Source organism: Gorilla gorilla, chromosome 9 (assembly GCF_029281585.2).
Source record: "Gorilla gorilla gorilla isolate KB3781 chromosome 9, NHGRI_mGorGor1-v2.1_pri, whole genome shotgun sequence".
NCBI classification, from domain to species: domain Eukaryota; kingdom Metazoa; phylum Chordata; class Mammalia; order Primates; family Hominidae; genus Gorilla; species Gorilla gorilla.
The window spans coordinates 64,957,902-65,009,035 of record NC_073233.2 but is presented as its reverse complement, the minus strand read 5'-3'; the positions used below and the strand labels follow the sequence as shown (position 1 = coordinate 65,009,035).

General features: G+C 52.0%; 2 protein-coding genes and 1 non-coding gene across 4 annotated transcripts; all 3 read left to right on the top strand.

Moving 5' to 3' along the window:
- Positions 1-1,331: 1,331 nt before the first annotated feature.
- SSRP1 (structure specific recognition protein 1) lies at positions 1,332-11,356 on the top strand. The gene is made up of 17 exons (XM_004051150.4): positions 1,332-1,623; positions 2,113-2,285; positions 2,706-2,891; positions 3,805-3,910; positions 4,196-4,386; positions 4,490-4,720; positions 4,859-4,962; positions 5,065-5,193; positions 5,456-5,677; positions 6,417-6,489; positions 6,915-7,053; positions 7,206-7,251; positions 8,919-9,048; positions 9,459-9,629; positions 9,827-9,915; positions 10,455-10,641; positions 10,866-11,356. Exons 2-17 carry the CDS (start codon positions 2,232-2,234, stop codon positions 10,935-10,937), a joined length of 2,130 nt encoding a protein of 709 aa, XP_004051198.1. The 5' UTR covers positions 1,332-1,623; positions 2,113-2,231; the 3' UTR covers positions 10,938-11,356.
- On the top strand, positions 8,384-8,486 carry LOC115936398 (small nucleolar RNA U13). The gene has a single exon (XR_004071888.1). It is a non-coding gene; the product is annotated as a small nucleolar RNA U13 (small nucleolar RNA).
- Positions 11,357-12,361: 1,005 nt separating the features above from the next.
- TNKS1BP1 (tankyrase 1 binding protein 1) lies at positions 12,362-37,767 on the top strand. Of its 2 annotated transcripts, none has more exons than XM_004051151.5 (12): positions 12,362-12,506; positions 15,414-15,572; positions 16,656-17,289; positions 19,493-19,562; positions 23,483-24,838; positions 26,815-28,976; positions 34,586-34,952; positions 35,187-35,337; positions 35,468-35,604; positions 36,370-36,527; positions 36,811-36,883; positions 37,330-37,767. In XM_004051151.5, exons 2-11 carry the CDS (start codon positions 15,479-15,481, stop codon positions 36,869-36,871), a joined length of 5,190 nt encoding a protein of 1,729 aa, XP_004051199.5. In that variant the 5' UTR covers positions 12,362-12,506; positions 15,414-15,478; the 3' UTR covers positions 36,872-36,883; positions 37,330-37,767. The 2 variants fall into 2 exon arrangements, with proteins under 2 accessions (XP_004051199.5, XP_018892386.4); XM_019036841.4 differs by lacking the exon at positions 12,362-12,506 and adding an exon at positions 14,949-15,121.
- Positions 37,768-51,134: the final 13,367 nt, after the last annotated feature.

Sequence of the window (51,134 nt, the reverse complement as noted above, 5' to 3'; positions counted from 1 at the left end):
TTTCTTTCTTTCCTTCCCTTCCTTCCTTTTTTTTTCCTTTTTCTTTCTTTCTTTTTTTTTTTTTGACAGAGTCTCGCTCTGTCACCCGGGCTGGAGTGCAGTGGCACAATCTCAGCTCACTGCAACCTCTGCCTCCTGGGTTCAAGCAATTCTCGTGCCTCAGCCTCCCGAGTAGCTGGGATTATAGGCACCCGCCACAATGCCTGGCTAATTTTTGTATTTTTAATAGAGACGGGGCTTCACCACGTTGGCCAGTCTGGTCTCAAACTCCTGACCTCAAGTGATCTCCCTGCCTCGGCCTCCCCAAGTGCTAGGATTACAGGTGTGAGCCACCGCGCCTGGCCGGGGATGTTTTCACCTTGTTCAAGTTTCCTCAAATCTGAGAAGTGTGCTAAAGTAGTAATAGGCCCTCAATATCTATTTATTAAACCCAGTTGAATTTATTTTGCTAGATAATGCTGGAATAGCCACTACTCAGAGGTTAAAGCTATGAGTTCAGGGGAGAAGGGTGCATTCCTGTTGTCTCTTACCCCAGGATTGATTTAGCAAGCTGGTGTATTGATTGTCAGGGAAATCTTGAGCTTACATATTCTGTACTAATGTCTTCATGTAGGACACATATCAATAGTCATTCTGAACATACAGTCACTGTGATTATGACAGAAGATAACTGGACTGGTGGTGTTAAGGAGGTCTGGGTCCTACCTAGCCTTGTTGCCAACGCACTGAGACCCTGGGCAACTCACTCCCCTTTGGGTCTCAGTTTTCCCATCAGTAAAAGGAGGTTGGGGTAGAAAAACTAAAACATCTTTTCCAGGTCTGGTCTCTGATGTTGCAAAATGCACTCCGGGATTATACGGGGGAGACCTGGCTTCCGCAACCCCAGGATGATGTGGTTTCAAATCAGTTCTGGCTCCAAGGTGAATCTGACACCAGGACTTGAACTGGATAAGGCCGTTTGCCAGCCTCTTGGAGGTACCTATAATTTTCGGTTAAGGATGTGAAAATTTTGGGTGTAGACAGTGAACTTGACAGTTCAGCCAGAAAGCAGTGCACCCACGATGACACCAACACCCGCATACTCTCCGCAGCCAGTGGGAGAGGTCGTTTCCTCCCACAACTGTTCAAATACTTCTCTTCTTGTCCCATAGACTCCTTTTCATGACACAGAAACTATTTTGCAGAGAAACGGGCACGCATCATTCCAATACACACCCCCACCCCACCCCTGTACTAAGTCTGATACAATAAAACTACACAATTTCTCCTTAGTATCTAGTCTCGATTGAAGAAGTGTCTGTAGTTTCTAAAGAGCCCTACACACATTTTCTAGGCCGATTCCCCCTGGGTGAGAGAGGCTTCATGGCAACCACCCTTCCCTCAGGTCCTCCAGAGTCGCTGACGCTCTATGCGACTGTCTCGCAGGCGGGCCCGACTCGCGTCTCTCTAGCCAGCTCGTTCTCTCTGTGGCCTGTGCACGGCTTCCGGTGGCGGGACGCGGGGCCGCGCACGCGGGAAAAGCTTCCCCGGTGTCCCCCCCATCCCCCGCCCCGCGCCCCCCCGTGTCCCCCCAGCGCGCCCACCTCTCGCGCCGGGGCCCTCGCGAGGCTGCAGCCTGAGAAGGTAGGTGGTGGTCGTCCCTGGTCCCAGGAAGGCAGGGGCCTCGCTCCCCCACGGGACCCTCGACATGGACCATTCCGCGTTCGAAACCGCGGGGAGCGGGCGAATCCATTCTGTGGGGCGGGGGTGAACCGTGGGTCTGGGGCCGCGGGGTGGTGGGAGCGGTGCGAGGGAAACCCTGCACTCTGAGCTGGATTGGGTCGCGTGCGAGGTGCGGGCTCCGGGCAGACCCTGGGGTTCCGCTGCTCGTTGCCATGGCTCCCGCCGGAGTGGCCAGAGCGGGCGTCGGGTTGGGTGTCAGCGGTATTCCAGGCCCGGTTCTCCACCCAGGCCTGGACCTGGACCCTTGGGCACTGCAGCGTCCGTCTGTAGGTTTCTAGGCAGAGGAAATCCTGAGACATCCAGGCGCAGCTGGGAGTTGCTACCTGGCTCCATCCGTGAGCACAGCGAGGTGGTGTCTTTCATGCTTATCTGTCTTCCTCTTGAATTCAGATTCCCAACCTGCTGAGCATCCGCACACCCACTCAGGAGTTGGGGCCCAGCTCCCAGTTTACTTGGTTTCCCTTGTGCAGCCTGGGGCTCTGCCCAGGCCACCACAGGCAGGGGTCGACATGGCAGAGACACTGGAGTTCAACGACGTCTATCAGGAGGTGAAAGGTTCCATGGTGAGAATGGCTTGGACAGGTGATACAAGTAGAGAGAAGGAAGGAGGGTAGAGTTTTTGTCCGTTAATGAGAGCTTGCTTTGGTAACGTTATTTTGGAAAAAGAAGACTCAGTATAATGTGTACCTAGTGTCTCCACCAACTCAGGGCAATACTGAGAGATAGTCTCAGAGTTATAGGGACCGTATATGCTGTTCAGTTCCCAATTCCTGTCTTACAAATGAGGAAACTGAGAATCTGTTAAAGGGTTCTAGATACCAGAGTCTGGTTTAGAATCTAGACTCCTTGGCATCCTCAGCTGTTGCTCCTGCATTGATAATCTGGCCAGTCCACTTGCAGCAGGAATGTGTGTTAGGTAGAGCTGTAGAACCCAGGACATGCTGTGTACTGTCTCCATGCATCTGGGCCTGCTTTTCTTACAGAATGATGGTCGACTGAGGTTGAGCCGCCAGGGCATCATCTTCAAGAATAGTAAGACAGGCAAAGTGGACAACATCCAGGCTGGGGAGTTAACAGAAGGCATCTGGCGCCGTGTTGCTCTGGGCCATGGACTTAAACTGCTTACAAAGAATGGCCATGTCTACAAGTATGATGGCTTCCGAGAATCGGTGAGATGTCCCATGGCTATAAACCTCCTTTTTACTGCATCATCTTATTTTAATCTTCTAGAGACTCGAGGTTCCTTCCTCATGTAACCCTGTGATTGCTAGTTTGGGCTCCTTAGAGCAGGGCTGTGAGGCCATCAGGCAATCAGTGGTTGGCTTTGAGCGTTGAAGTCTTGTGAATTTCTGTGTGCCTTGACTCCAGAAGATTTTCTTCTGTCTTGATTTAGATAGTAGTTTCTGCCTGTGGCTTTTATCAAGGTTCAGAATCTTAGCTTGATTTCTTTGTGTGTGTGTGTTTTTGTTTTTTTTTGGGACAGGGCCTTGCTCTGTCACCCAGGCTGGAGTGCAGTGGCACAATCTCGGCTCACTGCAGCCTCCGCCTCCTGGGCTCAAGTAATCCTTCCATCAGCCTCCTGAGTATCTGGTACCACAGGCACATGCCACCATGCCGAGCTGATTTTTCATAATTTTTGGTAGAAACGGCGTTTTGCCACGTTACCCAGTCTGGTCTTGAGCTCTCAGACTCAAGGGATCGCCCACCTTGGCCTCCCAAAGGGTTGAGATTACAGGCATGAGCCATTGCGCCTGGCTAGCTTGATGTCTTAAAGTGTGGGTTTTGTTTTCCATTTTGAACTGCTTGAGTTAAAGGCTTTATTTGATTTTAATTTCCACTTTCATTAAAGTAATACCTATACAAAGTTTATAAAGTCAGATGGTCCATAACCAGGAATGTCAGATCCAGTGGCTAGAAGCAATCTCTTTCAACAATCTTACCATGAGCTGGGTTGCTAAGTCAGCATGGATTTCTTAAAAAGCCTATTTGGGGCAGTTTCTCAGAAATAATCCCAGGACATTCAAGTCGGTGTTAAGGCTACCAAGGTTTACTGGGATTGTGCTTTCTTCCCTCCACCCACAGGAGTTTGAGAAACTCTCTGATTTCTTCAAAACTCACTATCGCCTTGAGCTAATGGAGAAGGACCTTTGTGTGAAGGGCTGGAACTGGGGGACAGTGAAATTTGGTGGTGAGTCCTGGGGAAGACTGAGGTTTGGGGAGGAAGATAGGGTGAAGGGTTTCAGCCTTTTACTTGTTTTGCTCTTTTCCCTCTGCCACTGTCTCTGGTTTCCTCTCTATTTGCATGTTCATCATGTGTTTATTGAGTACCTACAGTATACTGCCTGGGGTTGGGGTTACAGTCTAAACAGACTAACCGCAGTATCCTGTCTCTGTGGAACTCAGTTTGGTGGGAATATTGCTTATGCAGACTTAAGGGGAGGAGCTTGTGGCTGGATAAGCCCTTTCCTCACAGGGCAGCTGCTTTCCTTTGACATTGGTGACCAGCCAGTCTTTGAGATACCCCTCAGCAATGTGTCCCAGTGCACCACAGGCAAGAATGAGGTGACACTGGAATTCCACCAAAACGATGACGCAGAGGTGTCTCTCATGGAGGTGCGCTTCTACGTCCCACCCACCCAGGAGGATGGTGTGGACCCTGTTGAGGTGAGGCTTCCCCTGGTTGCCTTGGCAGCAGATGGTGCTGAGCAGGCGTTGGCTGGCCTGGGAGCAGGGCCTCCTGCTTGGTTACCAATATGTGCTTTTGCAGGCCTTTGCCCAGAATGTGTTGTCAAAGGCGGATGTAATCCAGGCCACGGGAGATGCCATCTGCATCTTCCGGGAGCTGCAGTGTCTGACTCCTCGTGGTCGTTATGACATTCGGATCTACCCCACCTTTCTGCACCTGCATGGCAAGACCTTTGACTACAAGATCCCCTACACCACAGTACTGCGTCTGTTTTTGTTACCCCACAAGGACCAGCGCCAGATGTTCTTTGTGGTAAGCAGAAACCCCTATGGCCGGATAATCCTGGTTTTTGCCTAAGTGTTAAGTAGACGGATCTCACTGGTGTGCAGAATTCTATGTCGGTTAATTGCAAGTTGTTGTAGAGTGTCAATTAGTACTCTTCCTTACTAGATCAGCCTGGATCCCCCAATCAAGCAAGGCCAAACTCGCTACCACTTCCTGATCCTCCTCTTCTCCAAGGACGAGGACATTTCGTTGACTCTGAACATGAACGAGTGAGTGTCTCCCTGGACTCGTTTCCTGCCACTGTCCAGGCAGGAGACAGGTGTGCCATTAGAAGGCAGTAGTGTTGTGACCTCACCTTGCTTTCTTTGTAGGGAAGAAGTGGAGAAGCGCTTTGAGGGTCGGCTCACCAAGAACATGTCAGGATCCCTCTATGAGATGGTCAGCCGGGTCATGAAAGCACTGGTAAACCGCAAGATCACAGTGCCAGGCAACTTCCAAGGGTGAGAGTGTGGGCCTGGGATCCTGCCCTGCCTGGGTATGGGAAATGCCGTGTCTCCTTGGTAAACCTTCCTGAGATGGGAATGCGGCCTGTTAGAGGCCTGGATGGGACCTTGTGTCACAACAGGTGCCAGCGCCTCTGTCAGAACAGCTCAGTGAGGTTTACTTAGTCTAGGACATGAGCACTCGTGTCGCTGCTGCTCGATATGCCCTTTGCCTCTGCTGAGGTTGGCACTAACCAGGCTCCCTGCACCCTCTTGTCAGGCACTCGGGGGCCCAGTGCATTACCTGTTCCTACAAGGCAAGCTCAGGACTGCTCTACCCGCTGGAGCGGGGCTTCATCTACGTCCACAAGCCACCTGTGCACATCCGCTTCGATGAGATCTCCTTTGTCAACTTTGCTCGTGGTACCACTACTACTCGTTCCTTTGACTTTGAAATTGAGACCAAGCAGGGCACTCAGTATACCTTCAGCAGCATTGAGAGGTGAGAACCTCCACCTGTCACTTCCTGGGCATCCTGGTCCCGAGCCAGCTTTGTCTAGGAAGGCTGGCATGGCCTGGGGCACTCTCCAACCCTAGAGCAGAATTTTTCTTTTGCTACATCAGGATTTGGTCCTTTTCCCTGGAGTGCTCAGACTTTAGAAACCTCTCCATTGCTTTCTTTCTGGTCATTAAAAAACAAAACAAAACAAAACAAAAAAAACTTTTTCCGTATTCTGAAAGCTATATGTCTTCGCTACTGGTCTTTTTTCTCCTCCACTCCCCACCATGATGGAAATGCTATCTCTTTCTTTCCTGGAATGAGCTTTGTGCCTGAGAACATAGCGGCTAATGCTTATTGAGTGCTCACTGTGGACTAAACGTTTTATAAGCATCTTCACGTGTAATCCTCATATCAACCTTGTGAAGTATGAAAAAAGATGACCACATCCCCTGCCCCACACTTACTCCCCTCTGAGCTTATTTGGTAAACAGATGCGCACCCCTCCCTGCCTTTTCTTTCCCAGAGCTCTTCAAAGCCATGCAGTTCTTTCAGGACTAATGTCTGGCTCTGGCTCTGCCTTACTGCTGTCCTCTGGGGGTTTCTAAGCTGTTGGGTTGGGTAGCATAGTCAAGAGCTCCAGGCTCCACAGTCTACCCCAGCTCATGGAATCAGAACATTGTTTAGTCTGCCCCTGTGTTGGCACTACCTCTCTGGTAACATGATGCATGTCCCCTCACAGGGAGGAGTACGGGAAACTGTTTGATTTTGTCAACGCGAAAAAGCTCAACATCAAAAACCGAGGATTGAAAGAGGTACTTCTGTGTGGGGAGGATGAGACCCTCTCCTGGTCTTTCTATAGGGGAGAAAGGGGTGGAGATTTTTTCCGGCTTCTTTTTCACTCTTTCTTCTCTTCTTACCCTTATAGAAAAAAGAGGTGCGTGTGACCCTTTCCCCCTCCTGGTGCAGGTTTCCTCTGCATGACCTTAGACCAGTCTATGCAGCCCCTCAGGAGCCCCCAGTGGGGCTGGGAGAGGGAGGGGCTTGGGGCTTGGACTAACCCAGTTGGCAGGAAGTACTTGGGCATAGGCCCTGCACGTTGGCTGTGTGTGGACAATCCAGCCCCAGGTCTTCTGGGAGCTGCTGCTCTGACTTGACAGGCATGGGGGTGTGCTTTTGAGTGTGCAGGGATTCTGGCTCGAGGGTGAGTTGGCCCCACTGTGAACTCTTCCCTGGCTAGGGCATGAACCCAAGCTACGATGAATACGCTGACTCTGATGAGGACCAGCATGATGCCTACTTGGAGAGGATGAAGGAGGAAGGCAAGATCAGGGAGGAGAATGCCAATGACAGCAGCGATGACTCAGGAGAAGAAACCGGTGGGTTAGCCTCCGTGCTGAGCACGAGGATGGTCAGATGCTCCTCGCTGTGGCCCGGGCTGGACTCACCCTTGGGCCAGAGCTGGGTGCCTGGGTGAGGTGGGGGGATTTCCATTGGGGCAGAAGCTGATGCATCCTGTGCCCTTTTTCAGATGAGTCATTCAACCCAGGTGAAGAGGAGGAAGATGTGGCAGAGGAGTGAGTTTTGGTGGTACCTTGTGGGGATAAGATGGTGACCCATAAGCTTAAGGGACCAGAAGATTTCTGGACATTTCTCAGGTCCCAGCATTAGCTACTGACCCAGAATGGGAGAGTGACCTCCAATGAGGTGATATACGAAAATGTTTTGGAAATTGTCAAGGGCTTTGTAAATGCAAGACATATTTTGAAGTCAGAAAAGTATAGTGGGATCTATGGCCATACCGCCCTGAATGTGCCAGTCGGGGCTGGTTCGTAGTTGGATGAGGAGAGAATGGGAATGAGCTAGTGCTTGCCACTTACTTGCTGGGGGTTGTCGAGTAAGTCATTGAATCTCAATTTCCTCATCGGTAGAAATGCAGTAGTACCCCTGCTAAATTGGTTAAGACTTTTTGTTAGCAGTGTCAGAAATGTGATTCGCTCTCACTTTAAAAGGGAACATATAAAAGGGAATTTCATAAGTTCATATTACTGCGGAGTCTGGGGATTTAATTGGCTTCAGACACTACTGGATTCAGGCGCTCAAATCTATTTCTTCCGATTTCCTTAATTAAAAATAGGTTTACCCCATGGGGTGCCCAGTGACTCTCAGAAGCTCAGGGCAGGCTTAATCCTACTGGTTTAAAACAACACCAGAAGTGCCTCTTTTGGTGAACAGCATAGTAAACACAGTGGTTACCTGCCCCTTTCTAGCCTGAGTTATTAGAATGGGCCGGAGTCTGATGGGCCAGAAATAGGCCAAGTGCCCACCCTTAGAGCCTGTGGTTGGGGTAAGCCCTTCCTGAGTGGGGGCAAGGTGGTTCCCAACAGAAAATTGGGACTCTGCTCTTTTAATCCAGAAGGATTGTAAAAGAATGTCGGGCAGCAAAAAAAACACCCAACGGGAGTCCTCTAGTTCAGCCTGCCACATGTTTATGAAGGTTTATGAAGGTTTAATGAGCAAATACTTGTGTAAGTGCCTTGAAAACTGTCCAGCAGCATACAGGTGTAAGGTAGTTGCATTGTTTGAGGAGTTTCACATATATCAGACAAGACTGTCAATTACAGGGGTAGGCACTGGGTTGGACTGAAGTTGGTTTTCCTCTTTTTTGTAGTAACTGATTATCTTTTCATCAGAAGACTGTAGGGGCCAATCCTTTTGTAGTTCGTAAACATAATGGTTGGGTGTTACGTGCGTGTGTGACATGTGCCACCCTCCAGCCTTGTTACGATGTCTACACATTACCCATCTGACATGGAAAAAAAAAGAAGACAAAAAAGACTATAGGGTAGATTAAGGTGATTACTCCGAAGGAAGTGGTGAAGTGGATTTGGGCCATGTTCCAGGCATGAATGAGGCAGTGTTTCTGCTAGTGGTGTCCTGGGGATGGACTAGGACCTGGTTTGGCCATGCCCAGGGAGATCCACTGAAGCTCATTGATTTGTTTTTCATTCATTAATTCCGATCAAGTAACCAATTGCTGTGGCTGGGTCTGGAGAGGGCATGGCTGAAGCCACCGCAGTGAATGGGAGGAAGCAGTGTTGGGGATTGGTGGTGGATACTGTCCTCTGGTCTTCCTCCCTTGCCCCTTTTGGGTGGGTATCTTTGGATTTGTCTTCCTCCTGTCCTGAGGCCGTGGGGTCCTGTCTTCCCTCCTCAAGTCTAAGCCTGGCTTGTTCTCTGGCAGGTTTGACAGCAACGCCTCTGCCAGCTCCTCCAGTAATGAGGGTGACAGTGACCGGGATGAGAAGAAGAGGAAACAGCTCAAAAAGGCCAAGATGGCCAAGGACCGCAAGAGCCGCAAGAAGCCTGTGGAGGTGCAGACTGTAGATGGGAGGGGCTGTGTGTGGTGCAGTGGGTGGGGGCGTGGGAGGCATTCTCTTTACCTTCTCCTGTCCACCACCAGTAGGACCTGTTCTTCCTTGGGGCTGTTTTTTATAGCCAGTGATTATAGCCTTGAGGGGTATCTTCTTGGAAATTTTTCTCACTAGCCCTGAGATTAATAAGCTTCTGGAAGGTCTGAATTAGGAGATGGGCTTCTGTCCTGGTAAGCTAGGCACTGAATTGCAGAGGGGAAGGAGATACTATCCTTGCCCTTAGGGAGCTCTCTCGCCTGATGCTATTTAGTCCTCCACTTTTTCTCCAAGTTAAGTGATCTAAATAATTTATTTGGGAAAATGTATGGGTTCTGTGGGAAATAGCTGAAGGCATTTGGGTTCTTATGTAGGTGAAGAAGGGCAAAGACCCCAATGCCCCCAAGAGGCCCATGTCTGCCTACATGCTGTGGCTCAATGCCAGCCGAGAGAAGATCAAGTCAGACCATCCTGGCATCAGCATCACGGATCTTTCCAAGAAGGCAGGCGAGATCTGGAAGGGAATGTCCAAAGAGAAGAAAGAGGTGAGTAGCAGCAGAGGAGGGGTGATGCCTCTCATGGGCTGGGGAGAGGTGCTGTCTTGGGGTGGCGAGTCTCATGACTGATAGGGGAGCAGTATGAGCCATTGGTGGGACTTTCTGTATCGATTTTGCCTGCATCAGGGGAGAGGGGAGATGGGAGAGGTCTTATTCTTAACTGTTTTTTTCTGTGTGAGAGACAGGAGTGGGATCGCAAGGCTGAGGATGCCAGGAGGGACTATGAAAAAGCCATGAAAGAATATGAAGGGGGCCGAGGCGAGTCTTCTAAGAGGTGAGTGTCGAGAACATGGCCCAGTCACTGATTTTTGTGGCAGACTTCTTTTTTTTTTTTAACAGGCCGAAGTTGAGCATTGGAAAGTTAAAGACAGCAGAGATGCTTCTGACTGCAGTAGGGTAGTGCTTCTCAAACCTGGGTAGGCCATTGCCCAAGTATGGGTGACACAATAGGGCATTCATGTCACTGGGGAAATATGGCCTCTTTTCCTGGACCATTTTATTTGAAGGTATGGGGGAATGAAAAAAATACTATTATGGAGTGCAGTGCACAGTTTGCATGAACTCTAAAAGATAAAGCAAGAAATGTCAAGTAGGTTTTGCACATTGGGCTGCTTTAGGCTGTGCCCTCTGATTCTTCTGTTGTACTCATGATACTCTCCCTTGGTGCCCTTCAGGCTGACGCAGCTATTTACGTTCAGAGTGAAATGGGCTGTGTGGCTGGGATTGGGAAAGGCCTTGTTAAAGCTGGGGGAGGTTTGGTCATGGTGGTAGGGGACCTGAAGGCCCAGCTCCTCTTCCCTCTTGCCAATACAGGGACAAGTCAAAGAAGAAGAAGAAAGTAAAGGTAAAGATGGAAAAGAAATCCACGCCCTCTAGGGGCTCATCATCCAAGTCATCCTCAAGGCAGCTAAGCGAGAGCTTCAAGAGCAAAGAGTTTGTGTCTAGTGATGAGAGCTCTTCAGGAGAGAACAAAAGCAAAAAGAAGAGGAGGAGGAGCGAGGTGCGGCAGGAATGTGGGGCCTGTGGGCTGGGCAGGGTGAGGGGCATGTGTGTCTGTGTGGGGTTGGTCTGTAAGAGTAATGAGTTGGAGTGGATGGTGGAATTCTGAGGTTCTGAAGGTGGGTGCTGTAGTTGGGGGCGGTAGGGAATTGCGGGCCCTTCACTGAAGAGTGGGTGGGGCACCCAGGACTCCAGCTTTTCCCTTAAGACACCTTTGGTTTTCAGGACTCTGAAGAAGAAGAACTAGCCAGTACTCCCCCCAGCTCAGAGGACTCAGCGTCAGGATCCGATGAGTAGAAACAGAGGAAGGTTCTCTTTGCGCTTGCCTTCTCACACCCCCAGACTCCCCACCCATATTTTGGTACCAGATTCTCCTTATGAAATGCAGTCCCTGGATTCTGTGCCATCTGAACATGCTCTCCTGTTGGTGTGTATGTCACTAGGGCAGTGGGGAGACGTCTTAACTCTGCTGCTTCCCAAGGATGGCTGTTTATAATTTGGGGAGAGATAGGGTGGGAGGCAGGGCAATGCAGGATCCAAATCCTCATCTTACTTTCCCGACCTTAAGGATGTAGCTGCTGCTTGTCCTGTTCAAGTTGCTGGAGCAGGGGTCATGTGAGGCCAGGCCTGTAGCTCCTACCTGGGGCCTATTTCTACTTTTATTTTGTATTTCTGGTCTGTGAAAATGATTTAATAAAGGGAACTGACTTTGGAAACCATGTCCTCATGCTTTCTTTGTAGCCCTGGTGTGTTGCTCCCACTTTTATTGGTGGTGTTTACTGCTCTGGTCAGACTGGGCAGGGCCTTCCTGGCCAGCCGGGAAGCAAGTCTCGAGGTACATCCTGTTCTGTTCCCGGCTGGACGAGCATTGGTTTTCACCCGCCTCTGCCCGGATGGGCCACCTGAGAGTCTAGAAATGAGAGCTGATCTGATTAGGAAGTCTCTCCCAGTTACACTCCATTAGCCAACCAAGCTAGGGGGAGGCAGCTCTTGGCTGCATCCTTACCTATGAGTCAAGGGTCTTCCAAGGCTTTCGATAATGAAATCAGGATTGACTGTCCTTCCAGCAGCCGGGGGAGTGGAAACCTGAGCCTGGAGAGTCGGGGAGGATGAGCGTGTGCGTAGAGTGGTGGTGGTTGCAGCCTGGTGGTGGTGCAAGAAAGTACGGAGTATATGTGAAGCTTTTGTTCTTACGGGAAGAAGGGGGAATACAAACTTCAGTGTAGGGAGGAACCCATGTCTGAGAAGGGGCCTAAAAGGAGATAAAGGTCACTAATGAGGAATGCAGAGCTGCCAGACTTCTTCACGGTGGCTCTAAGTCTGAATTGACACAGGAGGGTGGCCACGTTGCGCGCGTTCTCAGCACTCAGGTGGTTGTATCAGGAAGCCGCTCCAGTCCGCCGGCGGCTACCTTCTTGCCGGTGTAGCTCGATGATACTGTGCTCTGTGCAGGCGGCGGAGCCCGGGAGGGGCCGCCAAGGCAGTTTCTCTAGGCAGTCGTCTCGGTGGCCATTTTACCCGAGCGCTCCCGGCTGAATTGCGTCAGTTTCGCCCCGGTCTGAGATTGGGGCGGGCCCCTCATCTGCAAGCCTCATGAATAATTGAGTACTGGGCCGCGCCTGTTTGCCGACGGTGGGACGAATTCTGCACGGGCTTCCCACTCCTGGGTTCCACCGGCTCATGCATATTAATGAAGCGCCCTGGGGGCGTGGACCTGGGCGGAGCTAGGGGCGGGGCCCCGCCGGGGCTCGCAGTGGCTTCGTCCCGCGGTGACGGCGGCGGCGGCGGCGGTAGCAGCGGCGGCGGCGGCGGCGGGGACTGGCATCGGCGCCCCGAGCCGAGCGGAGCCGGACCCCGGGCGAGCGCGTGAGTGCGCGGGGGCGGGCGGGCGAAGGAGGGGGCGGGGTCCGGGATGGGGCGGGGGAGGGGCATGGAAGGAGTGGGTGCTTTCCAGCCGACACCTCGGGTTGAGGTGGTGGTGGTCGGGGGGTCACCAGGAAAGTTTGCAGGGGCCGAGGGCGCTGGGGACGCTGGAGGCTCGGGGGAAGGTGGCGCGTGTGCGCGGGGGCGGAGGGCGCATGGCTTGGAGCTCGTGCTGGCAGAGCCAGAAGAAAGGGGGGAGGGGGCGAGGGCTTGGGGCGGGGCCGGGGGCGGGCAGAGCCGCTGGAGGGACCCCTGCCTCCCCTTCCCCCGGGCCGCGCTAGCCCCCTCCCCCGGCTCCTTCGGCACGCCCCCAGCCACCCCAGTCCGCCCCCACCTGATCGACGTCTGCAGCCCACCGTCTGTTCGTCGGCTGCTTCACAGCCTGCTCACAGGTCCTCCGCTTCTGCCGCCACCGCAGCCCCCTCCTCCTCCTCCATCCTCTTCTCCTCCTCCTCTTCGGCTGCCGCCGTCCCTTCTGTGTCCAGAGCTCCCCACTGGGCCCCTCCAGACAGCCCATTGCCCGGGGCTGTTCCATCTTCCCGTTGGCCCTCCCTCTTTCCAGCAGTTTACGTGCTGTCCCTGCCGACCTCTCTAGCCTTGGATCCGGCTGGAGATCCTGGGGTCCATAGGGGCGACCCCGTCTGCGCCGAGTCCCCTCCGGGGCTGGAGCTGCCCAGCCCTTCTGGAGGCCTTATCTGCCAGGGGTCAGCTCGTTTCTACCCTGCTACCCTCTACCCCCTGGTCTCTTAAGGGTGGGGAGTGCTCAGAACCGCTGCGATTTTGCAGCTTCTGGCCACAGCCTTGGTGGCCTTGGTCACCTGGGGCCCTTGGCTGGGGTCTCTGAGTTGCTGTGGCCACCTCCGCACCTGGGGACTCTGAGCCCGCCTTCATTGCTGCAGCCCCTCATACCGCAGAGGGGCCCATCAGAACCCCAGGTGAAAGGATTTTTTTGGTTCTGAGCCAATTCATTTCCATCTCCAACCACCCACACTATGTTCCTAGTAATAATGTTCAAGGACAAGGAAACAATCTTGTGTTTTTATTTTTTCTATCATGTGCCCCTCCCCCCACCACACTTGGCCTGGCTCTGCACAGTTATTCACCCACCCACAGTGGGCAGTCTTCCGTGGTGGTTAACTGACCAATGGGTTGACAGTACTGGGTTTCTCTACTGTCTTCATACCCTCTCCCATCTTTGAAACACCTGGGGCAGGGTCAGCGTTAGGGGAGGGGAGTTGGATTTTGCAGAGGATGAGCACTGGGGGTCCCTTTTAAGGATTTGGTGCTGTCTTCCCAGACCAGCTGGAGTGGGTGACTTTAAGTGAGGCAATGCCCCTTGCAGGTTGGAGAAGTTTGGGTTGTCCTCAGGGCTCTGCATACCAGGTGAGGGAAACTTCCGCCTTGCATGAGAGGTGCAGGGCCCTATCCCCCAGGGTCTCCATGTTTTTGTGGGTGGGAGAGTGCTTCAGGAGTCAGGATGGGAACTGAGGAGGTGGTTGGAGTATCTGAAGAACAGGTGACAGGACTAGGGCCTGGGAGAGTGAAGGAATGGTCTGGGAATGCTGGTAGCCTGGGGTCAGGGAAGAGGAGGAGGTGGTTATCAGGGATGTTAGCTCATTGGTGACACTGAATGGAATCACAGTAATAATAGGCAACATTTGTTGAACACTTATTATGTGCTAGGCATTGTGCTAAGCCTATTTCATGTACTATTTCATGTAAGCCCCCTCAGGGTCTCAATAATCCCATTTTTCAGTTGGAGAAACTGAGGCTTGGAGAAGTCACAGGGCTAGAAAGTGGTAGACCCACCCAGCACTGAATCTTGGTATATCAGATCCTGAAGCTCATGTGACAGGCTTCTACCACCGGGCTGTGCCTCTTGGTTTAATTTCTTCTGTCCCCCTCAGAACTCCTTAAAGCCAGCCCTAGGCTGGTGAGTGAAGCCCACATAACCCCTTTTCATACATAGGCTGTGGCTGCTCCACCCTGACTGTCGTGGAAGGTGGAGCCCCAGGGAATTTTCCCCCAAGTCACTCCACCCCCCGGATGTTCTCAAGCCCTGTCCCGTTCTCCCAGCCCAGGCCTGGGCCGGCTCCTCCTTCCTCTTGGCTAGGCCCTAGAAATCCAGTGGGAGGCCATTGCTATGGCAACAGGACTAGGCCCTGGCTTTACCTCATCAAATTCCAAGCTGAAGCCAAGCGATTGAGAAATTAAAGAAAAAAATATATTCCAGATGTTTACTTTTTATTCCTTATTTTTCCGTGTTTGGATGAGACAGTTCTGAGGGAGGGGAGAGTGGGGCAGGGATGTGGAAGGAGAACAGGGAGAGGGGGGAGAAGGAACCACTCCCAGCTGCGGGAGGGAGGGAGAGAGGGAAGGAGGGTGAGCGGGAAGGGGGAGGCAGGCAGTGGGGCGGAGCCCAGGTTGGGGAGGAGCGGGTTTTTCCCGTCTCCCATGAGGTGATTCACAGACAGACTTCATACTTTGCAGCTCTCTAGCTCTGCTTTGAGTAGACACCTCCAGCGGGGCCGTCCTACCCAAGGGGCACTGTGGGGACTGTAAGTGGGGTGTCTTGGAGAGCTTGTCAGAGGAGGGAGCAGTGAGTGACTCCCTGAAGCGCTAGGACTTTGGGGTTAGGAGATAAGAGTTGGGGAGGATCTTTGAAGAGTTGAGGATATGGCTGTTGGGAACCTCCCTTGACCTCCTCCTACCCCCCCCACCCCCCCCCCACTCCAAGTTCTCTCTTCCTGTCCCACACTCTGCCTCTGTTAGAAATAGGAGACTTCTCTCTGCTAAACCTACTGGCAACGCCCAACTCTTTTTTTCCTTCTCTTCTCTCTCTTTTCCTAGGTCTGCAGCCACCCCAGCTCATACCTCTCTGCCTCCCCGCTCTCAAGGAGGGTCTGCCGCATGTGATGAAAGTGTCTACTCTCAGGGAAAGCTCAGCCATGGCTTCCCCACTGCCCCGGGAGATGGAGGAGGAGCTGGTGCCTACTGGCTCTGAGCCAGGTACCAGTGGGTGCAGGGTGGAGCCGGGTGGCTGGGAGGGGGGTGGGAAGGGCAGAGGCTGCCCCCTCTTTCTGTCTTGGGGGGTGGTTGAGTGATGATTCTGTTGAGATAGGGAAGGAGTACCAAGGCAGTGCAGGATGAGTTTGAAAGGTTCTCAGCTTCTCTTGAGACTCTTCAGAACTGTTTGGGATCATAAATCTCCAACAGGTGTAAGAGCAGATAGGGACCTTTGAGATGATATGGATCAAGCTGCATGCTTTGCAGAGGGGAAAACTGAGGCCCACAGGGAAAAATGGAGTGTACGAGTGGGAGTTTGAACCCAGACCTCCTGGCTCCTTGTGTAGACTCTTTTCTTCTATTTAGCCGAATGTGTAGGAGGTACGGGATTCTATCAGGAGGACTGTGGACGAGGGTACTTCCAAGGTCATTTAGCTTTATATAGAAGGTAGATTTCTGGTCCTGTTTTTTTTTTTTTTTTCTTCCCATAGCAGATTTACTTTTGTTTGACTTGGGTCAATAGTAAGTTTGCATTCCCAGTCACACTCCAGATGACAGTGGGGAGGTGGCCTGGGAGTGTGCTGTGGCTGGGGGAGGAGGCAGCCTGGAGGCAGGATAGAGAAGCTCAGCTGAGATTGAAAGTTCACTATGGATGATAGAGAAGAGTGTCACATAAGGTGAAAAAACTAGATTGGGAATATGGGGGGCTGATTGCTTGATAGGGACAGGCAGGCATTTGTTTATTGGCTCATTTGTTCATTCATTCTTTTGTTTAATTATAACTTATGCTAGGGGCAAAATACAGTATAGGAAGAAATAAGGTGCCAGGTGGGTCCTTAAATAGCTTCAGCTTAAAAGGGGAATTGGCTAAAACATTTTGGGAGTTTGAAGAAGGGAGAAGATACTTTGGGGATGTGTGTAGAAAATCAAGGAAGGCTTCATGGAAGAGGTGGCATATGACTTGTGCCTAGAAAGATGTGAATATTCTTAAATTGGAGGGTGGGAGGTGAGGTGGAACAGGAAACAAAGAAGTTCTGCTTCCTGGTTCTTCTGACAGCTCCCCCACCAACCCTTTCCTTTTGGTAGGTGACACTCGGGCCAAACCCCCTGTCAAGCCCAAACCCCGGGCCCTGCCTGCCAAGCCAGCCCTGCCTGCCAAACCCAGCCTGCTGGTGCCTGTTGGGCCTCGGCCTCCCCGGGGTCCCCTGGCTGAGTTGCCTTCTGCCAGGAAGATGAACATGCTGGCAGGACCCCAGCCCTATGGTGGCAGCAAGCGCCCCCTTCCCTTTGCACCAAGGCCTGCGGTTGAGGCCTCCACTGGAGGAGAAGCCACCCAAGAGACTGGGAAAGAGGAGGCTGGGAAAGAGGAGCCACCCCCTTTGACACCCCCAGCTCGATGTGCCGCCCCAGGGGGCGTACGGAAGGCCCCTGCCCCTTTCCGCCCAGCCTCAGAGCGCTTCGCGGCCACCACGGTGGAAGAGATCCTGGCCAAGATGGAGCAGCCTCGGAAGGAGGTCCCTGCCAGCCCTGACCGCCTGTGGGGTTCCCGCCTCACCTTTAACCACGATGGCAGCTCGCGATATGGCCCCAGGACCTATGGCACGACCACTGCTCCCAGGGATGAGGATGGCAGCACCCTCTCCAGGGGATGGTCCCAGGAGGGGCCAGTAAAGTCTCCAGCAGAGTGCCGGGAAGAGCACAGCAAGACCGCTGAGGAGAGGTGAAGGGTGGGAGGTTGTATATTTTGTGGCAGCCTGGAGGTCAGGTGGGGTGGGATTGGGTGGGGGCTGGGGACCAAGTGCATGGCCCCATATAGGGTTGTGACTTTTACCTGTAGGTTGGTTGTGTGCTGTGAGTATAGGCAGATCCCGATCTAGGTCACAAATCATTCCCCAGCAGATGGTGTTATCATTACTGTATGCTTTTAAAGTTGTAGTTTTCTTTACAGAGTTGATGCAGGTTTATGTTAGAGAGTTCAAATGTACAGTATAGAAGTTTAATAGACAATAGACTTTTTTTTTTTTTTTTTTGAGATGGTGTTTTGCTCTTGTCACCCAGGCTGGAGTGCAGTGGTGCGATCTCGGCTCACTGCAACCTCTGCCTCCCAGGTTCAAGTGATTCTCCTTCCTCAGCCTCCTGAGTAGCTGGGATTACAGGCGTGGGCCACCACGCCCAGCTAATTTTTTTGTATTTTTGGTAGAGTTGGGGTTTCACCCTGTTGGCCAGGCTGGTCTTGAACTCCTGACCTCAGGTGATCTGCCTGCTTCGGCCTCCCAAAGTGCTGAGATTACAGGCATGAGCCACCACGCCTGGCCAAGAAGTTTATTTTTGGTTTCCATACACTGAGAGCTGGGCACCAAACTTTGCCCCGTTGGCATCCTGTTTGTCCAAGGGAGTATTAGATCCATTGTAGAAATGAGGAAACTGAGGCTCAAAAATGACTCCCATAGTCTCGGCAAGTTAAGAGGCAGAGACAGATGTTTGTTTGATTCCAAATCCTCTGCTCTTAAGTGCCAGCTCTTACAGTGGGCAGAGCAGTGTGCCAGTCCTGGGGTGGGGCTGCGTGTGTCAGGATGAGTAGGGCACAGTCTCTGCCTGTGAGGTGGAATCTGATGGGAGAGGTAAGAGAGGAACACGTCTTTTTTTTTTTTGAGACAGAGTCTCGCTCTGTCATCCAGGCTGGAGTGCAGTGGCGCAATCTCGGCTCACTGCAAGCTCCACCTCCTGGGTTCACGCCATTCTCCTGTCTCAGCCTCCCGAGTAGCTGGGACTACAGGTGCCTGCCACCACACCTGGATAATTTTTTTGTATTTTTAGTAGAGATGGGGCTTCACTGTGTTAGTCAGGATGGTCTCGATCTCCTGACCTCGTAATCTGCCTGCCTCGGCCTCCCAAAGTGCTGGGATTACAGGCGTGAGCCACCACGCCCTGCGAGAGGAACACATCTTGATGCCAGGCCAGCTAGTGTCTGCACAGAGATTTTGGCTGGTTGGAGATATTTGCATATGATACGCTTCTCCAGAGTTGCCACTAGTGTAAAGCAAGGCTGGCCAGGAGGTGCTTCTTGGGGTGCTGGGCACGGGACATTGGAGGAAGAGGCTGAGGCATCTCAGGAGCCATCAGCTGCACAGAGGCTGTCCTTAGTGCTGGGAGAGCCAGCTTGAGGTATGGCTGGCTCCTTGGGCCTTTAACTGCTCTGCTGGGCTCAGAGGCTCCCTTTCTCTTCCTACTGCTATGAAGGCAAGAGCTGGTGTGGTCTGGGCTAAGTGGGAAGCTGAGGGTCCCTGCCCTGCCCTGCCCTGCCCTGCCCTGCCCTCTGGCCTTGCCCTTCTCTCACCTGAAAGTGTCTGGAGCCTTGGCCCCAGAGCTAGTCCTTTGCCTGTCCCAGACCAGGGTGCTGTGAGGTCACACTCTTGCCCAGGCTGGGTTCCACCCGCCATCTTCCTTCTCTCCCTCACTCCAAGTAGGGCTTAAGAACAACTTCAACCCTGGAAAATCACTCTTTCCTCTTCCCCTCCCCCACTGCAATTCTTCAAGAAGTATTGGCAGGGCAGCAGGACCAGCTGCACTCTTCCTGGCTAGAGGAGAACTTTAACTCCTTATGGGTTAAAGGAAAGAGGAGTTATCTTTTTAGGAGCTGTTGAGAGGTCTGGGCATCCAGGATGCTTTTCCTAAAGGAGCTGGGGAATTTAACCCTTCATGCTCAGGTAGGGAATAAGCACTGTTTTCTGGGGCACTTGCCGAATGGAAAATGGACAGATTCTGTGTCCCTAATAGTTGCAGGCAGGGCTCAAGAGTAAATGGCTAGGAGGGTTTAACCTTTGGGTGCTGTTGAAGTTGCATTGGGAGACTCTCCCACATTTTCCATTCTGTGACAGACTCTAACATTCCATGCTTCCATTTCCTGTCCTCGTCCCTCACAGGAGCCTTCCTTCCGACCTGGCCTTCAACGGGGACCTGGCTAAGGCAGTCAGCTCGGAGCTACCTGCTGATGTGAGTTATCCTGCGGTTATGAATCAGAATCACGTATTTTAGAGCTGGAAGGGTCATCTGAGATCATCTTTTCTACTCTCCTTGTAGTTCAGATGGGGAAACTGAGGCCCATGGGGAGAGTGACTCACTGGAGGGCTGGCCCTGGGATTTTTCAACTCCTGGGCCAGTGCTCTTGATCACCAAAGTGGCTAGGTGTGGTTAAGGCCATGAGGCCATTCATCATAAACAGTAATGATAGTATCCACAGCAACTGCCATTGATTAAGTCCCTACTATGTGCTGGGCCTGTCCTGGGAACGTTAACTAACTCAATCCTTGTGATAACTCTGGCTAGTAGACCCGGTTAGTCCCATGTGAGAGATGAGAGCACCTGTACTCACAAAGGGTAAGTAACTTAGGCTGAGGCAGGAGCTGCTGTGTCTGCCTCCCATGCTTTCCCTGGCTGGGCTGCCTTTTCTGGGTTTAGAAGAGGGGTGAGTCCTTTTGCTGAGATTTTCCCATCATACTCCCGTTCTTGAAGATGGTCAGCCTGCTTTCTTGAGTAAACAAGGTACAGGATGGCCCTTTTTGCTCATACAGCCGTTGCTAGCTGGAGATCTGACTTGATTCATTTGTCCATCCAGCAAGCAGTGACTGAGCGCCTGTTAGGAGCTGGATGTTGGAGATAGCTGTGAAGGTAGAGTAGAGAGTGCAGGGACGAGTGTGGTCAGGGAAGGTGTCACTGTGAAGGGCAGAGGCTGAGCTGTGTGCATGTCTGGGGAGCAGCATTCTTGATAGAGGGCACAGCAAGTACAAAGGCGTTGGTGCTTTCCTGGCAAGGAGGCCAGGATGTCTGCCTGGCAGTGAGAGAGGAGTTAGGTGGTAGTGAGGACCGACGGGTTGGGGGTTGGATTGTGTCAAGTCTCGAAGGCCTCTAGAAAGACTTTGGCTTGAGTGAGAGCAACAGGCCATTTGAAGGGTTTGCAGGAGAGGCATGGGATGCTGCTGTCTTAGTTGTGAAGAGTCACCTGGCCCACTGGTTTAAGAATCAGTTGCAGGGAGGTAAGATCAGCAGCATGGACCAGTCGGGGGGCTGTTGGAATAGTCCAAGTGAGAGATGATGACGGCTTGGACCCTGGAGGTAGCCTACGGTGGAGATGGGGAGAAGTGGTTAGTTCTGGATAGAATTTGAAGGCATGGTGGAAAGGACTTTCAGATAGATAGCACAGAATCAAGGGTGACCCCAAGGCTTTTGGCCTGAGCAACCGGAAGGATGAGTTTATGGTTGCTGAGACGGGGACTTCTAAGGGTGAAGCAGGATCGGGGGAGATGGGAGGAGTTTGCTTTGCGGATTTGTTGAATTTGAGATGGTTTTCAGACATCCATGTGGAAACGTCAAGCGGATGGTTGGGTAGTCGGGTCTGGCCTTCAAGGGAAGTGAGCAAATTTGAAAGGAACACTTGGGAATTGTCAGAGTAGGGATGCTTGTGAAGACTGGCTGAGATTACTGAGAGTGGGGATGGTGCAGGAGGGGAGGGCCCAGAGGCACAGCCAAGGAGACTGGGAGGATAGTGAGAGAGTCCACCAAGTGGAGACAGCCTCCAGGACTGGGGGAGGGCACCATCAGCTGTCAGATGCCACTGACAGGTCAAGTAAGGTGAGCACAGAGAATTGGATTCAGCTCCAGGGAGGTCATCCGTGACCTTGACGAGAGTAGTTAGGTGGCAAGGTAAAGGAGAAAGCCTGTTTGGAGTGGTTTCAAGAGAGAAGGGGACAAGAAGAACTGTGGATATTAATAGTGAACGTAGACAGGGCTTTCAAGAAAATGGATGGTAGCTAGTGAGTGAAGTGGGGTCAAGAGTGGTTTTTTGGTTTGCTTTTTTGGCTTTTCAAGACAGAAGAAATTAGAGCAGTTTGTGTGCTGATGGAAATGATCCAGTAGAGAGGGAAAAAAAATCAATGATGCAGGAGAGAGAGGAGGGATTGACCTCAGCCCCAAGCGAGGACAGTGCCTGATAGCAGAAGGGGAGGCAGAGAGCTTGGGCTCCCATGCAGGAAGTAGGTGGTGTGTGTGTGTGTGGCAGTGGGGGGGGGGTTGTCGGGGGTTCTCTGCTGGTGGCCTCTGTGTTCTCAGGGAACAGGAAGCAAGGCCATCAGCTGAGAGAGGATTGGGGGAGGTGTGGAGGTCTGACGGGAGAAGATGCTAAAACATTGCCTGGGAGAGTCATGGAGTAAATGGCAGGGGGAGTGCCGTGGGATTCTGGGCAGCTCCAGGGCCGGCTTGAGGTCAGCAGTGAATCTGGAGTGAGACCAGCTGTCACGATTGTGTGTTTTTATCCAGCCACATGCAGCTACTCAGGTGCTGGGCTAGGATTGGCCCAGCTGTATTGGAGAGCTGTATTTAAACAGGTTAAACAGTGTGATGAAGCAGATGAGGGAGTTGAGTGTTGAGTAAAAAGTGACGTTAATGGTGATAAGAAGAGAGGTGAGGGTATGAGGGGAGTGGGGGACAATGAGAAAGAATTAGGGTTAAGGGGCTGTGCTATGAGAGGGGCTGAAAAATGAGGGCTTTGGGGAAATAGAGTGAGCCGGTCAGATAGGCAGTGGGGGTGGGCAAGTGGGATACTTGGGATTGAGATGATGCAGAGGTTGCAGCCACTGGTAAGGATGAGGTCTAGGGTGTGACCTTGAGAGGATGGGTCGCACAGTCACTGGGGAAGAGGAGGTCAACGAACCAGAGGCTGGAAGGGTTGCATCTGGCTATGGAGATGACTGTAAGCTATCACAACGATGATGGAGAGGGTTGCAGTGATGCAGCGGTTATGGTTTTCAAGGAATGATGGGTGCGTAAGGGTCGATAACAGGAAAGAATTGTGGGTGCTGTAGTTTAAGGGCACGAGCTTTGAAAGTAGAACGTTGCAGAGGGGAGTGAGCATGGAGGGAACAGAAGGGACCTTGAGAAGCAAGCAGCACCCTTTATTTTGCCCAGGCCTAGTAGATGATGATGTGGGAGAAATAACGACATGGGAGAGGGCGGCCAGGGAAGCGTGACCTCTGCAGAGGGCAAAGGTCAGATGGAGCCAGACTCACTTCATTGTCTGGGGACAGGTGGAGTGCCAGGTGCTTGGTGCCTTGTTTGTCCCCCTCTTCTCTCCACGTCCTCCCCACTCTCTGCCGCCATCATCCCATGAGTCCTATGCCGAGGGGCCAGTGCACACATTTCCCTTCACCCTCACCTAACTGGGAGATGAGCATTCTTGCCACCAGCCCTAATGTACAGATGGGGAAGCTGAGGCTCAGAGAGACCAAGTGTCTGCCATATGTGAGGGAGGGCACATGCTGGTAAGAGGCAGTGCTGGGACGGCTCAAGCCAGGCGCTGTCACACCCCCCAGTGCCTTTTGCCTGGGTCCCATAGCCTTCCTGCTTCCTTGGCACCTTCTGTGCCACGAGGGGCACCCCCTGCACGCTGTAGCCACTCCCCCGAGCTGCTCTGTAGCTGCACTGCACCTCGAGTCCTGCTTGGACGTGAAACCCTCTCTCCCCTCCCACATCCTGAGGTGCTTCAAGAGCCAGATTCTCAATGTTCCTTTTCCCTTTATAAAGCAGGTGTTATGGACCCCGAACTGTGGCCTCTGAGGAGATCCTCAGATGAGCTTTGGGTTGAGTGGGTGAGGGGTTCCAACCACCTGAGATGAAAGGAATTATGCTTTGTGAATAAGGATAGGCGCATTCTGGGGAAGAAGGTCTAAAGGGGGCTCTGTGAGAAGTCCTGCCTTGAGTTGTCTGTGGGGCCCCTCCCAGCTATCCCAAGAGGACCCCCTCGGGTTCCAGTTTCCTCCTCCCAGCCTGGGAGAAGCTGACCTGGGGTCTGTGCGGGGTCGGAGGGGACCCTCCCCGCCCCGCTGAGAGGTGAGTGACGGCTCTTGACCTTTCTCTTGCAGATTTCCAAGCCCTGGATTCCCTCAAGTCCAGCCCCCTCCTCAGAGAATGGAGGCCCTGCCAGCCCAGGCCTCCCCGCAGAAGCCTCAGGCTCAGGCCCTGGCTCTCCCCATCTTCGCTCGCCTGATAAGAGTTCTCCCTGCCACTCGCAGCTTCTGGAAGCCCAGAGTCCTGAAGCTTCCCAGGCTTCTCCCTGCCCCCCTGTGACTCCATCAGCTCCAAGTGCAGCCCTGCCTGACGAGGGCTCCTGCCACACCCCCAGCCCGGGGCTCCCTGCCGAGGGGGCTCCAGAGGCCCCCAGACCCAGCAGCCCTCCCCCTGAGGTCTTGGAGCCCCACAGCCTGGATCAGCCCCCTGCCACCTCGCCCCGGCCCCTGATCGAGGTGGGTGAGTTGCTGGATCTCACTCGGACGTTTCCATCTGGCGGGGAGGAGGAGGCCAAGGGTGACGCACACCTCCGCCCCACCAGCCTGGTTCAGCGCCGATTCTCTGAAGGTGTGCTCCAGTCACCCAGTCAGGACCAGGAGAAGCTGGGGGGCTCGCTGGCTGCCCTGCCCCAAGGCCAGGGGAGCCAGTTGGCCCTGGATCGTCCCTTTGGGACAGAGTCCAACTGGAGCTTATCACAGTCCTTCGAATGGACCTTCCCCACGCGGCCCTCGGGTCTGGGCGTGTGGCGGCTGGACTCCCCGCCTCCCTCCCCCATCACTGAAGCCAGTGAGGCCGCCGAGGCTGCTGAGGCTGGTAACTTGGCCGTTTCCAGCAGGGAAGAAGGAGTGTCTCAGCAGGGGCAAGGGGCTGGGTCAGCTCCAAGTGGGTCAGGAAGTTCCTGGGTGCAGGGGGATGATCCAAGCATGTCCCTCACCCAGAAGGGCGATGGGGAGAGTCAACCTCAATTCCCAGCTATTCCCCTTGAGCCCCTGCCTACAACTGAGGGCACACCTGGATTACCTTTGCAGCAGGCAGAGGAGAGATACGAGTCGCGGGAGCCCTTGGCTGGACAGGAGTCCCCTCTCCCCCTGGCTACCAGGGAGGCAGCCTTGCCCATCCTGGAGCCAGTCCTGGGGCAGGAGCAGCCAGCACCCCCTGACCAGCCCTGTGTTCTCTTTGCTGATGCCCCTGAGCCTGGACAGGCACTGCCTGTTGAGGAGGAGGCTGTGACCCTAGCCCGGGCTGAGACCACCCAACCCAGGACAGAGGCTCAAGACTTGTGTAGGGCATCCCCCGAGCCTCCAGGCCCTGAAAGCAGCTCCCGCTGGCTGGACGACCTCCTGGCTTCACCACCACCCAGTGGTGGCGGTGCAAGGCGGGGAGCTGGATCTGAGCTGAAGGACACACAGTCCCCAAGTACCTGCTCTGAGGTGAGAATGGGCATAGGGAGAATGGGACTTCTGGGGACAGAGGCCAGGGCTTGGGTGGGCTTCATTCTTTGAACATGGATTTTACATGTCGAGAGCTTGGGCTGTGGTAGTGAGCAAGGCAGCTGTGGACCTGCAGATTGTAGCTCTGCAGAGCGACACAGAACGGTGTGTGTGTGGGGTTTCGTGTGAGGCTCTATCCCAGCTCCAGCAATTGCTAGCTGATCGGTCTTGGGAAGAATGTACCTTAACTGCTGGGCTTCAGAGTGCTTTCCTGATAGTAGCATTGGTCTCTTAGAGTTATATTGTGGGTAAATCGAGGTGGAAAGCTCTCGGCACAGTGCGTGGCAGGTGCTGAGTATTCAGTCTCTCATTATGGGAATATCGTTCAAGGCAAAATAGTGTAGCCATTTAGAGCGTGGGCTCCTGGGTTCATCTCCTGGCTCTGCTTTCCTTTGCCCAGGTGTGACCTTAAAAGAGTGACTTTTCTGCCCTCTGCCTCAGTTTCCACATTTGTAAAATGTGGATAACAAGATGAGCTCTACCTCCAAGGGTGTTGGCAAGGGTTCAATGAGCTGTAATGTCTAAAGTGCTAAGAATAGTGCCTGGCTCATCCTGAGTGCTTAAGAAGTGTTGGCTTTTACAAACGTTATTAACATTGAGCTCCAGACCTGCTTTGTAGACAGGCAGCTGGGCCTCAGAGGAGGTTAGCCTTGTGCAGTTACCCAGCAAGTTGGTGGCTGGGCCCGGGCCAGCGCCGTTTCCCAGCCCAGTGCCCTTTCTCCTACCAGGCTGCCTCTGAATTTAAGGGCTGGGGGCCAGGTGGCTTTCGAAATTTATTTCTCAAGCCGGGCCTGGGCTGCAAGGGGCGGGGCTGCAGGAAAGGAGGAGCCAGGGGGCCTCTGGGGGCTGCGGGGCGGGGAGAAGGAGGAGCAGGAAGGGGTTAAGCTGACTCCTGCAGTAGGTGTGTCTGTCCCGGGATGTGGGTGACTCAACTGGCTTCTGGGCGGGGCTGCCCAAGCTGCAGCTGCTCCGGAGGGAGCAGGGCCAGGGTGAGGGAGAGCCAGCGCCAGAGCCGTCGGACAGGTCCCAGCGCGGGTAGCAGCCCAGCCCTATCCCTGCGCCCGGCTGGCCGCACCCAGCAGCCCCAAGGCGGGTTGGGGGCGGGGGGCCATGGCCCAGCCTGGGGATGGGGAGGCCAGCATGTCTATCCTGGAGCGGCTGCTGGCCAATGCTGCGCTGAGGGATGAGGCTGGCCGGCTCCGAAGCCCTGAGCCCAGGGCTCTCCCGCCCACAAGGGTGAGTCAGGGAGCGTGAGGTGGGGGGTGGGGTGCAAGAAGCCCTGGCTGGGATTTTCCCCTGTGCCAGAGGCTGCCCCTCCTGTCTTTCCTGGGCCAGGGTGAGGGCTGAGAGGTCTTCCTGGGGAAGATTGAGCAGACGGCACTTTGGTTGGGGAAGAAGGGCCTGGGTACTTATAGGAGGATGGGGGTCAGATGGGGCATCGGGGCGGGCGGGCTGGAAAAGCTGTCATTGGTGTTGGAACCTTGCCTTGCAAGGGAAGTCGCAGAGAGGCTTTGAATCTTGACCTCTCCTAATCAAAAGGAAAGTGCACTGCCCGCCATTCCTGTGTGAAGACCACTCCTCTCCTGGCTGTTAGCCAAGTATTGCCCAAGAGTTGTAAACATGACCATGGGACCATCGATTGAGTGCCCACTGCATGCCAAGCACTATGCTGAGTGCTTGGTCTAAATGATCTCATTTAATCCTCTCACACCAGCCCCATGCAATAGGAATTATCCTCGTTTAAGGATGAGGACGCTGAGACCCAGAGTGGTTAAGTGATTTGCTCAAGGTCACACAGCTTTCTGTTGCCAAAGTGGGGCTTTCAGGCACTAGGCAGCGCTGACTCTGCTGGATTGACTCCCACCCTGGTGGAGTCTAATCGTTGTTTCTTTGTCTATTTTTTGTCTTATTCCCAGGGACTCCTTGGCTGGTCCCAGAAAGATCTGCAGAGTGAATTTGGGATCACAGGAGACCCACAGCCCAGCAGTTTCAGTCCTTCCAGCTGGTGTCAAGGTGTTTCTCAGGACTATGGCCTTGGGGGTGCAAGCCCTAGAGGAGACCCAGGTCTCGGAGAGAGGGGCTGGACCAGCAAGTATGGGCAAGGAGCAGGGGAAGGGAGCACCAGGGAGTGGGCCAGCAGGTGTGGCATCGGCCAGGAGGAGATGGAGGCCAGCAGCAGCCAAGACCAGAGTGAAGTGTCTGCCCCAGGGGTGCTCACAGCCCAGGACCGGGTAGTTGGAAAGCCAGCCCAGCTTGGCACTCAGCGGAGCCAGGAGGCAGATGTTCAGGACTGGGAGTTCAGAAAGAGGGATTCCCAGGGCACTTACTCCAGCCGGGATGCAGAACTCCAGGACCAGGAATTCGGGAAGAGAGATTCACTGGGTACCTACAGTAGTCGAGATGTAAGCCTTGGGGACTGGGAATTTGGGAAGAGAGATTCTCTGGGTGCTTATGCCAGCCAAGATGCCAACGAGCAGGGCCAAGATTTGGGGAAGAGGGACCACCATGGCAGGTACAGAAGCCAGGATGCCGATGAGCAGGACTGGGAGTTTCAGAAGACAGATGTGTCACTCGGCACCTATGGCAGCCGGGCTGCGGAGCCACAGGAACAGGAGTTTGGGAAGAGCGCTTGGATAAGGGACTACAGCAGTGGTGGCAGCTCCAGGACCCTTGACGCTCAGGACAGAAGCTTTGGAACGAGACCCCTGAGCTCTGGGTTCAGCCCCGAGGAAGCCCAGCAACAGGATGAGGAATTTGAGAAGAAGATTCCAAGTGTGGAAGACAGCCTTGGAGAGGGCAGCAGGGATGCTGGCCGGCCAGGAGAGAGAGGATCCGAGGGCTTGCTCAGTCCTAGCACTGCCCACGTGCCGGATGGGACACTCGGGCAGAGAGACCAGAGCAGCTGGCAAAACAGTGATGCTAGCCAGGAGGTGGGAGGGCATCAGGAGAGACAGCAGGCAGGGGCTCAGGGCCCTGGCAGTGCTGACCTGGAAGATGGGGAGATGGGAAAGCGAGGCTGGGTCGGTGAGTTTAGCCTCAGTGTTGGCCCCCGGCGAGAGGCAGCATTTAGCCCAGGGCAGCAGGACTGGAGCCGGGACTTCTGCATCGAGGCCAGTGAGAGGAGCTATCAGTTTGGCATCATTGGCAACGACAGAGTGAGTGGTGCTGGCTTTAGCCCTTCTAGCAAGATGGGAGGTGGTCACTTTGTGCCTCCTGGGAAGACCACAGCTGGCTCGGTGGACTGGACTGACCAGCTGGGACTCAGGAACTTGGAAGTGTCCAGCTGTGTGGGTTCCGGGGGCTCGAGCGAGGCCAGGGAGAATGCCGTGGGACAGATGGGCTGGTCAGGTGGCCTGAGCTTGACAGACATGAACCTGGCCAGCTGTTTGGAAAGTGGAGGGTCTGAAGATCCCGGGGGAATCGGAGTTGGGGAGAAGGACTGGACTTCTGATGTTAATGTGAAGAGCAAAGATTTGGCTGAGGTCGGGGAGGGAGGAGGCCACAGCCAGGCCAGAGAGAGTGGCGTGGGGCAGACTGACTGGTCAGGTGTGGAGGCCGGAGAGTTCCTTAAATCAAGGGAGCGTGGAGTTGGACAGGCAGACTGGACACCTGACCTCGGGCTGAGAAACATGGCCCCAGGGGCAGTCTGCAGTCCTGGAGAGCACAAAGAGCTTGGGGTGGGCCAGATGGACTGGGGTAACAATCTGGGCCTGAGGGATTTGGAGGTGACCTGTGACCCAGAATCTGGAGGTTCTCAGGGGCTACGGGGATGTGGAGTGGGGCAGATGGACTGGACCCAGGACTTGGCGCCCCGGAATGTGGAGCTCTTTGGGGCTCCGAGTGAAGCCAGGGAGCATGGGGTGGGCGGGGTGAGCCAGTGCCCAGAGCCCGGCCTGAGGCACAATGGCAGCTTGTCTCCTGGCCTGGAGGCCAGAGATCCCTTGGAGGCCAGGGAGCTGGGGGTTGGTGAGACAAGTGGGCCAGAGACCCAGGGTGAAGATGACTCCTCGTCTTCCTTGGAGCCACACCCTGCAGACCCTGGAATGGAGACAGGAGAAGCCCTCAGCTTCGGAGCCAGGTAATGAACGGAGCCCCATCCCAAGTGTGGGAGGGAACATGTGAGGGCTGTCCAAGAAATCGGAACCTTTCTGAGGAGGGAAGAAACAGTTTTTCCTGAGGACTTTTAGTGTTTGGATAATTGAGACATTTTGGACTAAGAATTTTTAGTTCTACTTAAAAAAAATGGAAATATGATACACATACAGGTGAGTTTCTTTTTTGAAGGATGACTAATGTGTTACTTTTGCAACCCATGTTTGAGCTTCCTTGGTGATTTGCAATTGTGACTGTGATGGGGGAAATGGTGCATGTCATAGCTTGGATGGTTTCTGATGGGTTCTGCTCTTGTACACAGTAGCCGTTTCCCAGGCCTCTCAGCCCTGAAGCCACAGGTGGTTTCATAGGTATAGGGCAGAGAATTCCGTGTCTTCTTGGCCGGGGCCACCACAGCCAGGAGTGGAGTGGACAGTGGCACCCAAGGGTTCTCAAAGAGGTTAGGGACTTGGTGCTTCTTGCCTGTCCTGTCATGAAGCCTGGAATAGCAAGTTCAAGAACCTGAAGGGTATGGGGACCTGGCCCCATGACCTTGGCCTCTATGTGCAAATTTGCTGAAAGAACTTTCTAAAGGCTTTGCAAGGCAAGCACAGTCTGTTTCATGGATGTTTTAAAACCAGCTGAGATGATTTTGCAGCTGAGAAAGGTGCTAAAAAGGCATTGCATCCGTTTTGTTAACATTTCCATCCATTGAGATTCGCTTTTATTCCCTTTAGTGAGCAGAAAATGTTACCTTTTCCAGCCCCACAGTGGGAGCTTCTCACTGGGTATGTGGGGAAGGCAAGGGAAGTGTGGGGCAGGGGCTTTTATAAGTGGAAGGGGTTGGTGGTGGGAGGAGAGGAGCAGGAAGGGGCTAGAGCGTATCATGGTGGTCTTGGGGAGTCAGGAGAGGCATTTGGGTTGGAGGAGGAGAAGGGAGAGAGGAAGATGGGCCCAGTGAGATGCCCAGGGGGATTTGAGGAAGGGGAGCTTCCTGACGACTCAGGCTGTTGAGGGGGTGGTGACGGAGCACAGGGAACCCACTGAGGCTGCATTGAGGACTGCAGGGATGAGGGGAGGGCGCAGGACTAGGAGTCGGGAGGCCCTTGTGGTCCTGGGCAGGTTGCTGGGCTCTGAGCCTCAGTTTCTCAGGGTTTGACTCAGGAAGTGCAGAGTTCCAGCTTTAATGTTCCTGATGCAGGGGAGAGTCCAGGCTTGGCGTGGTTGTTCCTGATTTCTCTTCCTGGGACTCATAGAACTTTGCACGCCCCATGCTTAACCACACGTCTTACCTCATTGATCTTCACAGCTGCTCTGTGAAGCAGGAAAGTGATTTTTATCCTCTCCGCTGGAGGGTCGAAAGGTGGTGTGACCCCTTAAGGGCAAAGAGTCAGGAGCACCTCTTTCTCACTTGTATATGTTGACTGCTTTCAGGTGTGGCCACTGTGGGGACCCCCCCCCCACACACACACACAGCTCTCTGCCTTTCCGTTCTGTGTGGGGTGGCTCTTAAGAAGTGGAAAGTGATCATCTTGTTCCCTTAGTTTAGGATGGAGGGAGGTGGGGCGGGGATTGTGATGGGACTAGGTTAGGGGAAGAGGAGGATAGAGGATGGTGTCAGAGAAGCAGAGAAGCACTCAGTCTCTGAGCTTTGGTCTCATTGTGTCTTTAAAACACCCAGGCTTTTGTGGTTGTGTTACCGTAATCTGGCCAGTGTTGACTTTAACCCGAGTTCAGGGGTTAGCCGTGATGCCATACAGGTGAGCCTCATTGTATGCAACAGAAAGCGTGGCTCCTAACAGAAAGCATGGCTCCTCAAAAGCCGAACGGAAACAGTTGCTTTAGAGAGGAGTTCGAGGGGCTTGTTTGAATTTTATGCTTTCGGGCAGCCTTTTCTAAAATTTGTCCTAAAGAATACCAGTCTGTGAATATGTTTGGAAAATGCTGGGTACTCTGTGGCCGTGCAGAAGACTTAGTCTGTATATTAGCATATATTAGTACCTTAAAGACAAGTAATGCAGTATTTTCCAAGCTAATTTGGCTAATGTCCAAGAACCTAGTGTTATGAGCAGGGAAATTCTGATGTAGGGAAATTCTACACTATGGGCACTTTCTCTTTTTTTTTTTTTTTTTTTTGAAACGGAGTCTTGGTCTATCGCCCAGGCTCCCAGCCTGAAGTGCAGTGGTGCGATCTTGGCTCACTGCAACCTCTGCCTTCTGGGTTCAAGCGATTCTCCTGCCTCAGCCTCCTGAGTAGCTGGGATTACAGGTGCACATCACCACGCCCGGCTAATTTTTGTATTTTTAGCAGAGATGGGGTTTCACCATGTTGGCCAGGCTGGTCTTGAACTCCAGACCTCAGGTGATCCACCCACCTCGGCCTCCCAAAGTGCTGGGATTACAGACATGAGCCACCATGCCTGGCCCACTATGGGCACTTTCTCTTTAAAGAAAATTTTGGAGGTTCCCTTTGTAACGAGAAGTCCTTGAGAATAGCTCAGAGGGGTCTGGCTCTGGGTCCATCTGCCAGGCTTGCGTTCTGATTCTGTCACCACCTCTGTGACCTTGGGCAAGTTTGTTCTCTTCTGCGGGCCTCCGATTCCTCGTCTGTAAGTTGGGAGTAACTTACTCCCAGTACTCATGGGGTTTTGTTAATTGGTCCTCACAAAAACTAGGGAAACTGAGACCCAGAGAGGCAGTGTGACTTGCACCGGTTCCCACGGCTGGTGGCTGTGGGTTCTTCTTGTCTCCCTGGGCCCAAGCCTTGCAGTCTTCTCTGGGCACCCTCCCTGTCTCTCTGGGGTCAAGGTCAGCTGCTGTTTCTCTAGACACATCTTTCCAGCTTCACCCCTCCCTCATTTCAGGTCTCAGAACACTGGGATATTCACGTTTTGTAGTTCCAGTGCCATGTTTGCCTCTGGAGCAGTGGTGGAGGGTGGGGTGGGATACAGTCTTGGTCCTCAGGATACTCTAAAGTTTAGACCAGGTGAAGGGTGTAGATGCGACAAGATGAGGCACATCCTCTCTGGCCAGGGACCCGTGTTGAGGATGATAATGACTATCCTAATAATTTGTTGTATTTGTCAAGTGCTAACTATGTGTTAGGCACGTATTCCTGCCAACAAACTAGAACAGTTTATGTACTTTTATTATCCCCGTTTTACAGATAAACTGAGGTTCAGAGTGGGACAAATAACTTGTGGTCAAAGCCACAGGCATAGGAGGAGACAGAGCCTAGCTGTGTCCTGGAGTGGCAGGACTCAGTCCTTGTGTTCCTAACTACCCCTCTTTCCTGCTCCCATGCCGGGAGGGGCTCAGCTTGTACATGATCTGGGTGCTTAGGGGTAGGAAAGCTGCTTCTAAGATGGGGTGAAGGGCGAGTGGGGTTTAGTCCGGCGGGGTGGACGTAGCCGCACTTTCCTGGGTTTTCCCCACTCGCCACTCTCTGCTCCTCAAGGCCACCTCCAGAGCTCACTGACCTCTGCCTGAGTGGCTTGGGCCACCTCTCGCTTTAGGAGTGGATTTTTTTTTTTTTTTTTTTTTTTTTTGAGACGGAGTTTTGCTCTTGTTGCCTGGGCTGGAGTGCAGTGGCGCGGTCTGGGCTCACTGCAACCTCCACCACCCGGGTTCAAGCGATTCTCCTGCCTCAGTCTCCCAAGAAGCTGGGATTACAGGTGCCTGCCACCATGCCTGGCTAATTTTTGTATTTTTAGTAGAAACAGAGTTTCACCATGTTGGCCAGGCTGGTCTGGAACTCCTGACCTCAGGTGATCCGCCTGTTTTGGCCTCCCAAAGTGCTGGGATTACAGGCGTGAGCCTGGGCATTTTACATCTCTTTAGCTCATGGGGCCTGCCCTTAGCTTTCTTTTGCCCCACCCCAGGGAGAGGCTTTGGGCCTGGCCTCTGTAGGCTGGGTGGGGTGCTGTTGCCGCCCCCTCCCTCCAAATTCTCCCTGATTTTAAGCTGGCTGTCAGGGTGAGCTGGCTTTGGCCCCCAGCCAGGGCTGCTCCCAATTCTGCTGCCTTGCTGTACTTCTGCTGCCGCCACTGCCTCCTCCCCCAATGTCTCTACCCAGACCACTTTAATTTCCATCTGTCAGCAGCTTGTGGAAGGACAGACTACCACTCATGCTCTCTCTCCCTGCCCCCTCTTCCTGCTTGGTATTGACTCACCTGCCCCACTCTCCTCCTGCTTTAATCCCAGTGGGAACCTGGGGCCTGGCTTCCAGGCACTGCTGTGCCAGACTTTCGCACACCTCTGTGCGTGGTATGAGTGTGTGTGGGGTGGGGGTGTGGGGGTGCGGGGATGTGCGTGTTTGTGTCAGGTGTGGCTCTGTGCTGTGCCTGTAGATGTGGTGGGTGCGAGGTCCATCTGGGGGAGTGACAAACAGCGCGCAAGCTCTCTGCCTGTGTGTGATGGTGATGAATGTGAATGTGTCTGTCATTTTGGGGAGTGGCTGCTGGACAGGGCGGGTAGTATGAGTTAGTGAGAGAGTGTGTGGTGTGCTTGTGCCGTGTTTGTATTTTGTTTTTAGATGGGGTCTTGCTGTGTTGCCCAGGCTGGTCTTGAACTCCTGGGCTCACGTGATCCCCCTGCCCTGGCCTCCCAAGTAGCTGGAATTACAGGCGTGAGCCCTGCACCCCGTGTCCAGCTGTATTGTGTTTTGAGGAAGCAGCAGACAGAAGATGCATATGCTGCATGCAGGTCCAAGGTGACCCAGCCCCTCATTTGCTTGGCAAACATTTGCTTAGTCCGGCACGTAGCCAGGCTCTGGGTCAGGTGCCGGGGGCATAAAGGCAGAAAGGGCCCCGTTTTTGCCCTTGAGGAGCTCACCGACAGGCTATGGGGACAAAGAACCACAGGAAAGAAGCAGGAACTGGCATGGATTGGAGCCCAGGGCTGGTAGGGCTGAGGCGGCCATGGTGGCTGGGAGGGGGCAGGGCAGCCTCGGAAGCAGAATTGAACCAAGGGGACAGTACCACCAGGGACGGTGTGGTGCGGGGAGCTTTCCAGAATAGGGAGCAGCTCGTTCAAAGCCAGCAGCATGTGAGGGCCGGGTGTCTTCTGATGGTCCCTGGTTGCTCTGTGAGCCTGGGGAATGAAGAGGCATAACGTGGGGGCTGAAGACAACATGAGTCCGGAGAGGCAGGTGGGCCAGTACCTGGCTCACCCCAAGGAGTGTGACTGCCCGAGCATGTGGCCCTGGGAGGGAACACATTGCTAGCATGCAACAGCAGCAGGAATAATGGCTGCTGCTTCTGCGGTGCGTGCTGACCAGGACTGCGCTAAGTGCTTTAGATTTTTCTTTCATCCTTGCAGCGACTCCGTGCAGTTAGAGGAGCCTGAGCTGTTTCCAGGGGAGGGGGCTCACCCAAGGTCTCAGGGATTTGAACCTGCCAGACTGGCTCAGCTCTTCACCTGTGTGCTGTGTTGCTCAAGGCCCTGACCGTGTCCTTCTTGAAGGAGTCTGGAAAAAGCATGGGAAGGAGGGCAAGGGAGAGTTTGGGGGCTGGGGGAAGGAGCTTGTGAAGTAGGCTTCAGGGCAGGGAGATGGGGCCTCACGATGATCTCGTTCTCTCTCTGTCCCCTTTACAGCCCTGGCAGGTGCCCGGCCCGCCCCCCACCCTCCGGCTCCCAGGGCCTGCTGGAGGAGATGCTGGCAGCCAGCAGCTCCAAGGCGGTGGCTCGGAGGGAGTCAGCGGCCTCGGGCCTTGGGGGCCTGTTGGAGGAGGAAGGAGCCGGGGCAGGTGCTGCCCAGGAGGAGGTGCTGGAGCCTGGCAGGGACTCTCCACCCTCCTGGAGGCCCCAGCCTGATGGTGAGGCCAGCCAGACAGAAGACGTGGATGGCACCTGGGGCTCTTCAGCAGCCAGGTGGAGCGATCAGGGGCCAGCACAGACTTCTCGGCGACCCTCCCAAGGCCCTCCTGCCAGATCCCCCAGTCAGGACTTCTCCTTCATTGAGGTCAGTGGAGGGTGAGCCCAAGACAGTGGGTGGGTGAGGGCGATGCAGCCAGAGCCCCATTCCTGGAGCTTCCCTGAGCAGTCCCAGTCCAGGAGGCAGAAAGCGGGTTGTAGGTGCGTCATGTGAACATGAAGCTCCGGCTGCAGGAGGGGTCCAGCTCCTGGTCAGCTACTGTTGAGGGGCTCCCGTGGGATGAGGCAGCAATGGCAGTGGTGTCACCATTGTCCCAAGCAGGACACCGAGATCCTCGACAGTGCCATGTATCGGAGCCGTGCCAACTTGGGGCGCAAGCGTGGGCACCGGGCCCCGGCCATTCGGCCTGGGGGTACCTTGGGCCTGTCGGAGGCAGCAGACTCGGATGCACGCCTGTTCCAGGACTCTACAGGTAGGGCTGATGTATTATTTGGTGATGTCTCTTGATCTCTGGGGCATTAGGCCAAGCTTTTGCAGGGGTTACGGGTTCGGGGAGTCTGGGTGTGCTGCCTTTTCTGAGCCCCTTTCCCGGGCCTTTGCAGAGCCACGGGCATCTCGGGTGCCATCTTCAGATGAAGAGGTAGTGGAGGAACCTCAGAGCCGCCGGACACGGATGTCGTTGGGCACCAAGGGGCTGAAAGTCAACCTCTTTCCTGGCCTGAGCCCCTCAGCCCTGAAGGTACCATCTGATCATTAAGCAAACATGTCCAGCCATCTGGCCAGGTGGCCACCTTGCATGCTGTCTTTCTTCTCTTCATCCATCAATTCATTCACCTGTCCCCCTCTCCCATTCCTCCTCTCACTCTCCTCTCCATCGAGGGCTCCAGAAGATCCCTTTGTGCCCCGCCGGGCCCTGTGCTGTGTGCCAAATGGGATGGAAAGAAGAACAAGATGTGTTCTTGTCCTGGAACCTCAGGGGCAGTGGGAGACATGATGCCCATAATTAGCCTGGATGAGAGAAGAAGTTTAGGTGTCCCTGAGGAGAGGCACAGATAAGGGCTGGGCCTGTTCAGAGAGAGAGGAGTTATTTCCTAACAGCAGAGTGGAGGGAGATGGGAAGGGAGGGTGGATTGGAGAAGGCCTCTTGTAAGTATTTGATCTTAGCCGGCGGCAGGCACAGGAGTTGGCTCCTGGAGCTGGGATGGTGGGGTGGCATTGCAGGCAGAGGGAACAGGGGTGGGAAGTCACCACTGGCTTTGTCCCACCCAGTTTGTCTGAATTCAATCCTGCCATATGTTTTTGAGGACAGAGAGGTGTGCAAGGCATAGCTCGGTTCTGCGGGAAGTGCATCTCTAAGTGACTTCCCATCCTTTGGGGTGAAAGGACTGCAGAGGGGTCTCTGCTTGATTCTGGGGACTGCACACTCTTGAGATAAAGTCTTACCCCTTGAGAGTCCTACTGCCTGTCCCTCTACTATCTATCTGCTTCTGGACTTGCTTCTCAGGCCAAGCTGCGCCCCCGGAATCGCTCAGCTGAGGAGGGAGAGCTGGCTGAGAGCAAGTCGAGCCAGAAGGAGTCCGCGGTCCAGCGTTCGAAATCCTGCAAGGTCCCAGGACTGGGAAAGCCCCTCACGTTACCTCCCAAGCCAGAGAAATCCTCAGGGTAGGTGACCTAAGCTCTCGGCATCCGCTGACCTCACTGTATTACCCTGATGAAAAGGGAAACTCTCACTTCACAGAAGAGGCAAACTGAGGCTCAAAGAGGAACCTCAGTAGGACATGCCCCAGATGAACGGTATGAAGATGGTGGCAGAATTCGGGTCCCTGCAGCCAGGCCCCAGGCTGCCTCTTCTGGTTAGAGGGCGGTTTCTGTCCCTATCACGTCTCCTTGTTGTGTTCAGTTTCCTCAAAGTTTGCATTCTGGACCTTTGCCGTCTGCCTCATAGGTCAGAAGGATCGTCGCCCAACTGGCTTCAAGCCCTGAAACTGAAGAAGAAGAAGGTCTGAGAAGTCACTGAGGTGAGGACAGGTTCCTGGGCTTGGATCCAGTCTGAGGAGGGCCTGCCCTGGAGGCTTCGGAGGCCTCATGCCCCTTCTGTCCCTTAGCTCCCACCCCTTTCTGTGCAAGTTTAGAAACAGCAGGTGAAGCCAAGCTCCAGAGACTCGGTAGGCCCTTGGCTCCTCTAGATTTTGTCCACAGGGAGGTCAGGTTGTTGTCTGGCCTGGTGTGGAAGAGGAGAAGGGCTACCATCCTGGCCTGCTTCCCTGTGCTCAGGGACAGTCCCCCCATGCTCCCTGGCTGGACGGAGAGTGGTCAGCCAGCCCTTCTGGTCTGGGACCCTGTGGGCACTTACCAGGCTCCATGACCAGGCTTAGCTGGGGGCACCAAGATGGGTGTAGGGGAGAGGAAGCTGAAGCCTCCACAGTGTCCTTCCCTGATGTCTTTTCCTCCCTTCCCATTGCAGGTTCTTCCCACCTGGCAGTCTCAGGCAGTGCCGATTCCTGTGGGGTCCCTGGGTGAGGAGACGGCTGGAGCCCCACCATGCCCCAGGCTGCAGCCTCTGTCCCCCTCCACCTCTGAGGAGCGTCTGGGGAGGCACATTTATGCACTTTGTATCACCTTCCGAACTACCCCCACACCTTCCCTTCCCTGGATTTCATCACTAGTGGTTGAAGGTTTTGTCCCTTCCTCTCCTTCCCTCTCCCTCTCTGCTTCCTCCTCCAGCCTCCCTTGGGTTTTCTTTTGATACCAATTTATAGCATTTTTTATAAAAGCCTTTGATTTTTATAATGGGTGGGACTGTATCCCTGCCTCACCCCAGGTCTCCCTCTGCCCCGCCAGGTACCCCACAGAGACCAATGACATTTTGCCACTTGAAACAATAAATAAAGTTTTTTGGGAATTGGTGCTGTCCAGGTGGTGGTACGTGGTCATGGCTGCCCATTTCCTCTTTCAAGGCTGTGGTTGGAAAATGCTGATTCCTACTCTGCCCCACCAGGGGCTCACTCTGACACTGGATGTGTCACTTCCCTTTCACTGACATCACTGAGAAGAGTATATTGTTTACAATAGGCTGATCAAGAATTCAGACACCCCCTAAATCTTAGTAGTTTAACACAAAAAGGTTTATATTTCATCCATGACACAGTCCAGGGTGGGCTGGTGATAGGGGCACTCTGCACCTTGATGTCATTCAGAGCCCAGGCTCTTTCCCTGTTGTGGCTCGGCCATCCTCAGGGCTTGGAGTCTTCTGCCACATCTAATGGAGAAAGGGGGAATCTTTTGTGGGAGATACTCTGAGTCCATTCAGGCTGCTGTAACAAAATACTGTAGACTTGGATGGCTTATAAACAACAGACACCTATTTCTCACAGTTCTGGAGGCCAGGAAGCTGAAGAACAAAGCACTGACAGATTCAGTGTCTGGTGAGGACCTGTTTTGTGGTTTATAGAGAGTGCCTTCTTGCTGCATCCTCGCATACATGGTAGAAGGGACAGGGGAGCTCTCTGGGGCCTCTCTTATAAGGGCACTAATCCTATTTGTGAGACCTGCAACCTCATGAACTAAACATTTCCCTTTTTTTTTTTTTTTTTTTTTTTTTGAGATGGAGTCTTGCTCTGTCACCAAGGCTGGAGTGTGGTGGTGCAATCTCGGTTTAGTGCAACCTCCGCCTCCCAGATTCAAGTGATTTTCCTGCCTCAGTCTCCCCAGTAGCTGGGATTACAGGCACTCACCACCACACCTGGCTAATTTTTGTATTTTTAATAGAGATGTGGTTTCACCATCTTGGCCAGGTTGATCTTGAACTCCTGACCTCAAGTGATCTGCCCACCTTGGCCTCCCAAAGTGCTGGGATTAAGGCCTGAGCCACCTTGCTCTGGAAAGTCCTCTCTTCCTAGTAGCACCTTAGAGGTTAGGAATTTAACAACATTTAACAAATGTTGGGCACAAACATTCAGACCATGGCTTTCTACCCATCTAAAGTCTCATCTTAATATTATCTAATGCTGGGCGTGGTGGCTCACACCTGTAATCCTAGCACTTTGGGAGGCCAAGGTGGGCGGATCACTTGAGGTCAGTAGTTCAAGGCCAGCCTGGCCAACAGGGTAAAACCCCATCTCTACTAAAAATACAGAAAAAAAAAAGGTATGGTGGTGTGTGCCTGTAGTCCAGCTACTCAGAAGGCTGAGGCACGAGAATCGCTGGAACCTTGGAGGTGGAGGTTATAGTGAGCTGAGATTGCACCACTGCACTATAGCCTGGGTGACAGTGAGACTCTGTCTCAAAAAAAAAAAAAGATATGGATGAGACTCAAAGCATAATTCATAATTCATCCTGAGGCAAAATGTTCTCCAGCTGTGAACATGTGGAATATGTGCTTCCAAAATACACTGGTGGGGTAGGTAGGCATAGGATAGACATTCTCATTCCAAAAGGGAGAAATAGGAAGGAAGGGGTAACAGATCCCTAGCAAGTGCAAAACTTTAAGGCTGGAAAATAGTCATCTTTGACTTGAGGCTCTGCCCTCTTAAGTCCACAGGGGTAGAGAAGTCCTGTCTTCTGGACCCACTGGGGTGGTGGTCCTGCCTCCATGGCAGTTCTGTCTTGTGGTCCCATTTTCTGTGGAGGCTCTGTGCCTAGGTTGTACACCTGTAGCTATCTTGGGCTGGGATCACACACTGGTCGCCCCACTGGTCTGGGTTGTAAGGTAGCCCTACTTCCGTGGCTCCCCTGGGCATTGCCCTTGTTGGGGCTTTCTACAGTGGCCCTGCCCCTGCGGTGGTTCTTTGGCTGGCCCCTTACACTCTCTGGAGCATCTTTGAAATCTAGGTGAAGGTAACCATGTCCCCACCGAACATATACTCTGTGTACTGGCTGAGATGGCACCATGCGGATGCCACCAAAGTTTACCACCTATGTCCTTTAGGGGTGGGAGGAGGGTGGGCACTGGAGCTGAACTTGGGATGGTGAGGAGGACTACACTGAAATGCAGGGAGCAGAGCCTTGAGGTGATGCTGGACAGTGAGCACTGAGGGCCTGTGGCTCATCTTTTGAAATCATTCTGTTCCTTAGGCCCTGGCACTCTAGGCCTGTGATGGAAGGGGCAGCCCCTATAATCTCTGAAATGCCTTTGGGGCCATTTTTCTATTGTCTTGAAGAATAGTGTGTGTCTGATTCATGCTAGTCTCTGTAGCAAATGCCTGAGCACACTTTCTCATTTTTTACAATATAAATAGGCTGAGACGTTTCCTAATCTTTAAGTTCTGCTTCTCTTTTGATGAAAAATTCCATCTTTAGAGTTTGTCTTCTTGCATTTTACTATAAGCATTTAAGAAGAGCCAAGTTGCACCTTCATTACTTTGCTTAGAAATTTCTTCAGCCAAATATCCTATTTCATTGCTCACAAGTTCTACCTTCCACAAAACAGTAGGACATGAACAAAAGCCAAATGTCTTTGCCACTTTTTAACAAGGGTCACCTCTCCTCCAGTTTTCAATAAGATGTTCCTCATTTTCATCTAAGACCCCATCAGAACAGCCCTTACCATCTGTATTTCTACCAACATTCTGATGACCACTTGGGTGATCTTTAAGAAGATTGAGTCTCTCTCTATAGCACCCCTTTTCTGAGCCCTTACCAGAATCACCTTTAATAGTCTGTTTATGGCAATGTAGATTTTTTTTTCTAGCATTCATCTCAAAATTCTTCCAGCTTCTACTCATTACCCAATTCCAAAGCCTCTTCCACATTTTAGATATTTGTTATAGCAGCACCCTACTTCTTGATACACATTTTCTGTTGTTAGTCCGTTTGGGCTGCTGTAACAAACTACCTCAAACTGGGGGGCTTACAAACAACAAACATTTATTTCCCATAGTTCTGGAGGCTTGGAGGTCCAAAATCAAGGCACTGGCAGATTTGATGTCTGGTGAGGGCCTTTTCATATGAACCCATTGTATTAGTCTGTTCTCACACTGCTGATAAAGACATACCTGAGACTGAGCAATTTACAAAAGAAAGGTTTGTTGGACTTATAGTTCCATGTGGCTGGGGAGATTTCACAATCGTGGCAGAAGGTGAAAGGCATGTCTCACATGGTGCAGACAAGAGAAGAGAATGAGAATCAAGCAAAGCGGGTTTCTCCTTATCAAACCATCAGATCTCGTGAGACTTATTCACTACCACGAGAACTGTATGGGAGAAACTGCCCCCATGATGCAATTACTTCCCACTGAGTCCCTTTCACAACATGTGGGAATTATGGGAGTACAATTCAAGATGAGATTTGGGTGGGGACACAGAGCCAAACCATATCACCCATCCTGTTCATAGATAGTGCCTTCTCACTGTCATATGGTGGAAAGGGCAAGGGAGCTCTCTGGGGTCTCTTTTGTAAGGACACTAATCCCATTCATGAAGGTTCCACCTTCATGACCTAATTACCTCCCAAAAGGCTCCACTTCCTAAACCTATCACCTTAGGGGCTAGGATTTTGGGGAGACACAAACATCCAGACCATAGCAGAGATCCACATTCCATTGGGCAGAATTCAACTCATTACCTCTGCCAACTGCAGGGGAGTGAGAAATGTAGTTTAGCTATGTGGCCGGAGAGAGAGGACCTGACATTGGTAAAAATTTACCCCTCTTGCCAGGGGTTTGCCTTCATTGATATCTAAGGGTCCTTTCAGCCCAGGTATTCTAGAATTTCCCCTAACCTGTGTCATTTCTCACCCAAGCCCATGGCCATTGCCATCCTATTGTCCCTCAGCCTAGTTCTATGTCATCCTGGTTTCCCCAGACTTGCCAGCCTTTTTCAAGGCCAGCCTTGTCTTTCCCTGAGATTTGGTAAAAGCAGAGCATCCTGGGGGCTTGCCCTGATGGGGGCCTGAACAGGGTCACCAAGTTGTGGCAGGTCAGAGCTACAACTGAACTTAGGAATCATCTCATTTACTAGAGCTTCTTAGCCTTTTGTTTTAATTTTTAATTTTTTTTAGAGATGGCCTCTTGCACTGTCACCCAGGCTGGAGTGCTGTAGCATGATCATGGCTCACTGCAGCAGCCTCAAGCTCCTGGGTTCAAGTGATCCTTGAGCCTCAGCCTCTTGAGTAGCTGGGACTACAGGTATGTGTCACCATGCCCAGCTAAGTTATTATTTTTTTAAATTATCTGTAGAGATGGGGTCTTGCTATGTTGCCCAGGCTGGTCTTGAACTTCTGGCCTCAAGCTATCCTTCTGTCTCTACCTCCCAAAGTGCTGGGATTATAGGCTGTGAGCTACCACATCGGGCTTGTTTTTAAAAAACTTTTAAAGGGTTATGGGGACTATTGACCTAATGTGAGAATTTGACAACTGTGGACTCTAGAAAAATGCACATATACACAATTTCACCAGCCAGCCTGAATCCCTGTCATTGACTTTCTGGAACACTGGTTTTTAATCTTCATTATGCATCACAATCTCCTGAGGTGCTTATTAAAAATGCACATTCCTGAGCCTCACCCCAGGATTCCAACCCAGGAAGTATGCCCAGGAATCTGCACTGTGGGAAGCCCCTGAAGTGGAGGGTAAAGAAAGGCTGTGGGCCTCAAATGGGTTCCTGGCTGCACCCCTGGGTGGGTCTGGGCCAGGCAGCCCCTGTGCCAGTCTGCCCAGGGCCCAGCAGAACTGAGCTGGCATGAGCTTTGTCCCATTCTTCCCACTCCCTCCTCTCTGTAGGAGTAGGACTGGCAGGAGCCCAAGCCAAATACTTAAGACTCATTAGAGGAACAAATGCAGCCTGGGCTGATCCCAGCACAGGGGCTCTGTGCTGGGAGGGAGAAGAGGCAGGGGGCCATGCTTCTAGGGAAGTCAGAGGAGGGTGTCTCACACTCTGCCAACTTCTGGGGAATGGTTCAGAGCCTTTGTTGGGAGTCAGGGAGAGAGGAAGCCAACACACACAAGCTTTGACCCTAAAGGCAGGTGTCTGACCAATAACACAACTGAGAAAGTAATGATATGTCTGCCATGCAGCCCTTTCTCAGACTATGCCCAGGGTTCTCGGGAGCAGCCTCAGACGGGCAGGTCTTGGTCTTTTGAACCTGGATTTGGATTTTGGAAATAGCTGAAAGTTCTTTGGCTACCCGTATTGGGGAATACTTTGGACAATCAAGCAGGTTGACCAATTTTGGTCAAAGGTTGCCCCGAAGGCAATTTCTGAGGAGTTGAATGAGCTCTGGAGAAGTCACTAGAATAACTGGACAGCCTTTCAGGGGACCACTTTGAAACCAACATCTCAGTGTTTGTATTTTAAAAAAAAAAAAAAAAGACCTTTTAGAGAGGCTACCTGTGGCCGGGCACGGTGGCTCACACCTGTACTACCAGCACTTTGGGAGGCCAAGGCGGGTGGATCACTTGAGGTCAGGAGTTCGAGACCAGCCTGGCCAACATGATGAAACCCCATCTCTACTAAAAATACAAAAATTAGCTAGGCATGGTGACGTGCGCCTGTAATCCTAGCTACTCCAGAGGCTGAGGTGAGAGAATTGCTTGAGGCAGAGGTTGCAGTGAGCCAAGATCATGCCATTGAGCTCCAAGTTGGGAGACAGAGTGAGACTCCATCTCAAAAAAAAAAAAAAAAAAAAAAAAAGAAGGCTACCTGTTAGAAAGCTGAGTTGTTGTTCCTCCCAGGGGGTTCTTGTTGCCAACTCTCAGAGAGAGAAAGGGTCTGGTCCCAATGCAATTACAGTGAGAAATGTAATTCTCAGGTCCTCAGCAAGGGGAGGGCCTGTCTGCCTAGGAATCGGACACCAGGATGATGGAGGATGCCCTTGGGAATGGAACAGCAGTGGAGCCCAGGGAGCAGTCACTGGTGCTCTCCCACGTTTCCCAGGATCCAGGAGCTGCAACTGGTGTTTGGGCCCAAGAACGAGCTGGCCTTTGTCCATGGAGCCCTCAGTATTGGGGTGGTAGTGGTTGGTGTCAGGGGAGGTCTGAAGGGTGCTGCTCACTGCTTGACACTTCCTTTCTCCAGCATCCTGTCTCCTAAATGTAGTCCAGCCATCTGCTGTGGTCATGGCACATTCCCGAGATGGGTAGAGACAGGTGTCCTTCTTGCGGGCAGCTCTGGAGTGAGTAGATCAGAGTTTATATCCTGCTTCTGACTCTTGTGAGCTGGGGACTCTCTCTCTGAGCCTGAGCTTTAAAAGAAGTGCAAAAATAAAGAATCAGCTTTATCTGACTGCTTGAGGTCTGGATGCAGGACAAAGTGCCTGGGACAAACCACACATTCCTGGCGAGTCTCGTCTTGTCTTTTGTTTGTATGGTGAGAACTGAGAACCCTTTGCAGTCTTCCTGCCTCCCAGACTGATGACCCAGAGCAGGCTGAGGCTTGGCCTAGAAGCTGATGGACGAGATTTTCCTGGGGCTGATTTGCCTGGGGCCTCTTGAGCCAGCAGTGTAGGCTTACCCGGGATAGCCCTTTGACCTCTGTCAGCAAGTGTATCATAGACAGAAAAAATGCTGGCAGGTTCAGAAGCACACCACCCTCCCCCGGGGAGAGTGCCAGGCCCTGGGTGCAGAGCGATAAGGTGTTTTTTTGTTTTTTGTTTGTTTGTTTTGTTTTGTTTTAAGACGGAGTCTGGCTCTGTTGCGCAGGCTGGAGTGCAGTGACGTGCTCTCTGCTCACTGCAAGCTCTGCCTCCCAGGTTCACACCATTCTCCTGCCTCAGCCTCCCGAGTAGCTGGGACTACAGGCGCCCACCACCACGCCTGGCTAATTCTAATTTTTTGTATGTTTAGTAGAGATGGGGTTTTACTGCGTTAGCCAGGATGGTCTCTATCTCCTGACCTTGTGATCCTCCCACCTCAGCCTCCCAGAGTGCTGGGATTACAGGCGTGAGCCACTGCGCCTGGCCTTTTTTTTTTTTTGAGACATGGTTTCACTCCTTTTGCCCAGGCTGGAGTGCAATGGCACGATCTTGGCTCACTGCAACCTTTGCCTCCTGGGTTCACGAGATTCTCCTGCCTCGGCCTCCTGAGTAGCTGGGATTACAGACACCCACCACCATGCCCAGCTAATTTTTGTATTTTTAGTAGAGATGGGGTTTCACTATGTTGGCCAGGCTGGTCTTGAACTTCTGACCTCAAGTGATCTGCCCGCCTTGGCCTCCCAAAGTGCTGGGATTACAGGTGTGAGCCACCACGCCCGGCCGATAAAATGGGTTTTAGTCGCTGTCCAAGGACGATTCTAGTTATACTTTTATGTATATAGTACTGTCTCCAAAGAGCCTAACATCTATTCATTTTTTTAAAAAGTAATGTTCATTGAATTTTTTTTCTGATGTCAAAAGCAGTAAGTATTCCTCATAGACCATTTGAAAAATACAGACCCAGCTACAGACTCAGTTTACTTGCTTGAGCCCAGGAGTTGGAGGCTGTTGTATGCTATGATTGAGCCTGTGAATAGCCACTGCACTCCAGCCTTGGCAACACAGAGAGACCCTGTCTCAAAAAGAAGAAAAATTAAAAATATACAGACAAATAAAACTAAGAAAAGAAATTGTCTGTAATCTCACCACCAGATCAACTACTAGCATTTTGAAAGCCAATACTCTTTTTTAGAATAGATTTAGATTTACAGAAAAGCTGAAATGATGGTACAGAGAGTTCTCCTGTACTTCATCCCTAGTTTTCCCTAATGTTAATCGCTCATATTAGTATGGCACATTTTTCAACAACGAATAAAGCAATATTGATACAGTATTGTTGACCACAGTCCATACTTTATTCACATTTCCTTACTTTCTACTTCATTTCTTATTTCTGCTCTAGGATCCTATTCAGGATACTACAATACATTTAGTCATCCTATCTCCTTAGATTCCTTTAGATTGGGACAGTTTCTCAGGCTTGTTTTTTGAAGAACTTGATAGTTTTTGAGACGTTGTGGTCAGGTATTTTGTAGCATGTCCTTCCATTTGAGTCCGTCTGATACTTTTCTCATGATTAGACTGGGTACATGAATTTTTGGAAGTTAGAGGTAAAGTGCCATCTATCTATGATACGTCTATCATATCAGTGTGATTTATCACCGGTAACTTTAACCTTGGCCAGCTGGCTGGAGTAGCGCTTGTTGAATTTCTCCACTGCAAGGTTATTCTTTCCTTCCCTTTCCATACCACAGTCTTCAGAAGGAATCGCTAATTACTAGAATTTTCATATATTTACTTCAATCTAAATCCATCCCTTTGTCTACACCATCTTGAAAGCAAAATTTCACTAGGCACTTGTTCTTTCTTTCTCTCTTTTTTTTTTTTCGACTCTTGCAGTTTGAAAGTCAACTTAATTCTTTTTTTTTTTTATTGAGACATAGACTCTCTCTATCGCCCAGGCTGGAGTACAGTGGCGCAATCTTGGCTCGCTGCAACCTCCATCTCCCAGGTGTGATTCTCATGCCTCAGCCTCCCTCACAGCTGGGATTACAGGCACCCGCCACCATGCCCGGTCAATTTTTGTATTTTTAGTAGAGACAGGGTTTCATCATGTTGGCCAGGCCTGTCTCGAACTCTTGACCTCAAGTGATCTGCCCGCCTCGGCCTCCCAAAGTGCTGGGATTACAGGCATGAGCCACCACGCGCCCAGTCTCAACTTGTTAATTCTTGACACCCTTCAATTTTGCCAGGAGCTGGGATCTGGGTTCCAGCCTCGTTACTTTAATTTTCTTATTTTTGGCAATTTTAGCACAGAGACACATATCACCATTCTAAATGGGTCTATGCCTTGGTCTTGTCATTCATTAAAAACAAAATTATCTAGCAATACTATGTACTGGGCACTGTGCTACGTGCTTTCCCTGACTTATTAATCTACATATGACCCCGTGATGGAGGTGATACTACTGTCTTCATGTTATGGATGAAAACTGTGATTTGCAGTAGTGAAATCAGTTGCCCAGAGTCACCATCTTGCAAGTGGCCAGAATTGGAATTCAGTCCTTGCTTTATGATCCCAGAACTCAGCACTAAACCAAGCTTCACCAGACTGCTTCAGAGCAGTCATAGAGAAGAGAGGTTCAGAGTGCAGGCTTGGGGGTTTGAGTCATACATAACTCTTCCTCTTACTGGCTCTGTAGCCTTGTCTAAGTCACTTCATAACTTTATATCTCAGTTTTCTTATCTGTTCAACGGAGAAAATAATATTATCTGTCTCATAGGGCTGTTGTGAGAATTGAATAGTTTAAAATAATGCCTGGCTCAGGGTAAGCAGTCCATGAGGGTTATTATTGCTATTACTGTGCTATTTTTTCATTTGCATTTCTATCCATTAATCCATTCACCATCTGTGCATTCACTATCCATCCATCCCTTCATCCATCCATCCATCCATCCATACGTCCATCCATCCATCCATCCATCCATCCATCCATCCATCCATCCATCCATCCAGAAGAAGCACTGCCTGTCTTGGACCTTGGTTTCTCCATCTATAGTGAAGGTTAAAGCCTAGTAGGAATTCTTAATCCTTTCTGTGTCGTGGACACTTTTGAAGGCTGGTAATATAAAATACATGGAATAACAAAGTTAACTAACGATACCAAAATACAGTTGTCAAAATAAAAAAACAAATTTGTGATATAGCAGTAACAATGCTTATTTATTAATGCATTAAGCGAGATCTAGAGGTGGCTCTGATCATTACTACAATTTTGAGGTAGTATTAATGAACAATGTTTTGAGAATTCTGGAATGCCTGTACTGAGCTATAAAAATGCCTGTCATGTCTCTTGGTGACAAAGTCTTAGGTTCTCCAAATTCTACTGTAGTTTGTTGCTTAGGTTCATGATAGAAATAAATGCTAAACTTCAGTTATAGATTAGTGAACCTTTTCCCCCCGACCTATCCAAGTTCATAGATGGATGAATTCTTAACATGTTCCCCAGATAAAAAACTGCATTGGAGAATGCTTGGGGTCCTTTCCAGCTCTGTGATTCTGTGAGACTGAGTCTGATCCTGGAGGGTGCTGGGGGTGAGGAGAGGGACCCTGTGCTCTGAGGATATTGACCCCAGGACAGGCCTACCTAAGGGCCTTTCAAGCCTCAGCCTTGCTTTCCTGGATGGCTCTGTTCTAGATGTTTCAGAGAAACTGGCTGGCTGCTCCCCGCGGGAGCCTTTGCCCTCACTGATCAATGGCTGCTGCGGCAGATTTATTGACCCAGCCCTTTGTTTTCGGGAAACAGCTGCCTTTCTCTTGTTAACCCCAGCCAGCCTGGCCCCAAACAGGATGCCTTCTGTGCTTTGGGCTCAGCACTAGGGGAAGATGGACATCAGGAGAAGAGTAGCATTCTATGGATAAAGGGCATACTGCAAAGGCCAGGAGCTATGCTGGGCCCTTTCATCTGGTTCCTTTATCAGCTGGCAGCAAAGCAGTGAGGCTTCTAACCAGGTCTGTCTGAAAGTCAAAGGCTGCGCCCTCCCTAGGGTTCTAGAAGCCTCCAGCCCTGCTTCACCACACAAGTGAGTTTAGGGATTTTTCCACCTCTGGATGCACATATACATCCTTTCCCCGGACCCTCTCCAACACACACACACACACACACACACACACACACACACACACACACGAACACTTCCTCTGATTCACAGACAGCTCAGGGCTGATTTCACCCAGCGTGGGAAGGAGCTATTGATTCAAGCTTTGGGGTGCTGGATAGCTGAGAAGGGACCTCCCCTCCCCTTGAGTTTGTTATGTTCAGCCCCTGGCATCCTACATTGTTATCATGAGTAATCCATGTCTCCAGGTTAAACATTGCCCTCCCCCAGTCTTTGTTTTATAATACAGTTGCTCCTTGACTTATGATGTGGGGTTAGTGCCCAATAAACCCCTGTAAGTTGAAAATGCATTTACTACACCTAACTTACTGAACGTCATAGCTTAGCCTAGCCTACTTTAAACATGCTCAGACACTGGCATTAGCCTACAGTTGGGCAAAATCATCTGGCAACACAGTATACTGTTGAGTACCAGTTGTTTGCTCTCGTGATAGTGTGGCTCAGTGGGAGCTGCAGCTCATTCCTGCTGCCCAGCATCACAGGAGAGCATATTTCCACTTATTGCTAGCCTGGGCAAAGATCAAAATCCAAAATTTGAAGAATGGTTTCTAATGAATGTGTATTGCTTTTACACCATCTTAAAGTCAGAAAATTTTACGCTGAACCATTGTAAGTTGGGGACCATCTGGACCACCTTTATACAATTTCTAAGACAGTGCTAATTCTTTTAACCTTAAAGACTTTTTGGCATTTGTGCAGGGTGCAAGGTGGATACAGTGAAGGGGAAGTGTGGGTTCTGAGGGGCAGAGACCCTGCCAGGGCATGCTGAAGCACTCAGCAAATTCTCCAGTTCAGTTCAATCCAGCAGACATTTTATCACACCATTTGTTATTCAGGCTGGGGATGCGGAGATGAGTAAAGAATAGCCTGTGTCTCCAGGGTCAAGGTCTGTCAAGAAGATAAACTAAAATATGGTGTCATAGGGATGATAATGGTTACAAGTGTACAATGCAAGACCGTGTAGCACGGTTCACTGACTCAGGGCTTGAAGAGACATGTCATGGAGTAATTGGCGGGGAAGGACTGGAAGGTGGTGTTTTTCAGAGGGTCAAGGGAGGAAGGAGGGAAAGCCACCCCAGGCAGGTGTAAAAATGTGTGACACTTAGGAAATGGGAGTTATATAGTTTGCTAGGGCTGCTGTAACAAAATACGACAGACACAAACAACAGAAATTTATTTTCTTATGGTTCTGGAGGCTGGACGTCCAAGAGCAAGGTATCAGCAGGTCTGGTTTCCTCTGAGGTCTCTTTCCTTGGCTTGCAGATGGCTGACTTCTTGCCCTGCCTCCTCTGAACATCCCTGGTGTGTCCATGTGTCCAAATTTCCTCTTCTTATAAGGATACCAGTCAGACTGGATTAGGGGCCATTCTAAGGGCCTCATTTTAACTTAACCTCTTTAATGACCCAGTCTCCAAATATAGTCACATTCTGAGGCACTGGGGGGTCAGGACTTCAACATATGAATTTTGGGGGAACACCATTCAGTCCATAATAGAAGCTGACTGCAAAAGACAGGGGGTGGTAGGGGGATGGGCAAAGCCAGATCAGAAAAAGGCTTGATTGTTGGGGCTTCACATTTTAGGACTTAAGATGCTGGCTTCTGGTTCGAGCCTTGGGAGGTTCATTGGAAAGCGAAAGCATCTCAGCTTCCCATCCCGTCTCTGGTAATTCTGGGAGGGGTGAAATCTCTCAGGCCTACAGCCCCCAGGGTCTGTGATCAGAGCCACGCCCCAAGGAGTGGCTAGCATTATCCCTCTGCCTGGGCCCTGTGGAAAATCCCCACCCAGCTAGGTGGGTCCCGGAATCTTATCAAGTGAGGAAACTTCCTGCCTTCCAGAAACTCCCATTTGGTTAGACATGGATGCACAGAGCCCACGCTAAGCAGTCTTATGGGCAATGGAGGGCTTTGCCTCACTGAGAGGAAGAGAAAGACCCTAAGACTGTAGTTCTGCCTTGGCCGTCAGAGGAGTCCGGGCCTTACCTGCCTCCCTGGCTGCACATTCCAGTCCCTCCACCACTCCCCTTCCTGCTTTCCTCCTCCATAAAATAAGGGTATGAAATGAAACCACGATAGTCCTGGCACCTTCCAGCACTTTTGGATTCTAAAACGGAGAAGGAAGTCCGGGCAGAAGGGCAGAGGAGGGGCTGGAAACGCCTCCCCTAAAGAGCTGCATCCACAAGCCATCGACTAGCCAGAGCGGGGAGGCCTGGGAATCTGCTTTTCTAGGGCATGTAAATCTGGCTAGGGGAAGGGGTGGAGAGTGAGGTGCTCCAACTGGATAGGATAATTCTTTTGTTCCCCCTCTCCTCTCCTCTTGAGGATAATTCCTTTACAAAATTTTTATTGAAGTAGAAAATCCGTAGTGTCGCCAGTGCATGACTTTTAAGTGTAGGAGTTGATTAATTTTTTACATATGAATACATTTGTGTAACAAATGTATTAATATAAAGAACATGCCAGAAGCCTAGAAAGCTCCCTCCCTTGTGCCCCTTTGCACCCCACCTGCAGGTAACTGCTATTCTGAACTTAGTTTTGTCTTTCCTTGAATGCTGCATAAATGGAATCACACAGTTAGCACTCTTTTGCACCTGTCTTCTTTTGCTTATCATTATGCCTGGGAGATTCTGCCATTGGATTCTGCAGGAAATAGGTCCCCGGATAGGGGAAGATCCTCTGCAGT

Excerpts from the sequence above, each read along its gene's own strand:
- SSRP1 (XM_004051150.4), top strand. The coding sequence starts at position 2,232 with ATGGCAGAGACACTGGAGTTCAACGACGTCTATCAGGAGGTGAAAGGT. Across the intron at positions 5,194-5,455 it reads GTGCCAGGCAACTTCCAAGG|GCACTCGGGGGCCCAGTGCA; the intron begins GTGAGAGTGTGG and ends CCCTCTTGTCAG. Across the intron at positions 7,252-8,918 it reads GAGGAAGATGTGGCAGAGGA|GTTTGACAGCAACGCCTCTG; the intron begins GTGAGTTTTGGT and ends GTTCTCTGGCAG.
- TNKS1BP1 (XM_004051151.5), top strand. The coding sequence starts at position 15,479 with ATGAAAGTGTCTACTCTCAGGGAAAGCTCAGCCATGGCTTCCCCACTG. Across the intron at positions 19,563-23,482 it reads GCTCGGAGCTACCTGCTGAT|ATTTCCAAGCCCTGGATTCC; the intron begins GTGAGTTATCCT and ends TTTCTCTTGCAG. Across the intron at positions 28,977-34,585 it reads GCCCTCAGCTTCGGAGCCAG|CCCTGGCAGGTGCCCGGCCC; the intron begins GTAATGAACGGA and ends TCCCCTTTACAG.